Below are 72089 nucleotides of genomic sequence, written 5' to 3' on the forward strand. Positions count from 1 at the left end.
AGGCGATTGCGTGTGCCCCTTGGCTTGGCCTGGAAACAAGGCATTACAAGGCGGAAGCGACGTCAAAAAGTCACTTCCACCCATAGCTCTTAAAGGGACATTTTATTTTTATTTTTTCCAAATGACATTTCCTTTTTTTTGTTTATTGCATTTTAGGTCTTTTTGACCCCAGATCTCATATTTAAGAGGTCCTGTCATGCTTTTTTTCTATTACAAGGGATATTTACATTCCTTGTAATAGGAATAAACGTGACACATTTTATTTTTTTTAAAGAACACACAGTAAAAATTTAAAATAAAAGGTAAGATAAAAAAAAAAATTTTTTAAACGTGCCCCGTCCCTCCGAGCTCACACACAGAAGCGAACGCATACATGAGTAGCACCCGGATATGAAAACAGTGTTCAAACCACACATGTGAGGTATTGGTGCGATTGTTAGAGCGAGAGCCCTTGAACTCCTCTGTAACACAAAACATGCAACCTGTAGAATTTTTTAAACATCACCTATGGAGATTTTTATGGGTAAAAGTTTGTCGCCATTCCATGAGCGGGTGCAACTTTGAAGCGTGACATGTTGGGTATCAATTTACTCAGCGTAACATTATCTTTCACAGTATAAAAAAAAAATGGGCTAACTTTACTGTTATCTTACTTTTTAATTCAAAAAAGTTTTTTTTCCCAAAAAAGTGCGCTTGTAAGACGGTGTGACAAAAAGTATACAACCGCCATTTTATTCTCTAGGGTGTTAAAATATATAAAATATATATATATAAAATGTTTGGGGCTCTAACAATTTTATAGCAAAAAAACTGTTTTTAACTTGTAAACACCAAATCTCAGAAAGAGGCTCAGTCCTTAAGTGGTTAAAGAAGATGAGAATTTTGACATTTCATCAATTGCCACGTCACGAATGTTAATTCTAGATTATGAACAGTAGTTTACAAGACTGAACTCTTCCCAGTCGTTCCTTGATTCCGAGCATGCGTGTTTGTACTTTTGACTTTTGTGTAACGGATTTCTGTACTGACCATCTGAAAGTCAGATGTTGAGTTCACATCAGACAAAAATTTTATAGCCAGTGTTTCATTAGATTAGGCAACCCATCAGAATGTGTCATGGAAGTGACGTTCCGTCGCCACCATCTTGCTACACCCCACACTCCTCCACAGTAAGGATACACTGAGAAGGGGGAAAGCGCACATCTTGTTACACCCACCTGAGTTTTGCATTTTACACTTATTTATAACAGTAAAGTGAGTTTATACAGTACTTACAACTTCGTCTGACTGGATAGATGTAGAATTTTAAAAGCAGTGATGAGCCTGCTGATCTCACAGGTTTGCTAATCTTGCAGAATTTCGCTGCTTTTAAAATTCAACATCTAACCAGTCAGACGGAGTTCTAAGTAATGTATTTTACTATATAAACTCACTTTACTGTTAAAAATAAGTGTAAAATGCAAAACTCCGGAGGGTGTATCAAGATGTCCGCTTTCCCCTTTCTCAGTGTATGTTCTGTGGAGGAGTGTGGGGTGTATCAAGATGGCGGTGACAGAACGTCACTTCCGTTACACATTCTGACGGGTCGCCGAATCTGTCGAAACACCGGCACATCTAGCTTTTGTCTGATGTAAAAGTCAAAGCGCCTGTCGAATGTACCGTACTAATGGTCCAAAAATCCGCAGACAGCTCGTCTTCAGATTTTCCTGATTTTTGTACTGTGTGTACGAGGCCAAATTGTACTAATGCCACTGGCTGGGAAAGGGTTAACATCAGGGGCCATCAAAGGGTTAAATGTGTGCCTAGCCTGTGATTTTGTGTACTCTGGGAGGTGCTTTTACTAGGGGAAGACATGGATCTGTGTCCTTGCTTTGCAAGAACACAGGATCCATGCCTTCCCTACTGACAGAACAGCAATGTGTCTTGTTTACATAGGCAGACTGCTGTTTTGCCTGTGTACCAAAACGATCGACAGATGTTGGCTGACATCGAGTCCACAGTACCCGCAATTCGGCTCCTGCTGTGAATAATCACAGTGGGAGTAGGTCGCCGGCTTCGCACCCCAGACCCTGAAGTGCAGGATCACGTATGTATACATGATCCTGCACACAGCAGCCAACCTGTAGCAGAAAATCTGCTATAGGTTGGTCGTCAGGTCATTAATAACATTCAATTACAATATAAATTATGTCATAATTGTATATTTTATATGTATTTTTTTTTTTATTTGCTATAGTTTGTTTTTCCATGAAAGTCGAGTTACACTTAAAGTGGTTGTAAAGGTTCGTTTTTTATTTTCTAAATAGGTTCCTTTAAGCTAGTGCATTGTTGGTTCACTTACCTTTTCCTTCGATTTCCCTTCTAAATGTATTTTTTCTTTGTCTGAATTTCTCACTTCCTGTTTCTCCTCTGTAAACTTCACACCATCATCCGAGCGGTGTTTAGTCAGCCAGAACAGATTACTGAACAGCTTACTGAGGAGGAACAGGAAGTGAGAAATTCAGACAAAGAAAACAAAGAAAAAAACATTTTGAAGGGAAATCGAAGGAAAAGGTAAGTGAACCAACAATGCACTAGCTTAAAGGAACCTATTTAGAAAATAAAAAACAAACCTTTACAACCCCTTTAACCCCTTAAATTTAAAGACCTGAGAAGGAAAAAAAAATGGCTGGTGAAAGAGATACTTTGACATCAGTCTTAGGCCGCGTACACACGGGCGGACTGTTCGCCCAACCTTGTCCGCTGAACAGTGTTTGGGCGGACAGTCCGCCCGTGTGTGGGCTTTCAGCGGACAGTTTCAGCGGACAGTTGGACGGACAAAGTCTTTCGGAAATTCCGAAAAACTGTCCGCTGAAACTGTGTTTGAGCGAACAGTCCGCCCGTGTGTGGGCTTGTCCGCTGTACTTTCGAAATGAGCGGACTGTTCCCGCTCGGAAAGTCCGCCCATTTCGAGCGCGTGTACAGGTAGGCGGGGCCCGCGAAGGAGACGTCGCGGGCTCCGCCGCCTGGAATGGGCTTAAAGGGGAACCCCAACGCCGAAAAAAATCGGCGTGGGGGTTCCCCCAAAGTCCACACCAGACCCTTGTCCGAGCACGCTACCCGGCCGGCCAGGAAAGGGGGGCGAGCGAGCGCGCCCCCCCTCCTGAGCCGTACCAGGCCGCGTGCCCTCAACATGGGGGGGTGCCTTGGGGAAGGGGGGCCGCGCGGCCCCCCCACCCCAAAGCACCTTGTCCCCATGTTGATGAGGACAAGGGCCTCTTCCCGACAACCCTGGCCGTTGGTTGTCGGGGTCTGCGGGCGGGGGGCTTATCGGAATCCGGGAGCCCCCTTTAAGAAGGGGGCCCCCGGATACCGGCCCCCCACCCTATGTGAATGAGTATGGGGTACAATGTACCCCTACCCATTCACCTGTGAAATAAAGTACAAAAAAAAACACAACACAGGGAAAAAATATTTTATTGCACAGCTCCGGGGGGTCTTCCGTCTTCGGGGGTCTTCTCGCCGGACTCCTCCGCTATGTGTGTGTAGCTCTTTTGCTAGCGGAGGAGTCCGGCTTTCTTCCTCCCCGCCGCCGGCCTCTTCTCCCGACTTCGGGGGTCTTGTCCCCCTCTTCGGTTCTTCTGCCGGGCCACCGCGCCTTCTTGTAGCTCTTTTACAGGCGGTGGCCCGGTCTTCTGTCGCCGCTGTCGTCGCCGCCGCCGCCTTCCGTTCTTGTTCTTCTTCTTGTTCTTCTTCTTCTTCTCCTGGAGATGTTGACTCGACGAGCTCTCCGGCCGGAATGCCAGGGACACGCTCCGCTGCCACTTATATAGTGACAATGGGGCGGTGTCACATGGTATATGTCACATGGGTTGGTCACATGGTGACCCCGCCCCCTTACGATGTCATAGTCCCCATGTGACATCAACCCATGTGACCAACCCATGTGACATATACCATGTGACACCGCCCCATTGTCACTATATAAGTGACCGCACAGCGCGGCTCTGGCATTCCGGCCGGAGAGCTCGTCGAGTCAACATCTCCAGGAGAAGAAGAAGAAGAACAAGAAGAAGAACAAGAACGGAAGGCGGCGGCGGCGACGACAGCGGCGACAGAAGACCGGGCCACCGCCTGTAAAAGAGCTACAAGAAGGCGCGGTGGCCCGGCAGAAGAACCGAAGAGGGGGACAAGACCCCCGAAGTCGGGAGAAGAGGCCGGCGGCGGGGAGGAAGAAAGCCGGACTCCTCCGCTAGTAAAAGAGCTACACACAGATAGCGGAGGAGTCCGGCGAGAAGACCCCCGAAGACGGAAGACCCCCGGAGCTGTGCAATAAAATATTTTTTCCCTGTGTTGTGTTTTTTTTTGTACTTTATTTCACAGGTGAATGGGTAGGGGTACATTGTACCCCATACTCATTCACATAGGGTGGGGGGCCGGTATCCGGGGGCCCCCTTCTTAAAGGGGGCTCCCGGATTCCGATAAGCCCCCCGCCCGCAGACCCCGACAACCAACGGCCAGGGTTGTCGGGAAGAGGCCCTTGTCCTCATCAACATGGGGACAAGGTGCTTTGGGGTGGGGGGGCCGCGCGGCCCCCCTTCCCCAAGGCACCCCCCCATGTTGAGGGCACGCGGCCTGGTACGGCTCAGGAGGGGGGGCGCGCTCGCTCGCCCCCCTTTCCTGGCCGGCCGGGTAGCGTGCTCGGACAAGGGTCTGGTGTGGACTTTGGGGGAACCCCCACGCCGATTTTTTTCGGCGTTGGGGTTCCCCTTTAAGCCCATTCCAGGCGGCGGAGCCCGCGACGTCTCCCTCGCGGGCCCCGCCTACCTGTACACGCGCTCGAAATGGGCGGATTTGCCTCCGCCTTACGTGGGCGAGTCCGTTCATTTCAAAAGTTGAGCGAACTGTTTGCCCAACCTTGTTCGTCAAACAGTCCGCTCGTGTGTGGGCAAGTCCGCTCATGCAAATTTTTGAGCGGACTGTTTGCCGAAACTGTTTGACGAACAAGGTTGGGCAAACAGTCCAAGCGTGTGTACGCGGCCTTAGTGGCATTGTATGGCATTTGCTTCCCTTGGCAAAACGTAAATTAGCACATCAAAGATGAAGCATGCAAGACTATCTTCATCTTCCTGGAATGCAACAGAATTCCGCGGGCCCTGGAATATGCAGCAAGCTGAATGGCGACATATCTGTTGTGACACAGCTCTTAGGGCCAAGACAGACTTCTACACTGCGTTACGGTGCAGTATTTTGTAACATTATGTGCATTAGCATCATAGGCGTGAGCAGGGGGTTTGTAAAGTGTGCCTGGGCACACCCTAATCACTGCGTGCGTTGCCGATTCCCCCTATTGCCTGGGCTTCCCCTCGTGTTGCACTCCAGGAATCAAGAGTGGGGGAAAGGGTTAGCAAATATGTAATTTACCGTCCCCTTCCTTTTCTAAATGAACACAGTGAACGCATTCCTTCATAATTTAAGCATTATAAACTGTGTTGACTATGTTTCAGTTTGTGAATGAACAGGAAGCTGCTCAGCACAGAGCACTTCTTATTCATTCACTGTGCAGCTGCAGCTGCAGCTGCAGTGAAAGACATGTGTGTTTGAGCTTTGGGGTGCACACCCTAATGCAATAAGCTGCACACACCTATGGTTAGCATGCTGACATTTCATTTATTTTAAATGCAACCCCAAAGCTCTAAATGCTCATATACACATGCTTAAAAATGTGGCATTGGAAACCCTTTTTTCAATGTGCTCTGAATGCCAAGCAAAGCACCTCTCACTAGATCAAATCCAAACCAGCACGCAAACCGGAAAGACCTCATCAGCAGTCACTTCTGGTTCATGTATGTAGCACCCTCTAGTGTGCCACTAGTGTCAGAGTAGGTAAAACATATTCTGGCTCATGTTTAAACCCTCTGAGTCTTAATCTGGTTAAGGGTTATTAGAGTTCAGGTCTGGGTGCCTCATGCAGACATGTCTCTGGTCTGGTTTAGTTTGGAGAAATTTCTAAAGGCTAGTGGGCATAGGCCAAGAGGATTAATCTGCATACTTAGGGGAGCTTGATGAATCCCCGTGTAGTAGGCCTGGCAGGGTGGTTCGGTTTGCCCTTAAGTATTATTGGATGAGTAATGCTGGGAGGGGAGTCGGGTGAAAGATGGAGATGCAGTGCTAAGGGGACTGTCGTGGCCTCGACGGACCCCTGCCGGAGAGGGGCTCTACCTTGGGCTGGGGCTCAGGTGGCTGGCCTGGAAGGATCCTACCACAGGAGATATTGAAAGGAGGCTTTCCTGAGAGGCAGCAAGAGCAAGGAGGACAGTGTGTGTACCACATAACGGTGCAGGAACTTACAAAGGGGAGAGACTAACACATGTAGTAGGTCTCTCTGGAGGATAGCGATGTGCTTAAATCTTCCCTACCTTGCCCTGGAAGATCTCCAGAGAGTCAGTCAGGTAGACTGGTGAAGAGAGTCAATTGGGTAGACTGGTGAAGAGAGTCAGTCAGGTAGACTGGTGAAGAAAGTCAGTTGGATGGACTGGTGAAGAGAGTCAGTCGGGTAGACTGGTGAAGAAAGTCAGTTGGGTGGACTGGTGAAGAGAGTCAGTCGGGTAGACTGGGGAAGAGTCAGTCGGGTCCACTGGGGAAGAGTCAGTTGGGTGGACTGGTGAAGAGATCCAGTTGGGTGGACTGGTGAAGAGAGTCAGTCGGGTAGACTAGTGAAGAGAGTCATTTGGGTCCACTGGGGAAGAGTCAGTCGGGTCCACTGCTGAAGAGAAGCAGCCAAGTGGGCTAGCATTTCTTGCAGTGGTAGAGCTGGGATCAGTGTCTACAAGGGAGTTGGAGGTACTCCAGCATTCAGTTCACAACACATTGTGCTACTTTTTAAGGGACGGAGAGCTCCTAGCCTGTAAGGGACTGTTGCTGACGTAACAGAGACTGTTTGCTATTAAAGAGGGGTCAGACCTGTACTGACCAAGGAGGAGGAATTAATTGGAGTTGTACAGGATAAGGGAGAAGAATCAATCAAAATTGTATATAGGGAGGAAGTTGTTCCTGATTTTGTTAATCTCAAGTTGGGCATCCCATAATTCCCATTCCCATCCAAGTTATACCCCCTAAGAGCCGGTTCACACAGGGGCGACACGACTTTCAACACAACTTTTGGAGGCAACTTGGACACGACTTGAACACGACTTGGGCATGACTTGGGGCGACTTACAACACGACTTTAAGTTGCCCCAGGCCAGGCGACTTTAGCCGTGGCCAATCAGAGAATGAACTCTGAAGGGGAAACTCCATGCCAAATTAAAAAAAAAATTGGCATGGGTCCCCCCTCCGAGAGCATACCAGGCCCTTAGGTCTGGTATGGATTCTAAGGGGAACCCCCCTACACCGAAAAAATGGCGTGGGGGTCCCCCCAGATCCATACCAGACCCTTATCCGAGCAGGCTACCCGGCCGGCCAGGAAAGGGGGTGGGGACGAGCGAGCGCCCCCCCCTCCTGAGCCATACCAGGCCGCCCTTCCCCAAGGCACCCCCCCATGTTGAGGGCACGTGGCCTGGTACCGCTCAGGAGGGGGGCACTCGCTCGTCCCCACCCGCTTTCCTGGCTGGCCAGGTAGCGTGCTTGGATAAGGGTTTGGTATGGATCTGGGGGGACCCCCACGCTATTTTTCCGGCGTAGGGGGGTTCCCCTTAGAATCCATACCAGACCTAAGGGCCTGGTATGCTCTCGGAGGGGGAACCCACGCAAATTTTTTTAAATAAATTTGGCGTGGAGTTCCCTCTTCAGAGCTGATAATTCTGTGAGAGTCGCCTCCGTATAGACGGAGATCCGACTTGTAGGCGACCTCCATTGAAATCAATGGGTACCAGTCGCCTACAAGTCGGATTGAAGTAGTACAGGAACCTTTTCTGAAGTCGGAGCGACTTCAGTAGTGTGCATTAAGACGGCTCTCATTCACTTACATTGATTTTTACATGTTGTCCGACCTGAGGCGACTAGAGGCGACCTGAAGTTGGATCTGAGTCGCCCCTGTGTAAACCGGCTCTAATAAAAACACAAAGAAAAAAAAAAAGCTCAAGGACTGTTTACTGTGTCTGGATGAAAGCTGAAGTTGTTGTATGCTTGGCTGTGCAGCAGTGGGAAACACTGTTAATAGCGGCCCCTATGGAGGTAAAGCTACATGTGTATATATTCTGGGATTTGTCTGGTGCAGGTGTCACATCTGGTGTGCAGAATGAAGAAGCAGGAAGGTAAGCTGTTTCTGGTTCGGAGTGGAGCAACTAGCAGATGGCACACATGGTGCGCAACATGGGAAAGCTATAGCAGAAGGTGAATAGGGACCAGAGAGAGAGGACTGAGTGGCAGAGAATCAGCAGAGCTAGGGGACCAGAGGGGGGAAAAACTAACAGAAGTCACAAGTTGTAAGCAGAATGGGAGCAATATAGTGGGAGATGGGCAGGGACTGGAGAGAGAAAAGACCTGAAAGTGGCGGAGAATCAGCAGAGCTGGAGAACTAACATGGGGGAACCGAGAGAATGTCACAAGGGGGTGTGCAATATGGATACAATAATGTGGCAGATGAGCGGAGACTGGAGTGAGTGGAGGATCAGCAAACCTGAGGATCAGCAGAGCTGGGGGTTACTACTGAGTGGGGCATCAGAAGAGCTGGGGGGGGGACTTCTGAGCCAAGTATCTGCTAAACAAGGGTACTAATGAGCAGAGGATCTTCTGAGCAGGGGTATTAATGATCTGGGGATCTGATGAACGGGGGTACTAATGAGCTGGGGGTTTTACTGATTTGGGGGTTACTACTCAGCCAGAGTATAATGAGAACTTTAAAACAAATAGAAAATCAACACACACAGGGCATTTGCCAAGCTTCTTTACCACATGAGCTCCGAAAGATTTACCACCTTCATGATCGGGACATATTTTTCTATTCAGCACTGTGCTACTTTAACTGGCAATTGTGCAGTCATGCAATACTGTACCCAAATTAAATTTTGATAATTTTTTCACACAAATTTACTTTTTGATATACTGTATAAACGGAAAAAGATGGAACATTTAAAAAAAATTACAATACTTTTTACTTTCTGCAATAAAACATATCCAATAAAACATGTAAACAAATCAAATTTCTTCATAAATTTAGGCCAAAATGTTTTCTGCTACATGTCTTTGGTAAAACAAAATTCCAGTAAGTGTATATTAATTGGTTTGCATCAAAGTTATAACATCTACCAAGTATGAACATTTTTACCAAAGACATGTAGCAGAATATATTTTGGCTTAAATTCATTAAGAATTTTTTTTTATTTTTTTATTTTATTGGATATGTTTTATAGCAAAAAAGAAAAAAATATATATTTTTTTGTTTCCCAAATGTTCCATTGTTTTTTTTTGTTTTTTTTCAAAAAACAGGGGTGATCAAATACCAACAAAAGAAAGCTCTATTTGTGTGAAAAAAAAAGACATAAATGTAATATGCGTACAGTATTGCATGACTGCTCAATTGCCAATTAAAGTGGTGCAGTGCTGTATAGGAAAAAATGGCCTTGCCATGAAGGGGGGTGAAACCTTCTGGAGGGCAAGTGGAAATATGGGCTGCTTGGAGCCAACAATAGTGCAGAGCGTGCATGCACACCGGGCCACATGCCAGGGTTGACACTTGCAGTTGATGTGGCAATGATCCTATGCACAAGGCCATTCGCCACAATACACAATGGTCTGCTCCTACTGGAATGCATTGGACCTTCCTTACAAAAAGTGGAGGTAAAGGGGAATTTTCCCCTGATTTTTGGGAGATCTCTATTCACTTCCTGTCATGTCTTTGGGAGAGGATGGGAGGAGCAAAAGCAGCAAATGAAATATTGATAGAAGCTCTAACCCTTCCCCCATTCAATCCAAAACTGAAAAAAAAATGTGTTGACTAAAGTTCCACTCGAAAATTTAATCAAGACAAATATTCTCCTTTGTTTTATTGTAGGGCCATGGCTCATTTTTACCAGACCTTGTGGCATCTGACCATCCACTATCTCATTCTGGTCTCTCACAGCAGCCATCTTGGATGTGGACTGAGTCTTTCAAACCTGCCGTTGATTTATGAGGCTGGTGACCTGTTGATAGGTGCCATAATTCCCTTCCACACGGACAGAGTCTCCCCAACCATAACTTTTAAAGAGATGCCTCCAGAGGACGTCTGCACATGGTAAGTGTTGTTTTCTGTATACAAAGTTCAACAGAATTTAACCGTACCTGTCATAAATTACTTAAAGCCAGCCATAGAAGGATCGAAATTTGGCCGGTTCAGCAGAGACCAGCTGAGATTTGATCCATCTTTGAGCAGGCTGGTTGTACTGAAGTCAATCCACCGATCAACATGTACAACCAGCCTATTACATTTTTTTGCATGCAATTATTGCCAGCAACCACAGCAGCTGGCAGCGATCATTGTATTGTGCCGGCAGGGAAGGCTCCCCGTTGGCAGAGCACAATAGGGTTGTGGGAGGTCCCCATCAACACTGACTATGTTGATGGGGGAATCAAGCGATTTTCTTTTCTTCCACCCATGGTGAAAGGAAAGAAAATTGTACAAACTATGATTTACTTACTTTACTCTTCATTATACAGTTATAAGTAACCAGTTAATGTATCAATATGGATTGTAAAAGAACACCAAAATATGTGAAAAAATCCACACAAATGCAGAGAGTAAATGCAAACTCCAAGTAGATGTCTACAAGGAAATTAACCGAGGACTCCACAGGACTTGACACTCACTCAGTTTTAACTGGATGGACTACTGTCTTTATTCAACCTTACTAACTATGTAACTATGTAACTCCAGTGGTACAATGCTGTAGTACTAAAAAGTGGTAAACCCTAATAAGGACTTCTCTTATTTGGGTCCTTTTGGGCTTTTCGAAAAATAAATCAAACGGACCTAGAAATAGAACATCAAATCTATTTCAAATCTATCCGACAGACTCAATTCCGACGGACTAAAATCTGGAAAAACGTTTGTCTGTGTGCTGGTCCGACAGACCAAATACGACACAAGGGAAAATATTGGCTACTGAACTTAATTGTTTAGTCCCATTTACGTCATCATGTTCAAAACAAATGGACTTTTAAATGGACTTAGTCCTTTCGTGTGTGGCCAAGTCCGTTCGTTTTGAAAGTCCATCGGAACTCAACCAAAAGTCCGTCAGGAAGACCGTCGGACCTAGTCTGCCAGAAAGTCCGGTCGTGTGTATGCGGCATTAGGGGTTTGGCTGAACATGGGTTTGAACCAAAACTTTGAGGCCAAACTCAAGCTTATTCCTACTGTGCATTACAGAGCATCTCCCCCTTCATTGTAGAGAGGTGGGTGTTTGTAGCTCTGTCCTATGGTTACAATGCCAGTACCTATGATAGCCTTCAAAGCCATCCCTGTGCCATTTAGATCTTATGCCTTGATTTTTACCCAATAATGAGATAGAGCCCATTCCCTTTGGGATTTACTAAGCCCAAACTACTGCTTGACTATCTGTCTATTTCCAGAGGCTTTACTTCATATTGATGTTCTTCCTGTTCATTGTCGATTAATGGAGGCATAATGGAGTCTAATTTCAACTTGGTTGATGTTGAGGTTCTATGTTCAGCCTGAGCCAAGAATACACGCATACCTCCTAACTGTCCCTGATTTGGAAGAACGGTCCCTCTTTGGGAACATATTCCCTCTGTCCCTCGCAGCTCCTCAAATGCCCCTCATTTTTAGTCTGATATAAATACCTGTATAAAAAAAGAACAATCGTTATCTAGTAGTTTATAGTGCTAACCTTTCAACCAGTTTTCTAAATTGTTGCACTGGTAAATTTCAAAAGCCGGTATAAAGGCAAAGTGGTAAGAACACTTGTGGGTTTAACCAATCCTTTTTTTGCGTATTAATTCTCTATGTAATGGGGGAGTGGCAGGGGTGTGGCTTTTGCCTACATACATTTTGGTGTCCCTCTTTTCCATCTCAGAAGGTTGGGAGGTATGTGCATTTGACCTATGCAGGGATGCAACAATTGATTTGAAGACTATGTCCCCAAAACCAGCACCACCTAGGACCAGGGATCAACATACATGTAAAGCTCAAACAACAAAACCGTTCTTCACAAGCTGTCCACACTACTATATATACACAAAACATATCAAGACCAGGTGTATGAAAAAGTGTAAACGTTATTAATACATATACAGTAAATCCTACAAACAGACATGTAGGGGTTTATGTATATAATGTTTGAATAGCAATTCACCCAGTGAACGTGCATGTACATTCGTTTGTTGCTAATAGGATAAAAAAAAGAATGTTATTAGACTATTTCCTGTGCTGGATGAATCTTTTTCATAGATTTAGGTGAAAAGCCTCACATTTGACCGCTAGATGGCGCTAAGTTTCATAGGAAATTTCTATAATATTTAACACCATCTAGTGGCCAAAAGAAGAATTTTTCACTTTAAATCAGTGCCCCACCTAAACCTACCCATATGGCAAGTGACTATATGCCCCATAGCATACATTCATATTAATGCACAGTGTCAGTATAATAAAACTCTTCTATTAAACCTCCAGGTTCCTTTTTGAAACCTACCAGCAGTTCCAGGCATTGAGGTTTGCAGTGGAAGAAGTCAATGCAAATCCAGATGTCCTCCCGAACATGACTCTGGGGTTCTATGCCTACGACTCTTGTTCTGTATTGCAAAGGGAGCTGGAGGGAACACTGGGCATGCTGACCGGACACAATCAGGCAATTCCAAATTATTCACGGCTTGGAAGACCTCCAGTGGCTGCCATTCTTGGACACTCCATGTCCACCTACTCTATTCTCATGGCTCATATCCTAGGACTGTACAGATATCCACAGGTAAATGCGTAGCTGGGCTAAGGGGTAAGTGGAAGAGGCAGACATCTTGGGTGCTTCAGCAGGAGAGGGGAGCAAAAAGGACTTAACCTGCAACTAGGGATGGGCCAAACATCTGGACAGGCAGAAAGTTTGAGCGAACATGCAAACCTTATTAAAGTCTATGGGACACAAACATGAAAAATCAAAAATGCTAATTTTAAAGGTTTATATGCAAGTTATAAAAAGTGCATGGGGACCCGGGTACTGCCATAGGGGACATGTATCAATGCAAAAACTGTTTTTAAAACAACAATTTTTTTTCAGGAGCAGCGATTTTAATAATGCTTAAAGCGAAACAATAAAAGTTATAGATTAATTTAAATATCATACCTGGGGGTCCCCTTAGCCTGCCTGTAAAGTGGCGCACCTGTGTGATGTGTAGAACAGTGCCACAGCAAAATGACATTTTTCTTAAGGAAAAAATTTAATTCACACTTGCTGGTGGCTGTAATGCAGGGGTGCCCAACCTTTTGAAGAGCGAGGGCCACTTAAGCGACTTGATAACCGGTCGCAGGCCACAATGAGCGGAGTGGGTGGATGGCATATCCGTGTCCACACTGCATTTGCAGAGCGGACACAGACACAGCCCACGATACTTTTTGGTGGATCATATTGGAGGTAGAACACAAGTCGGTTTATGTCTGCCACTACTTAGAGGTGAATGGAGGGTCCATTTGGTTGGACTGTCGGACTGACCATGTGAAAGCGGTCCAAGGCTGCCTTCACACTGATGCGCTGGGGTTTACCCGCACCACGCGTGCAACGCAGTTTACCTTTGGCTTTCCTTTAGTTTGCAATAGACATCTATTATATTCTGCAGGTTTGGTGCACTTTCAGAAAGCTCACCAAACTCACAGGTAATAATAGAAGTCTATGGCTCAGTGCAGGTAACCCGCAGGTAAACTGCTCTGCACTTGCGGATCAGTTTGAAAGCAGCCCAGTAACCACTGCAGAACAGATATGCCCATATATACACTGTGATTTTCGTAATAAACTGACCTTTAATAACAGTATTCTTTCTATTCTATCCCAGAGCAGGAGGTCGCGGGCCACATCAGAGGGCTCCGCGGGCCACTGGTTGGGCACCCCTGCTGTAATGTATTGCCGTGTCCCGGCAATATAGATATAAATCAAGGAAAAAATCAGCGTGGGCCCCCCCCCCCCCTCCAGTCCATACCAAGCCCTTCGGGTCTGATATGGATTTTAAGGGGAACTTCACGCTATAATAAAAAAAAATTGGCGTGCCATACCAGACCCTTATCTGAGCAAGCAGCCTGGAGGACTGGATCGGGGGGCAAGCGAGTGACCATACCAGGTCACATGCCCTCAATATCAATATGAGGAGGGTGCTTTGGGATCCTCCACAAAGCACCTTGTCCCCTTGTTGATGGGGACAAGGAACTCTTCCCAACAACCCTGGGCATTGGTTGTTGGGGGCTGTGGGTAGGGGGCTTATGGGAACCGGTCCCCCCCCCCCATGTGAATGGGTATCGGGTACATTGTAACCCTAACCCATTCACCAAAAAAAGTGTCAAAAATTAAAAACCACAATGGACAGGTTTTGACAATTCCTTTATTTAAAAAAAAAGTGTCCCGCAATGTGAATCCATCTTCAATCAAGCCGCCCAACGGACCCAAAAAATTGTAAAAAAGTCGCTGATGTAACCCCCCTCTAATGTCACATGATTTCAGAAGGGGGTGGGGTCACTCGGTTACATCACTGGGTGGCCCCGCTTTTGCCTGTCAAACAGCTGTCACAGCCAAGAGACAGCAGTTGCCAGAAGGCCTCCCATTGAAGCAGAGCTTTTTTTATTATCTATTTATCAGGGTCCATCGGGCGGCGTGATTGAACATGGATGGACATCACGGGAAACTTTTTTTTTAAATAAAGGAATTGTCAAAAACTGTCTGTTATGATTTTACTTTTTGATACTTTTTTTGGTGAATGGGTAGGGGTACAATGTACCGCTACCCATTCACATGGGGGGGGCAGGATCTGAGGGCCCCCTTGTTAAAGGGGGCTTGAAAATTTTCGATAAGCCTCCCTGCCTGCAGACCCCAACAACCAATTGCCAGGGTTGTCAGGAAGAGATCCTTGTCCCCATCAACATGGGGACATGGTGCTTTAGGAGGACCCCAAAGCACCCTTCCCATGTTGAGGACAAGTGGCCTGATATGGCTCAGGAAGGGAGGTGCTCGCTCATTCCCCCTTTCCTTTCCTGCCAGACTGCTTGTTTGGATAAGGGTCTGGTATGGATTTTGGGGCGGACCTCACACCAATTTATTTTTTAATTTTGGCGTGGAGTTCCCCTTAAAATCTATGCCAGACACAAAGGGCGTGGTATGGATTTTGGGGAGGACCCCCACACAGTTTTTTATTTAAATTGGCGTGGAGTTCCCCTTAAAATCTATACCAGACACAAAGGGTATGGTATGGAGTTTGGGAGGAGCCCGCATCCTTAATTCTCTCATAGGGTACCCCTTAACCACTTAAATGCACTGAATTATATACTCTGCACTGACTGCGCGGTATATATATATATATATATATATATATATATATATATATATATATACAGGACTGCACTGTATATACAGTGCCTTGAAAAAGTGTTCATACCCCTTGAAATTTTTGCCATGTGACAACCAAAAACATAAATGTATTTTATTGGGATTTTATGTGATAGATCAACACAAAGTGGCACATAATTGTGAAGTAGAAGAAAAACGATAAATGATTTTCAAACATTTTTGATAAATAAATATCTGAAAAGTGTGGAGTGCATTTGTATTCAGCCCCCTTTACTCTCTTTCAGTTCAGTGATATTCTTGGGATGTCTGGTGTGAATCGCTTTCTTGAGGTCATGCCACAGCATCTCAATCGGGTTGAGGTCAGGACTCTGACTGGGCCACTCCAGAAGGCGTATTTTCTTCTGTTTAAGCCATTCTGTTGTTGCTTTGGGTCGTTGTCCTGTTGCAACACCCATCTTCTGTTGAGCTTCAGCTAGTGGACAGATGGCCTTAAGTTTTCCTGCAAAATGTCTTGACAAACTTGGGAATTCATTTTTCCTTCGACGATAGCAATCCGTCCAGGCCCTAACACAGCAAAGCAGCCCCAAACCATGATGCCCCCACCACCATACTTCACAGTTGGGATGAGGTTTTGATGTTAGTGTTCTGTGCCTCTGCCTCCACACTTAGTGATGTGTGCTTCTTCCAAACAACTAAACTTTGGTTTCATCTGTCCACAGAATATTTTGCCAGTACTGCTGGGGAACATCCAGGTGCTCTTGTGCAAACTGTAAACGTGCAGCAATGTTTTTTTTGGACAGCAGTGGCTTCCTCTGTGGTATTCTTCCATGAAATCCATTCTTGTTTAATGTTTTACGTACTGTAGATTCGCTAACAGGGATGTTAGCCTATGCCAGAGACTTTTGTAAGTCTTTAGCTGACACTCTAGGATTCTTCTTCCCCTCATAGAGCAGTCTGCGCTGTGCTCTTGCAGTCATCTTTACAGGACGCCCACTCCTAGGGAAAGTAGCAGCAGTGCTGAACTTTCTCCATTTATAGACAATTTGTCTTACCATGGACTGATGAACAGCGAGGAGAGACACTTTTATAACCCTTTCCAGCTTTATGCAAGCCAATAATTCTTAATTGTAGGTCTTCTGAGAGCTCTTTTGTGCGAGGCATTCACATCAGGCAATGCTTCTTGTGAAAAGCAAACCCAGAACTGGTGTGTGGTTTTTTTAAAGTTCAGGGCAGCTGTAACCAACACCTCCAATCTCATCTCATTGATTGGGCTCCAGCTGGCCGACACCTCACTCCAAGTAGCTCTTGGAGATCTCATTAGTCTAGGGGTTCACATACTTTTTCCACCTGCACTGTAAATATTTACATGGTGTGTTCAATAAAAACATGGTAACATTTAATTATGTGTGTGTTATTAGTTTAAGCAGACTGTGATTGTCTATTGTTGTGAATTAGATGAAGATCGGATCGCATTTTATGACCAATTTGTGAAGAAATCCATATCATTCCAAAAGGGTTCACATACTTTTTTTGCAACTGTATATTCTACATTGACTGTACTGTGTGTGCGTGTGTATATATATATATATATATATATATATATATATATATATATATATATATATATATATATATATATATATATATATATATATATATATATATATATATATATACTTGAGCTAGATTAGGGAGGTTAGATAGTGGCCTGCACGCTACTAACTAAGCTGCCTAATCTAGCTCAAGTTCTCTCAACCTCGCAACGTTATCATACTATATACGGCCACCATGTAAGCAGCTTTATATAGTGTGATGCGTGGACTTAGCCCCCTGAGCCATGATTGGCCAAAGGCACCCTGCGTTCCAATTCGAACATCGAGACAATCCCTACTCACCAACTATGTAACTACGTGTTTAAAAAAAATTACCGGCAAAAGAAAAAAAAACGGCGTGGGCCCCCCCCCCCCCCAAAATCCATACCAGATACTTATCCGAGTATGCAGACCAGCAGATCAGGAAAGGGAGGGGACAAGTGAGCGCCCCCCTCCTCTCCTGAGCCATGCCGCATGCCCTCAACAAGGGGGGATCCTCCCCATGTGAATGAGTATGGGGTACATTGTACCCCTACCCATTCACCCCAAAAGGCAGTGAAGTGTTAAAAAAGGTGTTTGACAAGTCCTGTATTAAAAATTAAAAATTACCCCGGTTTTTGCTCCAACTTGTCTTCTTTCTCTGGTATCAATGTCTTCTACCTACTATAGTTTCTTCTCCCTCTGGTGCAGTCTTCTCCTTGAGCTGTCTTTTCCTTGTGCTGTCTTCTTGTTGAGGGCATTTGGCCTGGTATGGTTTGGGGGGGGGGGGGACGCTTGCTTATCCCCTCCCTATCCTGAACTGCTGGGCTGCATGCTCAGAAAAGGGTCTGGTATGGATTTTGGGGGGGACCTCATGCCATTTTTTTTAAATGTTGGCGGGGGGGTCCTCTCTGAAACCATACTAGATCCGAAGGGCCTGGTATGGACCTGGGGGGAGACCCCATGGCATTTTTTTCACTATTTTTTTTTTCCAGCAATTTTTTTTTAGATTGAGCTGTCAGCTGATGACTCATCGGCTAAGGACACGGCGGCTGGCTTCCTGGCCTGTTCCTTAGTAATCAACTGTATACAGTGTTTAAACGGAAAAATAAAAACTGCAAAGCACATAAAAAATCACATCATAATCACAACATTTGCATTTCTGGTTAAACGCATAGAGGTAAACTTGCAACATAGGAAACCATGTTAAAAGGCCTGTAGGGTGTTTCTGCAAACTGCTAAACACACTAAAAAACACATAGGTGTGAACCATGGGTAACACCTTGCCCGAAGGTGTGCTCATCAATGCCTCGGACCAGGAGGAGGCTGTGGTCATATGAAGAATCAAAGATTAAAGTGGTTCTGAAGCCTTCATGTTTGCACACCCCCCTTATATTCACCGGAGCCCGATCCAGAGATGTGCACAAGAGATCTCTCCTGGGCCTCCTCATTGGCTGTGACAGAGCAGCGGGAGACATATGGAGGAGGGGCCAGAAGTGGCAGCGGGGGACCCGAGAAGAGGAGGATCAGATCTGCTCTGCTCCAAACCATTACATAGAGCAGGTAAGTATTACATTGTTGTTATAAAAAAAGTACAGAACCTTTACAAACATTTTAATGCAGTCCCCAACTCAGAGATGAGCCACTTGTGTGCTGTAATAATGTACAGAGTTCCTCAATAAGATGTTCCATCCCAAGTAACTACACACTTGTAATGATGTATATTTGCATTCGGAGGGACAGTCAGAGCGCTTTCCCACCCCACCAGTCCAGTCCCCCTCTGTTACCTCACTCCCAGTAACAGAATGGAGTCCCGCTGAGCACATAGCAGGCCCCATGCATGCTTATTAACTCTCTCCTTCCTGTACCTCATGATCAGGCCATGGCCGTTCAGTTCCGCCTGTCTAGTTTTGACGGCGGACCTGAACGGGCGCTCCATGCTAGTCTATGGAGTGATGGCTGTCAGCGGTGACATGTGCGCTGACATCCGACCCGGTCCGATCTGCCAAAAGCAGATGGGTGGCCCTACGTCCGGATAAGTCGCTGGCGGATAGGATCGGGTGACATCTGATGAAATCCGATCTCTCCATAGAATCCTGCAGCACTCAACAAGCCCCTCCCCGCTCAGTGAGCAGAAAGGGACCTGTCATCTGCCAGCTCCTCGCCAGAGGAGATGGACAGCTTGGAAGGGAGTCGGGGCACCGACCCCCTTGCTACCAGAGGACCTGTCATCTAACCAGGAGCCACGCCAAATGACTGGTTGCCGTAGCTGTTCTTCCTTGTGAGTAAAGCATTCGTAGTGGTGTTACACATACCCCGTAGTGATATTACAGACCCAGGTTCTTTAGGGATACGCCAAGACCCAAAATGCATCCCTTGAATAACTTCAGATCAGGCTCAATGCATTTGAACAACTTTTACTGAAAATTCAGCATAACATGTGCAACAGGATAAAACATTATTTTCCTAACTCTAGTTGAAGCTTCCCCAGTGTACCGGTGCAGGTAAAGTCCATCTGGGTGTGTTGTCCCTAGGTGGAGAATCTCGAATGTAGGTGTCTATAGTTACGAGGGTCCCGATGAGTCAATGTTCCTGAGGTGCACCACAGGTCCCAGCAAGTTTTTGTAAAACTTCCTGTTCTTTCACCCACTCCCCCAGGGACCCGAACCTCTTCCCTTTTATATATCATGGGAAGGGAGGCTGGAACCCAGAAAGCCTGCGAACATGGCTAGCGAAGGCAGCAAAAGCATGAACCCCTTCCCCCTGACCTGGGCAGAGGAGTAAGCTAACTAAACACAGTAGGCAACTTGCCTACATACAGGCACGTAATGTGGACTTACTGCATTCAATGTATACATCTGTGTAAGCATATGGCCTTATACATAAGTAAAAAGTCCAACAGATACAAGCCACAGCAAAAAATGGGACAAGCGAACTGACGCGTTTCACATTTAACAGTGCTTAGTCATAGTTGCCCCTGTAGTGGAGTGTCCAGAACTTCTTTTTGTCTCATGTTGCTATATGCTTAGCTGCCACCTGGTGTTCCAGTTCTGAGGAGAGTTCTATATCCACATTTCCACCTGGAGTGGTGATCCCCTTGCCTTGCCTTATACATGAGTACCATTCAAAAGAGCTGCTGCGTATTTTAATCCTACCCTAGCTGCTACATCAAAAAAAAAGTGGATTACCTGGACCAGCACAGACAATAATTACACTATTTTAAAAAAGTGAGGTGTATAAAGTGTATGAAGGCAGGGGGAGGGGGTGTGCTTGTGTCCACTGCCCGCTGCGAGAGTGTGCCCGCGGCTTGGGCGGTCTCGATGCAGCGACCTGTGATCACTTGGAACAGAAGCAGAATGGGGATCTGCCATTGTAAACAAGGCGGATCCCCATTCTGACAGATGACATGACAGAGATCTACTGTTCCCAATCATCGGGTACAGTGATCTCTGTCATGTCCCAGGCAGCCCATCCCCCCTACAGTTAGAACACACCCAGGGAATACAGTTAACCCTTTGATCACCCCCTAGTGTTAACCCCTTCCCTGCCATTGTCATTTTTACATTGATCAGTGCATTTTTATAGCACTGATCAATGTAATAATGTCTCTGGTCCCCAAAAAGTGTCATTTGGGGTCAGATTTGTCCAACGCAATGTCTCAGTCCCGCTAAAAATCGCAGCCCCTAAATCAATGCCATAGGGGATTATTTACTAAAGTCAAATCCACTTTGCACTAGAAGTGCACACTACAAGTGCAAAGTGCACTTGAAATTGCACTGAAAGTGCACTTGGAAGTGCAGTCACTGTAGATCCAAGGGGGACATGCAAGGAAATTAAAAAACACAATTTTAGCTTGCACATGATTGGAGGATAAAATCAGCAGAGCTTCCCCTAATTTCAGATCTACCCCTCGGATTTACAGCGACTGCACTTCCAAGTGCACTTGCAGTGCGATTTCTAGTGCACTTTGCACTTGTAGTGCAAAGTGGATTTGCCTTTCGTAAATAACCCCCATTGTGTACATGTGGTTGTCAATGTCTACCTATGAAGCGGTTACTACTTATTATCTGTATCAGCATTATTTTGGAGTGTCATAACATTTTCATTCTAATGGTTTAATAATATACCTTAAAATAATGTGCACCTCCTAATGATTAAATTTTTTTACTCTTTCAGATAAGCCACTATGCAACCAGTGCTCTCCTTAGTGACCGCACAAAGTTCCCATCATTTTTCCGGACTGTCCCCAGTGATTCTTTCCAGTCTCAGGGTTTGGCTCAGCTGGTGCTACATTTTGGTTGGACCTGGGTGGGTTTGGTGGCAATGGGAAATGACTATGGACTGCAGGGCATTCAGATCATTAAACAAGAGATCCTCCAGGCTGGAGCTTGTGTGGCCTTCACCGAAATCATACTTCTCAATCAAGCGGACAGAAATGCGCCTTATATCTCGAAGGTCATCAAACAGTCTACAGCAAAGGCTATAATCATTTTCTCTATTGATGTTTTCTTTATTCCTCTCCTGGATGAGATGGTAAAAATGAATGTTACTGGGAAGGTCTTCATAGCAAGTGAAGCCTGGTGCATCTCAACCATACTTTTAGTAGATAAATATTCCTCTATTCTCGCTGGGTCTATTGGATTTTCTTTTCACAGCTCAACAATCCCTGGATTTAAGGATTATCTGAAGAAAGTCCACCCTTCTGACCCTCTAGGGCAAACAGTAACTAAAATATTTTGGGAGATGACCTTTGATTGCAAGTTCCTTGATAAAACAAATACAGATTTCACCAAGAATACCAGATTTTGTATGGGAAATGAGACTCTCCAAACTACAGAGAATGCCTACACTGATGTATCCAATCTGAGAACTTCATACAATATTTACACATCTGTTCAGGTTGCAGCTAAATCCTTGCATGACCTTCAAATGTGCCAGAATGGGAAGGGGCCTTTCTCGAATGGAACTTGTGCCAGGCTTCAGAATATTAAACCTTGGCAGGTAACAGAGGTCATTTGCTATTCCTAGATGACAAACACAATAGTTGCACAGAAATAGTAGAATATTTATGTGGCAGGTGTTCAAGGTTTCCTGCTATAAAGACTTCTTCAGGATATTAGGTAGTTACTGTTCCCAGTTGCCTTTTTCAACCTTTTCAACACAGAGGAACCTTTGAAATAACTTTCCAGTCTCAGGGTGTTATGGTCAGTGGGAAAAATGCTCCTTACACTTGTGGTCATTGGGAAGAATTACCTCCCTTATAGACAGCTAAAAAGATCAATGGTGTCAGTTGGAACTTATCTAAGAGGTAGATGTTGCTCATTGCTCAAGAAACCCCTTGCAACCTCCAGAGGAACCCTAGATTAGAAACCTTAGTTTCCAGTCTTCCATCCAATTGTACATCCTCCCATCCCACACTTGAATCACAAAAGTAGGTTATCATTTTTTGAGAGTAAAGTAGTTCCATGCACTCATCAGACAATGGTGATGTGTACCACCACTTGGGGACTTGGCATCCTTGGTATACCAACCTTTGCTTTGATTGTTCACAATACTGCAATGCACATCATAGACTGGTGTCCAGTACTGGCTGTGGGTTTCTGGGACCTTAACTTTGTAACTAGTAATGCCAGACAGACTGGCTGGGAGAAAGGAACTGGGTGACCCAGGACACTATTACCTATACAAGGTATGCTAAACTGGTGAGACTGGAGTTGGGCTGTGAAAAGACATTGTCACCTTGCCCATGAAGAGAAAAATGACAGTGTCTCTAAAATGGGCACCCTTTATCCCCTTATACTTATTTTATCTGTGCTCTCATGGCTCATTTCTACACCACAGTTAGCAACATCTGCGGCTCTCATACACAGAAGCTGCACTGCCTGCCCTTAACTCACCTCTCCATCCACAGAAGACCTTGTATTTTATAAATGGTTCACAGAATAGGAGATCTAATTTTGCAGTTCTGGAAGTATAGTGAAAGTTATACTATCCAGGATCAATAAAAATGGTAAATAATAAGGAAACAGCAACAATCCTGGAGATGGCATACACCTCATTACAGTTTACTATTTTCTATCCAGCACACATTTTTCTAAAACAAATCTGGAGTTTTTCTTTAAGCAGCAGCATTTTTATGCTAAAGTATTCTTTCAACAAGCAGTCCCAGTTAGGTCTCTTTCTTGAGTCCTGCCCATGACTGACTTGGTTCCAAAAAAAACAAAGCATGTAGACTTCCTGGACGTGATCAGTTGTGGCATAGACCTGATACACCGTGTGCCCTTTCTCTATTGCCAGTACAGGTGAGGGAGCACAGGGTGCTGGTGGGGGAGGAAAGGCGGTGAACTGGAGTGGGACAGGGGCATGGGATGAGCTGCAAGGTTAATATATACATGCACCTTATCACAGGGCACCTGGCACTGCCAGGAGGACATACATTGAGTGTGTGCTGATAGTTCCGGAATAGCTCATGACTCTCTGTCCTTGTGACCAGCCGCTGCACCAATCTAATCCCCTGGTACCTGAGTCTAGCCAATAGAGTACCTTTTTGGGTCAGATCAAAAGGTGAGGGGGCGAAGAGGAAAGACCTGAGAGGGGCATGGTACAAAAAAGCTCTGAGTTTGTTCCTGCACTCAGTTCTGGGGCATAGCATGGGGACGCTGGGATTTTGATAAAATCCTGGAAGAGTCCCACCAAATCCGGGATGGTTAGGAGGTATGCAGATCACTTTACAGAAGAAAAGATTATTAAAGACTTCCAACGATTAGCTTAATTTTAAATTTTATATGCAACATTTTTAATGCGTCTACCAGTAATGATCATTTGGATTCACTATCAAGTCTTGTCATAGGCAAACTGATTGGCTGATGGTTAGTATATTTATTGCTAATCCTGACCCACTATAACCCTATCACAGTAAATGTGTGATTTAATCTCGTGCTGACTTCTTTACCCTTACAGCTGACTCACTATGTACAGAATGTCAGAGTAAGATTAAAAGCTAAAAGAGAGGTCTTCTTCGATAAAAATGGTGATCTCCCCGCGGTGTACGATATTGTCAACTGGCAGAGAACTGATGATGGACTCATAAAGCATGTTAAGGTTGGAAGCTATGATACCGCATCCACTTATGAAGACATCCTGGCAATCAACAGTAGTGCAATAATGTGGGCATCTTCAGAGAACCAGGTACTATAAGAATACTTATTGATGAACTGTAGGAAAGAGAAGAAACATCTCTAAACTATATAGTAGATGGAGAGTGAATAGGGAATTTAACAGTGCTGACTATCAAGAAAATTGAACAATATACAATATAAAATTATATAAATTTTATTCAATACAAGATTAAAATCGAATGACAATAAGGTTATACAATTTTGGTCCGACTGATCAAAAATCATCGATTGAATGAAGGTAAGTTGCTGCACATTATCCCGACATGTTTCGCAGATATGCTTCCTCAGGAGATGTGCGTTTAATCAATCAATAGAAACTCTAAGTTTAAAGAAAATGCGAACATACACAAAATTAGTTAACAACAAAAAATATATAAAAGGACACACTGAGAGAAAAGTATCGCTTGGAAGGTGATACTTTTCCTTCCAAGTGATGCTTTTTTCTCAATGTGTCCTTTTATATATTTTTTGTTGTTAACTAATTTTGTGTATGTTCGCATTTTCTTTAAACTTAGGCCGCGTACACACGGGCGGACTGTCTGCCCAACTTAGTCCGCTGAAACGTGTTTCAGCGGACAATCCGCTCGTGTGTGGGCTTCAGCGGACTTTTTCAGCGGACAGTCTGGCGGACTAAGTCTTTCGGAATTTCCGTAATTTTGTCCGTCCAAACTTGGTTTCAGCGGACAGTCCGCTCGTGTGTAGGCAAGTTGGATGGACTAAGTATGGCGCATGCTCAGAAAGGATTTACACGCCGAAGGTTGCATTGCAGTGTATTGGACGTCGTATTTCTAGTCCCGTCGTACGTGCTGTACACGTCATCGCGCAAGCTTTCAGCGGACTGTCTGTTCATCGTGTGTGGTCAAGTCCGTTCATTCAAAAGTTGAACGGACTGTCTGTCGGATTGTCTGATGAACTTAGTTGGGCAGACAATCCGCCCGTGTGTACGCGGCCTTAGAGTTTCTATTGATTGATTAAAGGCACATCCCCTGAGGAAGCATATCTGCGAAACATGTCGGGATAATGTGCAACAACTTACCTTCATTCAATTGATGATTTTTGATCAGTCAGACCACAATTGTATAACCTTATTGTCATTCGATTTTAATCTTGTATTGAATAAAATGTATATAGTTTTATATTGTATATTGTTACATTTTCTTGATAGTCAGCACCGTTAAAATCCCTATTCACTCTCCATCTACTATACTGTTTAATTTGGGGATGTGGTGCCTACCTATATGGGTGCTTTTGTTTCTATGGTTGAGCCAATTGTAATTTTTAGCTCTGAACTATCTAACTTGGCAAATGATTTGTAATTAGGCTGCTTATTGTAGCATAAGCAAGTAACTAAGGAGTAATACTTTTGGAATCAGCTTGTGGGAGGAGGTAGACAAATGCAGTATTGTGGGAAGATCTGACCAGTTGAGGACTTCATTTATAAAGTAGATATATGATGTTACCATGACCATAATGCTCTTTTAAAGCGCAACTCCATGAGACTTGAAAATTCTCCCATGTAGTGGGGTTGCACCTACACAGCAAGAGTTAACTACTTGTTTACATCTAGGGGGCATGGAAAAGTAGATTCACTTGCCTGTCCCTTTGCTCCTCTGTGCTGCTAGACTTGTCCACGCATCATCTTCTCCTCCATATTCTAGCGATCTAAGGTCCTGATGTTATCATGACCAATGTAAGGCCCTTGGATGTGAGGACGCTGAGAAACAATCTACTTCTGGAAAATGGGGGAGCATCGTCTACTGGAAGAGTGGAGGATCAGGTAAGTTAAAGCGCTTTTCTGCCCCCTAGACTTAAACAAGCATTCAACTCTTGCAGTGTGGGCACAGCCCTAATGTAAGGGAGAATTTTCATTCAGAATTTCCCAGGGTTGGGTTTTTTTTTTTTAATTAGTTGCATGTTTATTACACATATTTGTATGCTTTACAGATGTGCCATTTACAATATCGAATGAAAAAAACAAATGCCAGGAGGAGGACAGCCCAGTCAAATGACCTGTAAAAGTCACGTGACCGACCTGTCCTACAATCATAAATTCCTTATGCAGCATTAAGAATGGAAGAACTCCAGGGGTCACCACTGCCTGCATTTTTTTTGAACAATAGTGTGGCATCCAGCAGAAAGCAGATAGCGCTAACCACTCTCTGTTTTTAAGGGTCCTTAAAAATAAGAAACCTATTGGGAATTCAGTTCATAATGGCTAAACCAAAATTGATATAGAGTAACCCACTGCTACCAGCCACACCACACTAGTCTAAAGACATTACCAAAATTGAATACTTTTCCTTCCCCCAGGAGACTGTTGGTCCACCACCAGTAGATCAAGGGGGAGCACGGTATAAACAGGGGTTAGGCTTCCTTTCAGGGTGACCCTGCCTGTTCCCTATGTTTGTGGGCTGGGCTATCTTTCTCTGGGAGAAGCTTTAAAAGGGGAGGGAGGAATTTTCGATGGGACAGATGGAAAGAAGAAGGTTTGAGTTCCTGATGATGTGACAGTAACATACCCTTTATGTTTTCTCTTTCGTTGTCCCTGTCTGGCTCATGTGTTCCTTCAGGGTATGGAGATGTGAGGATAAAAAACGAAATCCTGGTTGGTGAAATCTCTGTGAAGGATGCATATAACTGTTATCTGGAAGATGTTCCCTGAGTCTGTGATGTGTGCTGACATTCACAATACAATAAAACATTGGAAAAGCAAGAGCTGCCTGGACATTCATTATTCGGGAGAGGGATCTGGATTCCTGTTGTAGGGCCTTGGATCTGTTGGTTGTATATGGATGGATATCAGAAAGCAGAGCCTCCCCTAAAAGTAGGAGAGTCGGCAAACCCCAATAGAGTAGGGTGACCCTTGGCCTGCGTGTGCTGCTGCTGCCTACCACTAGGGGATCTGCCTACAACCATGCCACTATGCTTACAACCATACCACCAATACGCTCTCCATTGTGTGACAATCCCAAACATTCTACTGTCCTCTCACCCCAAGGTCATCCCATCCTACCAAAGTACCATGGAGATCCCCTTACCAATTTCCCTGCTTAACAGCTTTCACTAAAACCTTACATTTGTAGTGGGAGCTTAGAAAAACGTTCCTTTTCACTTGCACTTTCTGGAATCAAGGTTCGGCAGGATATCAAAACTGAAAGTTAGACCCAGAGAAAAAGAATGAATGTGTGGTCTGGGCAGTAGTGAGAACTGGCTTTAAGAAGGAACTGCAAACCTGTGGGGGATATTTAGACTTCAGCTCCTGCTTGGGGCTCCTTCCTCAACATCAACAAGACTTTTCACACACCAATCTTTCATCTTAACCCACTGTTGTCCCTTTCCAGGCCGTCTATTTTTCCTCTCTGGTTCTATCAAATCGAATAGATCCTGAGGTGTACAGACACCTAATGCCCTTCTATTATTTTGAGCGATAAGGTGGGGAAACCTCCGTGTCTAAGTTTCCAAGCTGTTTACCTACTGTGGCATTACAGCAGGAGTTGGTACAGGGTGGGAGCGAACACAACAAAAGTTAAATATGAATGGGAGCAGAGTCAGGTAGTATATTGGACAGATCTGGCTATTGGAACCTCCAAGAAATATAAGATGTTAGAAGGTGAGTCAACCCATGGGACACAATTTATAATTTAAATACCACTTTTGGCAAGAGTAACCTTTTACATATTCCGTGTTTAATGGCAAGCATCCACATAATTTTGTATCATTTAAAGTTCTACCTAAAATAACTGAACATGATATCTGATTTTTTGTAAGGTTCCTTTGTCAGTCTGCAGTAAGAGCTGTCCTGCAGGGACAAGGAAGGCTGCAATTAGAGGACAACCCATCTGTTGCTATCAGTGTGTCCCCTGTCCACCTGGAGAGATCTCCAATGAAACTGGTAATAAGAAAAATATATATTTTTTTTAATGAGTGCACCATGTGGCCTTGTTTAGCTTGCTTGACTTTACTGGCATAATAATAGAAAATTACAAATCTTTCAAAATCTTACAGGCTGTGCTTTTATTTTAGAGTTAATTAAGAGCATACAGTAGTTTCCTGGTATTCATTTCCACTGCCGGACACAAGCAGTCAGACCCAGGGGCGTAACTATAGGGGGTGCAGCAGTCGTGACCGCAACTGGGCCCTGTGCTGCAGGGGGCCCATGCAGCCCCCTCTACATATGGCTGGCAGCAGCATAGGCAGCTAGGGGTACCAGTGCACCATGCACACGGGTGGCTGGAGGTGGAGGGTGACTAGAAGAGCTCCATGCTCAACTATCGCACTGGCTGCTCTTTAGTTGTGCATTCCCCGCATGACCCGTGTCCTCGGCTGGCTCCTCAGAGTACCCCTCTCCTGCTCCATGCATTGCCGCTCAGTCCGATGTTTGTTCTCCCCAGCCAGAGTCCAGCATGTCCTTTCAACAGAATTTGATCAAACAATCAACTTCCATCAAGCTGGCCTAATTTTAATCCACCTACGTCCAGCTTCAGGTAGGAGCATAACTGATTTCTGAGAGAACATTAGATATTTTTCTGCACTTCCAGAATATTTAATGAGACCAAACACAGGGAAATGTACATGTATTGCAGATATGTAAACATAAGAAAGAGGTCAATTTCCATATCTTCTGGAGGTGTCCTCCAATTGCCCAGTTTTGGATCCAGATCCAAAAATTTTTGGAAAAACTCCTGGAGTTTCCCATCCCCTTAAACCCCATTCATTATATTTTGGGGCTTACTCTATCAGGTATCCCCAAAACCAAACAAAGACTAATGTCTTTTTTACTATTAGCTGCCAAGCGAGCCATTCCAAAACTATGGCTCTCTACCTCTCCCCTACAATCCCACAAACCCTCTCAATCGTAGCTGATATCCGTAGAATGAAACATTTAACTGCTGTAATTTTGAATCTAATCCTGATGTACATACTACCACCTAATCTTTGCTTGTTTGTTCTAACACCTCCCACAATATCTTCCTTATAGACTTATTTCAGCCTAAGGCCGCGTACACACGGGCGGACTGTTCGCCCAACTTTGTCCGCTGAACAGTGTTTCAGCGGACAGTCCGCTCGTGTGTGGGCTTCAGCGGACAGTTTCAGCGGACAGTCTGACGAACAAAGTTTTTCGGAAATCCCGTAAAACTGTCCGCTGAAACTTGGTTTGAGCGGACAGTCCGCTCGTGTGTAGGCTTGTTCATCAAACTAAGTTCCGCGCATTCTCAGAAAGGATTTACACGCCGAAGGTTGCATTGCAGTGTATAGGACGTAGTTTTTCTAGTCCCGTCGTACGTGCCGTTCACGTCATCGCGCACGGTTTCAGCGGACTGTTCGTTCATCGTGTGTGGTCAAGTCCGCTCATGCTAATTTTGAGCGGACTGTTTGTCAAACTGTTTGACGAACAAGGTTGGGCGAACAGTCCGCGCGTGTGTACGCGGCCTAACAGTTGTATACAGACTCTCTGCATCGGCTGCTATATTGAACTTCCCGTAGACATGGCATAACTTATATGTGGATATGGAATCTTATGTCTATAAATACCCTTTGTTCAGCTATCCCTCAATGCTATTGTTACTGTTGTTTATTAACCCTGTACTACCCCTCACGTTACTGAAGACAGTGTAAATTTCTTTTTTCCTTTCTGTTGTATGAATATTTAATTACCCATATGATTTTGTATTATCCTGCATAACTCTTTAAATAAACAATAAAAAAAAAAGAAAAAAGAAAGAGGTCAGCGCTAAAAAAAGAGAGGAAAAAAAATATAGACAGCTTCCAGTAGGTAAATATACAGTACCCAAACAAACTGATAAGAGACAATGGTGCAGTGTCTCCAAAACAGAATATTACAAGTTTAAAACATAATGTGCAAAAAAATTCTGCAATATTCAAAAATAATAAGAAATCAGCGTAAATAATGTCCAAAGTGGAAAAGTCCAAATATGTGATACATATCACCGCAGAAAAAAGTGTCTTCCACCAACAAATGGAAATCCTCTCCACCACATGTGAGCAACAGAACTAAAATGCACTCACCGACATTAAAGCTGCCAGAGGAAAGCAGCAACATGCGCGTTTGTATCAACAAAATCCCTCACACATGGTCAACTAGCTTAATTTCCATAATGGGGCCACCCGGCAGTACCGCTTCTCACCAAAAGAGGGCCACCAGTTTCAAGCATGGATGTGTGGAATTGGCGGCAAGCTGCCAGCGTGTAGTTCCTGTCTCAATGCATTTCATGCGAATGCATGTCTTCAGGGGAAGCTACAGTAGTACTACAAATGTCGGCGAGTGCATTTTAGTTCTGTTGCTCACATGTGGTGGAGAAGATTTTGATTGGTTGGTGGAAGACACTTTCTCTGCAGTAATATTCATCACATATTTGGAATTTTTTCAGATTTTGTATTAGTTTTTAGTATTGCAAAGGTTTTTTGCACATTATGTTTTAAGTTTGTAATATTCTGTTTTGGAAACACTGCACTATTTTTTTCTATGGCAGATATGTACCCCATCTTTTTTTTTTATTTTGCCAAAACATACGTTTTAATGTCCCTGCTTTCTCCTTTTTTGTACTTGAGCTGCACAAATAATCTAAATCCAATGAGGTAATGTGCAGAAATTTGAATTAATTGTTCTGCAGCAACATTAAAGAAGAGATTATTATCTTTGAAATTCTTTCTTATGCTCCATTGTGAGCCTGGGAATACTGTTGGTGGGATTTGGAGCTCTGGTGACCTTATAGTCAGCTGAGTCTGGACTCTATTGCTTATTTTATTATTGACAACATTGTCGCTTTTAGTGGTGGATGGAGGTGTTTATTGTGTTTTTGTACTCTATCCATATTTTGAAGTCCATAATAAAGTAGATTTTTACAGTAGTATCACTGCGTAATCACTTTTAGTACCCACTTGTTTTGGGGTCCTTCCCCCTATCCTGTATTTTGTGTAAAATAACCCACACCAATATGGTGTAGCTATGTAATAATAATAAAAAAAAAAAAATTCCCCCCCCCCCCACTTTTGTGTCACCCTATGTGATGACACATATCTATCTCGTATGAAAGGTGAGATTATGTTCGATGTAAACAAGGTGGTGAAACCAAGGAAAATGAAGCAGAAAATGTTTGTTTTTATTTGTTTATAGCTATAGCATATATATGCCGTAAGTTAAAATTTTTAATAAAATGGATATGCAGAAATGACAAAGCTAATTTTCAGATTTTTTAATTATAGTTGGAAAATGGCATATGTTTGGAAACCTATGTAGGAGTGATTTGAGTCTATTATACATTTAAAATTTGCTTTTATGTTCATTTAGATTCTTTTGACTGCTACAAATGCCCATGGGATATGTGGCCTAATCATGGAAAAGACAGGTGCCTTCCAAAAACGTTTGAATTTCTTTCCTTTGAGGAGTCACTTGGTGCCATGCTTACTAGCTCCTCCATCACCTCGTTCACAATACCGTTGTCCATTTTAGGCCTCTACCTTAAAAAGAAGAATACTCCTATTGTAAAAGCCAACAACTACACGCTAAGCTGTCTACTTCTGGTGTCACTTTCCTTTTGTTTCCTGTCATCTTTGATGTTTATTGGCTATCCCCAATCTATAAAGTGTTTTATTCAACAGGCTGCCTTTGGGATGGTTTTTACTCTTTGCATTTCATGTGTTTTGGCCAAAACCCTTATGGTGGTCATCGCTTTTGTTGCCACAAAACCAGGAAGTAGCCTATTAAAATTGGCAAAACCTCAACTGTCCTACACGATAATCCTTGGATGCTCTCTCTTGCAGTTCATCTTATGCACTTCATGGATGTCTCTTGCACCTCCTTTCCAAGAAAATAACATTGACATCTACCCAGGAGTTATCATTGTGGAGTGCAATGAGGGCTCCCCAATTGCCTTTTGGTGCATGATTGGTTATCTTGGCCTCCTGGCCACCATCAGCTTCCTTGTTGCCTTTTTGGCCAGAAGACTTCCGGATAGTTTCAATGAGACCAAGTTCATCACTTTCAGCATGTTGGCCTTCCTTAGTGTTTGGGTATCCTTTATCCCAGCCTATCTTAGTGCAAGGGGAAAATACATCATTGCCATGGAGGTCTTTGCTATAATATTCTCTACTTGGGCTCTCGTCATCTGTATGTTCCTCCCTAAATGTTTCATTATATTATTTCGGCCTGACATGAACACCAGACAGTGTCTCCTGGGAAAGCAGAGAACAGAGAATACAATGAACACAAGCTAGGAAAGAGTAAATCTATTTTGAGATATGTTAATGGTAGCTGGTGGCTTGGGGGCTTCTTGAGTTCATTTATATTTAATTACTTTACTAATATCATGGGCCAAAACATCAAGTAATGCTGAATCCAGCTATGACATAACTGAATGAAGATATGAGGGCATATATACCATGGGGCTCAATCCAAACTCTAAAACATGTTGCATTTTCTTTGTGTAAATTGTATTAGAATTTTGCTAGTTTATACATTTTTAAGCTGATGTTCTATATATCTGCTTTTATTGCTTATATTTGCAAATACATGTAAAACCACACTTCCGCATGAAGGCACCTCTACAACGTACAGGTCCTTACTCTAAACCAGTGTTTTTCAACCTTTTGTAATCCTGGCACACTTTAAAAATATGAAAAATCTTGAGTCCCCCCTACTCCCATTCTAATGCCCTGTCCACCGGTTGGAAATTCAGACGGAAAAGGTCCGATCGGATTATATTGTCGGAAAATCCGATCGTGTGTGGGCTCTATCGGACTTTTTCTGTCAGAATTTCCGACGGAAAAATTTGAGAGCAGGACCTCACATTTTCCGACAACAAAATCCGCTTGGACATTTTCCGATCGTTTGTAGAGAATTCCGTTCGGACAAAGTGCCACGCATGCTCAGATCAAATTACGAGACCAAAGCTATTGGCTACTAGCCGCAACGTAGTCCTGTCACAACGAACGAACGCCATCACGCTCCGAACAATGAGATTTTCTGACAACTTTGTCTGACAGTGTGTATGCAACACCAGTTTCAGACAAAATCCGTCAGAAGAAATCCGACGGATTTTGTTGTCAGAATGTCCAACCATGTGTACGGGGTCTTACAGTGTAAACAAGATAAATGTTACTTACATTAGAAGTTCCCTTCACATCAACAGCTCCCTAATCTAATCAGAAGTTGTCCCATCCTTCACATCAGGGGCACCCCATTATATCAGATGTCCCCCATTATATCAGAGTCCTTTCTTCATATCAGAGACCCCACTTTACATTAGAGGCACCCTATATATGAGTCCCCACATGACATTAGAGTCCACCCATTACATAGGAGCCCCATCCCCCCATCACAATTCCCTTCAGTCACACAGCCCCCCCCCCCATCACAGAGACCCCTAATAACGTCCTCACTTCACATCAGAGCCATACCTTTTGGCTCCAGCAGCAACAGGCCAATATATAAGGACAGAAAATAACTATACATTCTTTAAGACATCTGAAAAGCGAGCTTGAGTGATGGAGCTCACAGTATAAAGGTTTGGGGATCTCCATACAGAATAATAAAAGTAAGTACCAGTGAATGTTGAGCTATCATTCAAGTACCATTTTTTATTATTGAAACTCAAGACAACAAGCAAAAATCCACTCAAATACTTTATTGTACAACAGTAAGGCCACATTTACATGTTTAAAAAAGACTCCAGCAACGCTATCCTTATCCACCATGACACTATTAGAGCAATGTAGTGGTGGTCAGAAACAGGGGTGGGCAGGTCATATCTCTGAAATTGTCAAAATCCTCAGTCCTCTTGTGAGAACTAAATAATGAAGGGTACCTCTTACATGATCAGAAGTGCTTTGGAGATTCTAATCAGGAATTATAAAAGTTACATGTCATTTTTACTAATTGCTTTTATGTATTAAACGATGCTATTGCATGCCAATGTATATTTGCAGTGTGAGATCGTCTGAGGCACAAATAAAATAATTTGCCTGTATACAAGAGGGCATGATGCCAAAAATACAGAAAACACATTTAGAATTTACATACAATGTAAAGCCAAATGAGGCCCTAGACAAGGTAGCAGCTTTGTACTGTCCCTTTGAATTACTTTGTAAGTGATATAACTAAAGGTTTTTCGGTAAACTATGTATTTTTGCTGATGATACAAAGGTGTGTAATAGGGTGATATCCCTGGAGGTGTCTGTAACATGGAACTTGATTTGGCATTACTGGAAGATTGGTCAAAGCATTGGAAACTGCAGTTCAGTAATTCTAAATGTAAAATAATGCACCTAGGGAAAAAGAATTCCTGGAGAGAGTACATTGGGGGTACAGTGTTGGCCAGCACTACAGAGGAAAAAGTTTTGGTGGTACTTATTAGAGATGATTGCAAAATGAGGAGATCCTGATTCCCTTATATGGCTTTTTATATCACTAGAGGGGTCCCCAGCAGGAGGAAGGAGGTCCTGATTCCCCCATATAGATCTTTATATCACTAGAGGGTCACCAGCAAAAGGAAGGCAGTCCTGACTCCCATATATAGCTCTTTATATCACTACAGGGGTTACCAGTAGGAGGAAGGATGGCCTGATTCCCCTATATATATCTTCATATCACTAGAGGGATCACCAGCAGGAGGAAGGAGGTCTTGATTCCTCTATATAGATCTTTATATGACTAGAGGGTTCACCAGCAAGAGGAAGGAGTTCCTGATTCCTCTATATAGATCTCTAGTTATCACTAGAGGGATCACCAGCAAGAGGAAGGAGGTCATGATTCCTTATATAGATCTTTATATCACTAGAGGGGTCACCAGCAGGAGGAAGGAGGTCATGATTCCTTATATAGATCTTTATATCACTAGAGGGATCACCAGCAGGAGGAAAGAGGTCCTGTTTCCTCTATATCAGCCTTTCTCAACCTTTTTACCCCAGGGGAACACTTAAAATAAATTTCAGGTATCAGGGAACCCCTGATAAAACCCATTCATTGGGGTCAGTGGGAACAATGCCCCTTACTTTGGTGGTCATTGAGAAGAAAAACTTATCTTAGAAAGTATTATTTTACTGAAAAAGTTGATGCTTGCAATAAACTTCCAGCAGAGGTAGTGAGTCAGTCAACTGTAAATGGCTTTAAACGTGTTTTGAGACAAACAGATTTATACTCAGACAATAACGTTAACAAAATAGAATAAATTAAAAAAAAAAATACAAAACATGTTAAAAAAAAAAAATAATGGGCAGGCTCAATGGACTACTTGAGCCATTTTCTGCCATCACTTTCCTATGTTTCTATAATTGCAATGGGCGAAATAAGGCAGCCTCACTTGCATTGCCTTTACTGGCATAAACACAACTGCCTACAAGTGAATACCCCTGGCTTTGACCCGATTGCACTGTCACCCTTGTTTATCGCAGGAGCCTGAGGGTTGTAGCTGGCCTCCTGGATCTCCACCAGGCCCTAGACTCCTGCTTAGGTTGCCTTGTCGATGATCAGCCACACCAGCCAGTAGCATTCAAACTAATGGATCAGCTTGGAATCCAGGAAATCAGCATTTTCATAAGGAGAGCTCAGCAGCAGCAGTCTGCATATTCTGATAGTAAAGGTTTCCTTTAAGCCCCTGTACACACGGTCGGAAATTCCGACGGAAAATGTCTGATCGGACCATGTTGTCGGATAATCCGTGTGTAGGCTACATCGGATTTTTTCCATCAGAATGTGCGACCAACAAAGTTTGAGAGCTGGATATAAAATTTTCCGACAACATGATCCGATCGGACTTTGTCCGATCGTTTGTAGAGAATTCCGATCGGACAAAGTGCCACGCATGCTCAGATCAAAGGACAAGACCAAAGCTATTGGCTACTAGCCAGAACGTAGTCCTGTCGTAACGAAAGAACGTCATTACGTTCCGAACGATTGGATTTTCCGGCAACTTTGTCCGACCATGTGTATGCAACACCAGCTTCGGACAAAATCCGTCGGAAAAAATCCGACGGATTTTGTTGTCCGAATGTCCGACCGTGTGTACAAGGGCTTAAACATTAACACATATTGAAAAGATTATATATGGAATTGGTCATAAATATTTTTGCATTTCTCTGTAGGTAGTAGGTGATAGCTAGCAGTAGTTAGTTGCATTCAAATTCCAATAGAGGAGTACAGCAGCCCCCTCCTGTAGTTGTCGCGAACCCCATTGGATCAGCAGGGTTTAGCTTTGAAGCAGGATGACTCCTGTGTAGTGTAGAGGTCAGCACCTCCCCCAAAGCTGTTACAGGATTGCATGAGAATGCTGCATATCCACCCAACACACTGGCTATCACTAGAGCATCGAGGATAGCCAGTAAATTAGGTGGCCACACAACTTTCTTTGCAACCCCCCATGATAGCCTATCCTACTGGCAGCTCGTCTTTTGTTTATTATGGTGCAAGTGGGGGGAGGGAGCTACATGTGCTAAATAGCTGGATATGCCACTAATCAGACTCTTACTGGCCCCATGCCTCTTGCCCAGCAACTCGTAATGTTTCCATGAGCAGCATAGAGCACCTGGAGCTAGCATAATGGAGACAACCCAGACAGAGATGTGAAGCTTGGGCTATGTGTATTTATTGGGATCACTTCCAGGCCTTTCCACTTCTAATCACCATTTTGATGACCTATTTCCTGTTTGCGGTCCACACTGGTTGTTGTCCCCTCTTGCTGACGTAATTTCCGGGATTCATGCTCCACGCTGATTCAGACTGCGCGATTGCTTCACCAGTGTTCCCAGAGCCTGAGGCTTTCATCTGCCGGTTATCCTGAGTCCTTCCGCTGTTGCATATCGATATCCCTGGAAAGCTGTGATATACAGGGACCTCCCTGATGCCGAATCACCTGTTTTATACATCCATGAAATGCTCCTTCCTATCCTTGATTCTGTAAGTGTTTTAATCCTTTTGGGGATATTAAAAGTTTCTGCACTTAGAGGCACCTTTTTTCTTTTCTTTTTTTTTATTAGAGATTGCTCCCCTCTTCGGGTGCAGCCCTAAGTGTTTGAAGACCACATCATCCGTCTAATATAGACACTAACTGCTTGTCCCTGATATTAGGAGCACCCTTGATATATGTTTTATCTGAACAATCCTATCTGACTCTACCACACGGATGTGACCACCTTGCGGGCTGGGGGCCACACTCTCTATCTTGTCAGGGAGTGAGGATGACAGCAGAAGGGTTCGAAGGTATGCTGGTTTCACACTTATTACATCTGTGCGGGAACCTTTCAAGATGGGGGATGCAGCGGTGGCTGCGATGGAGGGCCGGTACCCTCTTGGATAAGCCATTTTGCGTGGCGAAAGCTTTCCCTTCTCTCTCTTATTTTGACAAATTTGTCCATGAAGACTGGGAGTGTCCAAAGTGCCTTATGTGTTACCAAAAACGCTTGCTCTAATGGTACCCCTTTGGGGTGTCCCCCCCTTCAGAAGGCTGCTGTTTGTCCATTCTGCCTCTTGGCCGCAGTTCCCCAGGTTGCTGAGTCTGTTGCCACAGTGGGTCTTAGACATGTATTTTGGGGAGCTAATCTGAAGGATATCATGTTGCATCTTGAGTTTGTAATAAGAGTTTATAAGAGTTTTTTCGGCTGTGTTCCTCTAAACAGTTTGTTACTTCCAATGCTTTCTGTTCTCTGCGGGGGGCTGTGCAAGCCCCGTTGCTGCAGAGTATGATTGTCCTGGTTCCCGTACTGGGAACAGTGTCAGGGGTTTTGTTCGAATCTGTTCACAGTCTAAAAGATGGAGGGAATGGTGCATCTAATTCTGGACCTCAAGGCCCTGACCTGCCTTGTGTGGGTACAGGAGTTCAGGATGGAGTCCATCCACTCAGCGGTGGCACTTCCTCATGGGGTCTTTCTGACTTCTACAACATCAAGAATGCTTACTTAAGCATTCTGTTATGTGCCCGACTTCAGTACTTCCTCCTTCTTGCTGTGGGTGCGGAGCATTATCGGAGCTTGGTGTGGCCATGTGATCTGGCCACTTCTCCTCGGGTGTTCATGAGGTGTTGACCCCCGGATCTGGGATGGTTACGTCAGTGGGGGTTGATGGTCCAGGGCTGCCTGGGCAATCTTCTTCACCGACTTCTCGATTACCCCTAGGAGCAACGTAGTTCCTATATAGACTTTCTCTGATTTCAGTTGGCGGCTATACTATCTGAAGGCTGCTTTGGCCCTGCCAGAACGTTGGTTTATCTGAGCCTGACTGGGCTTCAGCTCTGGCCAGCGTGTTTCTTCCCCTGGACAGACTCCAGAAATGGCATGCAGCATTTTTCATTTACTATCCGGCAGGTGGGCTCCTCTGCAGATCTGCAGGTGGCTGTTGGGTCTGATGGTATCCTCCTTCTTTTGAGGCAAGATCATTTGCACAGTTCCGTCTAGGCTCCCTTCGGGAAGATCCTGGCATAATGGGACAGATTCCCATGGTTTCGGATTATATAGCAGACTATATAGCGAAACCACCAGAGGTTCCCTAGTCTGGTGGTTTCGCTCTCTGGTTCTTCAGTGGGGAAGACCCTTTCTCCTCTTGTATTGAACAGGGTGACCATGATACCAGTCTGTCCATGTGGGGAGTTGTGACTGAGCTCTGGTCTGGGTCCTTGGACTTTGGTGGAATCCAGACTTCAATCGAACAGACTAGGTCTGGAACATGGGCGGCTCGACTTCGGGGGCTCCCAGTATGGATCCAGTCGGACAAGGCAAGAATGGTGGCTTATAAAAAGAATGAAAGGGCAGGTTCCCCTTGGGGTTTTCAGGCGTTTTTTTTCTACCGCTGTGGGTTCTGGACTTGGTGTTTTCGGTTCTCCAAAGGCCTCTCTTATCTCTTTTTCAAAATATTCGGGATGTTACATTGCTTAGACACCAAGATGCCACCTCTCGGAAGGTGGCATCTTGGTGTCTATCACCTCTACTAGCAGGGTGTCGTAAATGGTGGCGTTCTCTTGTCAATCACCTTAACCAGGTTAAGGTGGTGCTTCGCCCTTTTTTACATAGTTCCGTCCTTAGATTTCCATTTGAAGAAGCCATTGTGTCCCTGGTCAGCACATCCCAAGGAATTGGATTTTTCTGGCCTGGATGTGTTTTGGGGGATTCAGATGTACTTGCCAGCCCCTGAGTCTTTTGGTGGTCAGGCTCACTGTATTGTTGGACGGGCCAAGAAGGATCAGACAGATGATGTCTGTGGGCTATCTTGTCAGGGATTGGTTTCCTCCTTTCCCTGTTATGGCGCGTTCTTCTCCGGCACTTAGTGCTTCTTGGGCCTTCTGTCACCAGGCGGCCGTTGCGCAAGTTGACAGGGTGGCCACTGGCCATTGGTGTACATTTTCACAAGTTCTATGAAGTAGATGGTTTGGCATCTGCAGATGCCTCTTTTGGCCGCAAGTTTTTTTGCAGGCTACTGTTTAGAGGGTCTATTCCCTCTTGAGGGGGTATTGTTCAGGTTGGGTTCCAGCTTGTCCTGGGTGAAGCTCCTGTTACCTGGTTGGCTCTTGTATTAGCCTTGGGATTTTTATTTGTCTCACCCCTCATGTTGGCACTGCTCTGGGACGTCCCTATCGTTATGAATAAAAAAGGCTGTGTCTGTCAATGAATGAATGAGAAAATAGGATTTTTTACTTACCGTAAAATCCGTTTCTCTGAGTTCATTGACAGACACAGCACCCACCCCTCTATGGTGTTTTTTTTAATACTTCTATTACTATTTGCTACTAAATTGAATACCTAGAGCAGGGAGGTGGTGACCGAGGATGGCCCATGGGAGTGGCCAAATGTTTTTTTTTTGTCCTGCAGAGGTGATATAACCCTATCGTTGTGAATAAAGAAGTCTGTGTCTGTCAATGAACTCAGAGAAATTGGATTTTACGGTAAGTAAAAAATCCTATTTTTCTCCCTCCCCAAATCCTCTCCTAGCATCTAGAAAACATCACAGCCAGAGTGCAGCTACAGTAGATCAACTAAACTTGTCCGTCCGTGCAGGCTGCTTCACAAGGAGCTTCTGCCTGTGTACATTACCAGAGGCATACCTAGGGTCTCCAGCGCCCTTGTTGAGAATCTATATCGGCATGGAGTGTGCTGCAAGTATAGGGAATGTATGGGGGATTCATGGAGTGTGCTGCCAGTATAGGGGTATATGGGGGATGTATGGAATGTGCTGTGAGTATAGAGGGTGTATGGGGGATGCTTTAAGTGTGCTGCGAGTATAGCGGGTGCATGGGGGATGCATGGAGTGTGCTGCAAGTATAGGGGGTATATGGGGGATGTATGGAGTGTGCTGTGAGTATAGAGGGTGTATGGGGGATGCATGGAGTGTGCTGCGAGTATAGCGGGTGTATGGTGGATGCATTGCATGTGCTGCGAGTATAGGGGGTGTATGGGGGATGCACGGAGTGTGCTGAGAGTATAGCGGGTGTATGGGGGATGCACGGAGTGTGCTGTGAGTATAGGGGGTGTATGGGGGATGCACGGAGTGTGCTGTGAGTATAGGGGGTGTATGGGGGATGCACGGAGTGTGCTGCGAGTATATCGGGTGTATGGGGGATGAACGGAGTGTGCTGCGAGTATAGCGGGTGTATGGGGGATGCATGGAGTGTGCTGTGAGTATAGGGGGTGTATGGGGGATGCACGGAGTGTGCTGTGAGTATAGGGGGTGTATGGGGGATGCACGGAGTGTGCTGTGAGTATAGGGGGTGTATGGGGGATGCACGGAGTGTGCTGCGAGTATATCGGGTGTATGGGGGATGCACGGAGTGTGCTGCGAGTATAGCGGGTGTATGGGGGATGCACGGAGTGTGCTGTGAGTATAGGGGGTGTATGGGGGATGCACGGAGTGTGCTGCGAATATAGTGAATGGAGTGTGATGTGAACATAGAGGGGGTGTACTGCGAGCAGAGGGGGAATGCATGGAGTGTGCTGCGAATATAGTGAATGGAGTGTGATGTGAACATAGAGGGGGTGTACTGCGAGCAGAGGGGGAATGCACGGAGTGTGCTGCGAATATAGTGAATGGAGTGTGATGTGAACATAGAGGGGGTGTACTGCGAGCAGAGGGGGAATGCATGGAGTGTGTTTATATTCGATAATTTTCTGCTGTTTTAAAAAACATTTGAAGTGTCATTTTTTTTTGGGGGGGGGGGGGGGGGCTTGCAAGTAGCTGGTCTTGCCTAAGGCACAGGATAGTATAGCACTGGCCCTGTTTGGATACTGTAAAGCAAGCGCTCCTGATCTGGGGGGGGGGGCATTTAATTGCAGTGACAGTGCCCAAGGCAAAGCAGAGTGGCAAGATCACAGGGCAGGGTTCCTCTAACAGCACCTGAGATTCCAGATCAGACTGCCCTCTGCTGACATAAATAAAACAACGGAACTGCAGAGTGGAGTCTCACTCCCCCTCCCTAGGCACAGCAGCAGCTCCCTTGTGAAAAGAACAGCCATCAACCATCCTCCTAATCCTTCCTCCTCCTGGACCACAGCCAGCCCTACATAACAGGAAACCTCCGTTCTCTCCTCCCCTATTGTCAGATGACGAGCACTGCGGAGCCAGTCAGCTCTCTCCTCCCTCCCCCGCGGTCTACCAAGTAAACAGCCAGCAGCTCAGCTCTCGTCATACCTTCTGTTCCTTCTGGGCTCACTGACTCTGCTCCACACCGCTTCCCCCCCCCCCTTCTTTCTTCCTATGAGACAAATGCAGAGGCACCATGTGACACAGGGACTTTTATAAAGTAGCACCTCTGCAAAACATTCTGAATCAATCCGCCCCCCTCTCAGCCAGGACTAACTAAACATCAGCGGCTTATTCCACTGTATTCCTCCTCTACAAAAAAGAGCCCCCAGCAAATAGCAGACAAGATTCACAGGGGGTTCAATATTATTTTAAAAAAATTGTATGCCAATACCTCAGTGGAATTTTCGGGGGTGCTGTGAGGGTGCTTGAAGATTTTTTTTGGGGGGGGGCTTCAGCACACCCAAGCACCCACCAGGCACCGCCCCTGCCCCTCTGTGCCCCTGGGGGGCACCGGTCTTGCCAACCTGTTGGTACGCCCCTGTACATTCCCTGCCCCCTCTCTCACCGCCCCCTCTCCCCTCCCTCCTCACCCCTCCCTCCTCGCCCCTTACTCCTTGCCCCTCCCTCCTCTCCCCTCCCTCCTCACCCCTCACTTCTTGCCCCTCCCTCCCGCTCTCTTCTCCCCTCCCTCCTCGCTCTCACTCCTCTGCTCTGATATAGAGATGTGTAGAGCAGAGAGGGATAGGAACGGCCGCCGACAGACAGAGGAGCCCTGTCACTTGTAAATACAGAAGCAGAACTTCTCTGTATCTACAACTGACAGTAGTGACTAGTGAGTAGCTAACAAGTGGCGGAACTCCGGCGGGCAGCAAAATGGGCTCAATTAGCAGCTGCTTTGGGTCCACCAACAGTGATTGGGCCCTGGGCAGCTGTCCTGTTTGCCCTACGCTAAGGACGGTACTGATTAGGGGCATTTTCTATTGGTCTAATTGAGCCTTTATTAGACCATCCAAACAGTGCCAGCTGGTCCTGGGTGTTGTATTTCCATGAGCAAGTATTGTGCTGGAGGAGAAGGAGTAGATCTGCAAGCAAGTTTGTGTGGGAAGCAGAGGAATGTATATACTGTGTGTAAATAGCTGTCCCCGATGACTACACTGATCAAGTGGGCATCTCATATCCCCATCCAAGTTTAAATCCTCTAATAAAACAAAAAAAACAAAGCTGCTTGGACTGTTTCCTGACTCTGTGCGCTAAGGAAAATGCGGTATGCCTGGCTGTGCAGGATGGGGGATCCCATTCACCAGTGGCTCCTGTGGGGGTAGCGCTACATTGCTAGGAGTTATGATAAGGTATATACTGATGTTCCTTTTTGACTAGATGCTTCTTTCGCAATAAACATGTTAGCCCTTGTACACACGGTTGGACATTCCGACAACAAAATCCGTCAGATTTTTTCAGACGGATTTTGTCCAAAACTGGTGTTGCATACACACGGTCGGACAAAGTTGTCGGTAAAATCCGATCGTTCAGAACAAGTTTTGAAGTGACGTTTTTTTCGTTACAACAGGACTACGTTCAGGCTAGTAGCCAATAGCTTTGGTCTAGGAATTTGATCTGAGCATGCGTGGCACTTTGTCCGATCGGAATTCTCTACAAATGATCGGATAAAGTCCGATCAGATCATGTTGTCGGAAAATTTTATATCCAGCTCTCAAACTTTGTTGGTCGGACATTCCGACGGAAAAAGTCCGATGGAGCCCACACACGGTCGGATTATCCGACAACGCGATCTGATCTGACATTTTCCATCGGAATATCCGACCGTGTGTACAAGGTCTTAGACAAAAATTGCTTCTTTATATAGATTCTAAACAGCTCCATACATTAAGATTCTTGTGAGCACCAACTGGACCCACTGGTTGAGTCATGTATCCAGACACAAACTGTACTGACCCATAACATGACATTTTGTGGATTGGATTAAGATGACTGACTTAACTTATGTGGGCATAAATCCTAAGGAATGTTCCTGACACACATTAGATCTGGATAAGTGGCAAAACATAAACATTAAAGGACAAATCCATCTAAAGTGCCTAATTACTAGCTGGACCATGAGCTGCATAAGTACGAACCTTCAGAGGTGTATTCCTTAAACGTTTGCTTGATAGTGCTAGTCCCATGCTGACTAATGCTGTGCTAATATTTTTGTCGAATTGCTGGTTTTGTGTTGCTGGATGGCATGGGAAAGACTCTGTCCATTAGACTTATGTAGATTAATTTGGTAAGATGTGACTTTTGTAATTGTTATTTTGCTGCGTGTCTTTGCCCCTGAGATATTCCTTAGAGTTCAAGCTGGGTCTAAATAATATGATATAACATTTTGGAAAAAACATGCAGATCACCAGGGCCCAGCTAGATGACAAGATAGCAAAGACCTCCATGGCCACTACATATTGACCACGAGCACTAAGAGTAGCTGGGATGTAGGACACCCAGACACTCAAGAAGGCCAGCATGCTGAAAGTGATGAACTTGGCCTCGTTGAAGCTATCTGGAAGTGTGCGAGCCAGAAAGGCTACAATAAAACTGACTGATGACAGCAAGCCAAGATAGCCCAACATGGACCAAAAGGCACTTGGTGAACCCTCACTGCACTCAACTATAACGATTTCTGGTTGGGTTTGTGTATTGTATGCAAAAAATGGAGGATCCCGAGTCAACCACAAAACACATAACAATAATTGCATAACAGAACACATAAAAATCATCACGTAAGACACCTTTGGGCTTGTCCATCTTCTGAGTCTGCTATTAGGCTTGGTGGCCATGAAGGCAAAGACAACCATGATGGTTTTTGCCAAGACTGTAGAAATGCAGACTGTGAAAACCATACCAAATATTACTTGCCTCATCATGCATGTAAGAGTTTGGGGGTATCCAATAAAATTTAAGGAGCAGAGAAAGCAGAGGGATATAGACATAAGAAGAATGCAACTTAAAGAGTAGTTGTTAGCTTTAACGATGGGTGTATGTCTGTGGCGAAAGAACAGACATAAGATAAAAACTGTCATCAAGGATGAAGAGACTCCAGCAGCAGTCAAGGAGCCACCCAATGTTCCTTCATAGGAAAGATACTCAATTGTCTTTGGAAGGCATTTGGTCCTTTCAGCATTAGGCCACAGATTCCACGGACATTTGTAACAGTCATCTGAGTCTGAATGAGAAACACAAACAAGACCAATAATCATTTTTATGTTACCAATGGTTCAGAAAAGCTTGCTAAAATCTATCTAAAGCCAAACCATTTTTTTACATTTTGAATAGAGTGGAGAAAGATTAGAAAAAGTACCAAAGAAAAAAAAAATACATTTTCACATTTAAGTTTGGCAGGAAGCAGAACATCCATACCGAGCCTATTCTGGCACTCCTCTCCTACATGTAAAAATAATTATTTTCTAGAAAATTACTCAGAACCCCTAAACATTATATGTTTTTTTAGCAGACAACCTAGGGAATAAAATGGCGGTCATTGCAACTTTTTATCTCGCGCGGTATTTGCGGTTTTTTTGGGAAAAATAAAGAGTTTCATTAATTAAACATTAACAAAACAGTAAAGTTAACAAATTTTTTTGTATAATGTGAAAGATGATGTTATGCCGAGTAAATAGATACCCAACATGTCATGTTTTAAAATTGCGCACACTCATGGAATGACGCCAAACTTTGGTACTTAAAAATCTCCATAGGCGACGCTTTAACATTTTTTTTTACAGGTTACCAGTTTAGAGTTATAAAGGAGGTCTAGTGCTAGAATTGTTGCTCACGCTCTAATGCACATGGCAATACCTCACATGTGTGGTTTGAACGGCGTTTACATATGTGGGCGGGACTTACATGTGTGCTTGCTTCTGAGCGCGAGCTACCGAGGGCAAGGGCGTTTTAAGTTTTTTTTTATTTTTACTTTTTTATTTTTACACTTTCTTTTACATTTATTTTTTTGGGTTTATCACTTTTATTCCTATGATAAGGAATGTAAACATCCCTTGTAATAGGGATGGTTCGTGACAGGTCCTCTTTATGGAGAGGTGCGAGGTCAGTAAGACCCAACATCTCTCCTCCAGGCTGGAAAGCATGAGATCAAAAAAAAAATCTACAATCTAATGCTTACCAGCCGCAACCGCTTTGTTTACAACCGTGGCCCAGACGTGACGTCACGCTTGGGCCTCCAACAGTCATAGAGATGACTGGTGACCATCTGATCACTGGAAATCTCTATGGTCGGTATCCAGCGGTGGCTGATTCTTTCTCTGGGTCCCCGATGGCACAGGAGAGCCCGGAGAAGCACCGGATGGAAGCAGAGGAGGGGATGTTCCCTCCTGTCGCCTGTAAGAATGATCAAGCAGAGGAACTGGCGCTCTGATTGTTCTTATGGTGCATAGAGTCGCTGCAGCTGCAGGCATCATTCAGATACTCCCACTGAAAGTCAAAGACCTCATATGATGTCCTTGGGCTGGAAGTGGTTAAAGGATAAGTTCAGCTTTGTGAACATGTTACAGGTTTCACCCGATTTTAGAGTGGAACATGTAAAATGTTCCCAGTGCTGCAGCTGTCGCCTGCTGCCCCCCCTCCCTGTGGCAGCAGTACGGGTAGAAGTTACCTGTACTAGCTGCCACTGTTTGAAAAACAGCATGGCCGTGTGCGGGGCTCTGCCCACACAGCTCTGTGTATCTGAATGAACTACAAGCCCCGATATCCTTAGTGGCTGTCGGCTTGTAGTTCTCATTGAACTACCACAGTGCTGTGGGGTGCCGCAGTAGTTTATTGAGTGTTCCTGTCAGGGAGTATCGGCTTACCTATACAGGATGTACGGGTAACCTGATACACAGACAGGTCTACAGGTCTATGGCATCAGAGATCTGCTGATCGCTGGTACAATGCTTTCAAGGCTCCTACTACAAAAAATAGTAAATGCCCATTTTTTCACCTGCAAAAAAAGTGTTTTTTTTTGTTTGTTTTTTATGGTAAACTTATTATTTCTATACTATACTTTACTATATTATCAAAAGTATTGGGACTCCTGCCTTTTCACACACATGAACTTCAGTAGCATCCCAGTCTTAGTCCGTAGGGTTCAATATTGAGTTGGCCCACCCTTTGCAGCTATAACAGCTTCAACTCTTCTGGGAAGGCTGTCCACAAGGTTTAGGAGTGTATCTATGGGATGATGTTGATGATTATTCTTCCAGAAGCATTTGTGAGGTCAGGCACTGACGTTGGAGAGAAGGCCTGGCTCACAGTCTACGCTCTATTTCATCCCAAAGGTGTTCTATCAGGTCGAGGTCAGGACTCTGTTCAGTCCAGTCAAATTCCTCCACCCCAAACTAATATAAATATTGGAGGGAAAAATCTATACCAGACCTGAAGGACCTGGTATGAATTATAAATCCCTGAACCTTTGTTTACTTTTGGCTGTAAGCCAGGATTCCCCAGCTGACAGTTGAATGGACCATGTAGGAATGAATAATGGTTGTTAAGACGCCAATGGCTGCTGGTTTCCTAATAACCATGCTGTGGAGAAGCTGTCACATTTAGCAGCAGTAGTAATACCACTGCTAAATGTTTCACTCCCTACTTCCACGGGAGATTCAACTTGACCGAACACCAGTTCCAAGTCCAAACAAACTAAATTTGGTCCAAACCTACATTGAGACCCAACAGCAGCTCATCCCTATCTAAGAAGAGATTACCCTTACTTTGATGAGATATCCTCTCACTTCCTATTGTGTCTATGAAAGAGGAAGTTAACAAAAATAAACAAACAGGGTTTTAATCATTCCATATGCTATCCAAAACTAAAAAAAAATGGATATAGATTTACTTTGAATGGGAAAAAGACCCTCTTATGGAATTTTGAAGGCAACCAAAAAAGAAAAATGCATAACCATTTATATATAAAACCACTTTTTATTACAAAACTCTAAAAAGACATAGCCTTGTTATAAACACACATGGCCATATTTAGGTCAAGATCCATTGTACACATCGATATGCAGTTGATACTTTGGCAATGTTACCTATCTCTTTGGAGGATTGTAAAAATTACACATTTCATTGGATTGTGCTAAGGAGCAGACCTGCACAGCTTGGTTCGGATGAACAGCAGTGAAAAATGGGCCTTGTGTATTTTTTACGAGTCCCTTTTCCATGGCGTGGGAATCTTTAGGATCCTTGCATGAATTCACCCCTGCTCACAAGCACGTGCGAGTTGATATTGGTAAGTTGGTAAGTCATCATGAGAAGTGGTAATATTTTTTTCTGATAAATTGAAAGGTATCTAATCATCCCTGAGGAGGAGAGTAATTAATAAATCTAGAAAAGCGTTGAATGTATGATGCCCAAGCAAACTATCTGCTGAACATCAAATCCTCCAAAGAGATATGTAAGATTGCCAAAGTATCAACTGCTTATTGATGTTTTCAATGGATCTTGTTCTAAATATGGCCTTTTGTAATAAAAAGTGTTTGTATATATAAATAGTTCTGCTTTTTTTTTTTTTTGGTTGCCTTCACGATCCCATAAGAGGGTATTTTTCGCATTTCAAGTATAGAGTTAGGGATGGTGGCAACCACTTTTCAAAACAGAATAAACATACATTAGAAATAGATTTACTTTGAATACTCACCTGTTCGGTTCGAAAATTCTCCATAGGGACACAGGACACATTCAAAGCAACATACAGGTTTCTCTCGTCTGACAACTCTTCGGAAACCTGGAGAACAACTCTCACTGCATACTGACTTTGGGATCTTCAGAAAGAATACAGAGACAAACAGTGAGATTTCCTAGGATAATTATAATAATTGAAAATCCATCAGCATTTTCATGTTACCAATTATACAATACCTGTATTTTTCCTGTAGACCATGTGATTTTGCTTATATTAATAGTAAAGATGTCGCCATCAGTGATTGATGTGTCGTAGCTTCCCACCTTGACCTTCTTTATGATCCTATCTGATCCCAGCTGCCAGTTCACAATGTCATACACTGCCGGAAGGTCCCCGTTTTTATCGAAGAAGACCTCTCTTCCATTTTTAAGTTTAACATGCACATTCTGGATATAATGCTTAAGCTGTAGTGATAACAGACAGATAATATTAATCACTGATGATCTTGAGATAGTCATTATTTTATGGTTGTTGTCCTGCCTTCCCTACCCAACTTTGAAACACAGAGTACAAACAGTATGATAGAGAAAGAGAAGTAGGACTTTTCAGGTGCCACAAACAATTGCAAATAGATATATAAAAATATCAAATTTACTAATACAAAAATATATAAAACCAACAGGATGACATCATACAATAACCATATATTGAATGAACAGCAGTAACTTCTTGCTCTACATTAGTGATGGCCGAACGGTTCGCCCGGCGGTCGTTTCGCGGCGAATTTCCGACTTTCGCCGTCCGCGGGTTCGAACGCCTTTTTCCGTCGTTCGCCCCGGCGGACTTACGTGTTTAATGTATACAAGAACTTTAACCTTTCGTGACACGTTTATCATGTGTTACAGGACAACCAATTGAGACATGACAGCTCATGGACACTTGGACATTCCCCCTAACCTATAAATACACCCGATCCGGTGGCCATTTTACATTCTTTCTTCTGTCACTGTAGGGAAAGGATCCTGTGTGGAGTAGGGACAGAGAAAACGCTAGCTATTTGGTACACAAAAGTTCTTTTCAGGACTGGTATAGGTGTTAGGTCAGCAGCCTGAGTTTCTTTTGTCAGTTTAGATAAAGGGACAGAGCGCTGTATGCTGCTATTTTAGGGACAGCTCAGCCAGATTAGTCTTTCTTCATCATCATCATCATCATCATCATTAGCTGTTACTATCAGGTCCACAAAAGAGCTGTTCCAGCTAATCGTTCCAGCCTACTCTTTTTTGCCAATTTGTATAGGGACAGGCAGGAAGCAGTGTGTCAGGCAGTGAGGATAATTTTAAAGACTTGCTGTTACTATTAGTTCCACAAAGGTTCTTTTCAGGACTGGTATCAGTGGTACGGTAATAGGCTTGTACACGTATAATATTCTTTCTTCCAAATATAGAAAGAATATTATACTTGACTGCTGCCCTTCTGCTGCAGTCTGCTAATCATTCACAACTCACTTGTTCCACAAAGCTCTTTATCAGGACTGGTAACTTGGTCTGTCTAGGGTGCTACGGTACATAGGCTTGGGTGCGGTACAGTCTGCTGTTCTGTAAGGACCGCTATCGGTCCACAATACATAGGGTTGCCGTGCACTACTGCTGACCGCTGCCCTATACTGCAGCAGTCCTTCAGCGGTATAGGGACTGACGCACAGTCTGCTAAACACTAATACACAACCTGCTTGGTCCACAAAAGTTCTTATAAGGACTGGTAACTTGGTATAGGGTGCTACGGTACATAGGCCTGAGTGCAGTACAGTCTGCTGTTCTGTAAGGACCGCTATCGGTCCACAATACATAGGGTTGCCGTGCACTACTGCTGACCGCTGCCCTATACTGCAGCAGTCCTTCATTGGTATAGGGACTGACGTACAGTCTGCTAATCACTAACACACAACCTGCTTGGTCCACAAAAGTTCTTATAAGGACTGGTAACTTGGTATAGGGTGCTACGGTACATAGGCCTGAGTGCAGTACAGTCTGCTGTTCTGTAAGGACCGCTATCGGTCCACAATACATAGGGTTGCCGTGCACTACTGCTGACCGCTGCCCTATACTGCAGCAGTCCTTCATTGGTATAGGGACTGACGTACAGTCTGCTAATCACTAACACACAACCTGCTTGGTCCACAAAAGTTCTTATAAGGACTGGTAACTTGGTATAGGGTGCTACGGTACATAGGCCTGAGTGCGTTACAGTCTGCTGTTCTGTAAGGACCGCTATCGGTCCACAATACATAGGGTTGCCGTGCACTACTGCTGACCGCTGCCCTATACTGCAGCAGTCCTTCAGCGGTATAGGGACTGACGCACAGTCTGCTAAACACTAACACACAACCTGCTTGGTCCACAAAAGTTTTTATAAGGACTGGTAACTTGGTATAGGGTGCTACGGTACATAGGCCTGAGTGCAGTACAGTCTGCTGTTCTGTAAGGACCGCTATCGGTCCACAATACATAGGGTTGCCGTGCACTACTGCTGACCGCTGCCCTATACTGCAGCAGTCCTTCATTGGTATAGGGACTGACGTACAGTCTGCTAATCACTAACACACAACCTGCTTGGTCCACAAAAGTTCTTATAAGGACTGGTAACTTGGTATAGGGTGCTACGGTACATAGGCCTGAGTGCGTTACAGTCTGCTGTTCTGTAAGGACCGCTATCGGTCCACAATACATAGGGTTGCCGTGCACTACTGCTGACCGCTGCCCTATACTGCAGCAGTCCTTCATTGGTATAGGGACTGACGTACAGTCTGCTAATCACTAACACACAACCTGCTTGTTCCACAAAAGTTCTTATAAGGACTGGTAACTTGGTATAGGGTGCTACGGTACATAGGCTTGAGTGCGGTACAGTCTGCTGTTCTGTAAGGACCGCTATCGGTCCACAATAGATAGGGTTGACGTGCACCACTGCTGACCGCTGCCCTATACTGCAGCAGTCCTTCAGCGGTATAGGGACTGACGTACAGTCTGCTAAACACTAATACACAACCTGCTTGGTCCACAAAAGTTCTTATAAGGACTGGTAACTTGGTATAGGGTGCTACGGTACATAGGCTTGAGTGCGGTACAGTCTGCTGTTCTGTAAGGACCGCTATCGGTCCACAATAGATAGGGTTGACGTGCACCACTGCTGACCGCTGCCCTATACTGCAGCAGTCCTTCAGCGGTATAGGGACTGACGTACAGTCTGCTAAACACTAATACACAACCTGCTTGGTCCACAAAAGTTCTTATAAGGACTGGTAACTTGGTATAGGGTGCTACGGTACATAGGCTTGAGTGCGGTACAGTCTGCTGTTCTGTAAGGACCGCTATCGGTCCACAATAGATAGGGTTGACGTGCACCACTGCTGACCGCTGCCCTATACTGCAGCAGTCCTTCAGCGGTATAGGGACTGACGTACAGTCTGCTAAACACTAATACACAACCTGCTTGGTCCACAAAAGTTCTTATAAGGACTGGTAACTTGGTATAGGGTGCTACGGTACATAGGCTTGAGTGCGGTACAGTCTGCTGTTCTGTAAGGACCGCTATCGGTCCACAATAGATAGGGTTGACGTGCACCACTGCTGACCGCTCACCTATACTGCAGCAGTCCTTCAGCGGTATAGGGACTGACGTACAGTCTGCTAATCACTAACACACAACCTGCTTGTTCCACAAAAGTTCTTATAAGGACTGGTAACTTGGTATAGGGTGCTACGGTACATAGGCTTGAGTGCGGTACAGTCTGCTGTTCTGTAAGGACCGCTATCGGTCCACAATAGATAGGGTTGACGTGCACCACTGCTGACCGCTGCCCTATACTGCAGCAGTCCTTCAGCGGTATAGGGACTGACGTACAGTCTGCTAAACACTAATACACAACCTGCTTGGTCCACAAAAGTTCTTATAAGGACTGGTAACTTGGTATAGGGTGCTACGGTACATAGGCTTGAGTGCGGTACAGTCTGCTGTTCTGTAAGGACCGCTATCGGTCCACAATAGATAGGGTTGACGTGCACCACTGCTGACCGCTGCCCTATACTGCAGCAGTCCTTCAGCGGTATAGGGACTGACGTACAGTCTGCTAAACACTAATACACAACCTGCTTGGTCCACAAAAGTTCTTATAAGGACTGGTAACTTGGTATAGGGTGCTACGGTACATAGGCTTGAGTGCGGTACAGTCTGCTGTTCTGTAAGGACCGCTATCGGTCCACAATAGATAGGGTTGACGTGCACCACTGCTGACCGCTCACCTATACTGCAGCAGTCCTTCAGCGGTATAGGGACTAAGAGTTTTGTCACAGGGTCATTTAAAAAATGACATGCAGAGGAAGAGGCAGGCCCTTCCGCAGGGGTGGTAGGGGTAGGGCAGGAGCAACAGGCTTGAGCCAAAGTGGGAAGTTGCAGAAGGTGCGTTCAATTACTTTAAAGGATGCACCAGACTTGGTTGAGTGGCTCGCTCAGCCTTACTCTTCTGCACCCTCCTCATCCTCTCGATCTGCACCCTCTTCTTCACTCTCTGCTATGTGCACCCCCAAAGACACTACCACCAACAACACGACCACCACCACCACCACCACATACCTTCCGCTTGAGTCACTGGAATTATTTTCCGATCCATATCAAGAGGACATTTCTGATGCGCAGCCACTCTTGGTATTGGATCAGGAAGAGGAGGTAGCAACAAGCGCTACTCAGCAGTCTGACGCCAGTACCCAGATCAGCCCAAGGAGGAGGTTGGTCCCCGGTGTTGCTGCCTACTCTACTTATAGCGGTGGGGAAGGTGACGTTGATGATGACGTGTCTAGTGATGTCACGTGGGTGCCCACAAGAGAGGAAGAGGAGGGGAGTTCAGAGGGAGATATGGACCAGCAGATAGGGAGGAGAAGCAGCAATGACTTACATTGCACAGCAGGGACAAAGCAGACTGCAAATGTATCAGGAGCGAGTCATCGACCATGTACGGTCACATCTGGCGCTCCCAGGACACCGGCACATGGCTCCGCAGTGTGGGCTTTTTTTAACGTGTCCGCTGCTGACAATAGCGTTGCCATCTGCAATCTTTGCAGTCAACGCGTTAGTCGCGGTAAGCCCAATACTCACCTAGGGACGACCGCCTTAAGAAGGCACATGAGCAGCCATCACCGAGCCCAGTGGGAGCAACGGAACACACAAAGCCACACTGCAGGCTCTCACCGTCCAGCCTCGTCTTCTACTTCTCCTTCTCCTCTCTCCTCACAATTGTCCTCCACTCCACCTTCCATCACGCCAAGCTCACATTTTTCTGCAAAAAGGCAGGCTTCCGTGGGCCTAATGTTTGAGCGTAAAAAAATGATGACGCCGGATAACCCTCTTGCCCAACGGTTGGCGGCTGGCTTGTCAGAACTCATAGCCCGCCAACTACTGCCATATAAACTGGTGGACTCGGAGGCCTTTCGCAAATTTGTGGCCATTGGAACACCACAATGGAAGGTCCCAGGAAGGAAGTATTTCTCAGAGAAGGGCATCCCAGAGCTATATGGCCATGTTCAGCGGCAAGTGAATGTATCTCTGGCACACAGTGTCGGTGCCAAGATACATCTGACCACAGACACGTGGTCTAGCAAACACGGGCAGGGAAGGTATATCAGTTTTACTGCCCACTGGGTGAACCTTCTGACGGCCGTCAAGCATGTAACCCGTGGCACCCGTGTAGATTTGGTTTTACCGCCACGGATTGCATGCAGGCCTGACTCTTCTTCTCCTCCTCCTACTCCATCCTCCTCCCTCTCCTCCTCAGCTGCCTCCTCCTTTTCCGCTGCTAGCGTCTCTTCCACTGCACCGCCCAAGCTCCCCAGAACCTATTCCACATGCCAGGTGAGACGTTGCCATGCCGTGCTGCGTCTGTTGTGCCTGGAAGCAAAGAGCCACACTGGCCCGGCACTCCTTTCAGCTTTGCGTTCACAGGCAGATGAGTGGCTAACACCGCTCAATTTGACAGTTGGTAAAGTGGTGTGTGACAACGGTGCCAATCTGCTTAGCGCATTGAAACAGGGCAAAATCACGCACGTGCCGTGCATGGCACACGTCTTAAACTTGGTCGTGCAGCGATTCCTTGTCAAATACCCTGGGGTCCAGGACATCTTGCGGCAGGCAAGGAAAATCTCGGCCCATTTCAGAAGATCTTACACGGCCATGGCTCGCCTTGCTGACATTCAGCGGCGACACCATCTGCCGGTCAGACGTCTTATTTGCGATTGCCCGACGCGATGGAACTCAACCTTCTATATGCTTGATAGGCTGCTCCAGCAGAAACGTGCAGTTAACGTCTACCTGTATGAACTCTGCGAAAGAAACGGTTCTGGGGAGCTGGGTTTTTTTTCACCGCGCCAGTGGCTGCTCATGCGCGACACATGCAGACTTCTGCGGCCATTTGAGGAGATCACCAAACTGGTCAGTCGCAGCCATGGCGCCATCAGTGACATGGTACCTTATGCCTTCTTTCTGGAGCGTGCATTGCGTCGTGTCATTGATCAGGCTGTGGAGGAGCAGGAGCGGGAAGATGAGGAAGTCGCAATGCTGGATGAATTCCCAGGGGGGGCTACTCTATCTGAGACAAGTCAACAACAGGAGTCTGATGAGGAGTCAGAGGAGGATGGTGCCGGGGCGGATGAGCAGGAGCAAGAAGAGCATGCTTTAAACCTTTCTGGGATCCCTGTTGTGCGAGGATGGGGAGAGGAGAATGAAGAGGACGACATTATCCTGGATGATGAGCAGGAGCCAGGCCACCACACCGCTTCCACTTTAGTGCAAATGGGGGCCTTCATGCTCCAGTGTTTTAATAGGGACCCCCGTATAAAAAGCATGAGGGTCAAGGACCAGTACTGGGTGGCAACGTACTTAGACCCCCGGTACAAACACAAAATGGCGGAAATGTTACCGCCGTCGCAGAGGGCTGTCAGAATGCAGCACTTCCAGGCCTTGCTTCGAGAAATGCTGCATTCTGCTTTTGCGTGCGCTGGCAGAGGAGCAATTCCCACTCCCAGAGAAGGATTTGCGGGTACCAATCCAACAGCGCCTGCAAGAAGAGGCCGGTTTGAAGATGTGTTGGTGACTTCGGATATGAGGTCATTCTTTCAGCCGACCCATCGACAGGTGTCATCCGGATCCAGCATCAGGGAACGCCTAGACCGTCAGGTGTCCGACTACATTGGGTTAACGGCCGATGTGGACGCTCTGAGGAGTGATGAACCCCTAGACTACTGGGTGGGCAGGCTTGACCTCTGGCCAGAGCTTGCCCAATTTGCAATCGAACTGTTGGCTTGCCCCTCATCCAGTGTCCTGTCCGAAAGGACGTTCAGCGCAGCAGGGGGGATTGTGACCGATAAGCGTACTCGCCTAGCTCACCACAGTGTTAACTACCTCACATTTCTAAAAATGAATGAGGCATGGATCTCGGAGGAATTCAACACATGTGATCAGTAGACCATGTATATGTCTATAAACAATTTTTGGAATCAAGCACACAGACCTTCTTAATTCATTTGGCTCACTTCCCTGACCCAAAAAAGCACACCGTACTATATGCCCCTACCCTCCTCTTTGAAGAGGTTGAGCGGTGTCATATTTCTACTGGGGCTGCTTATTATGAGGGGTTCCCACCATCCCTGTGCTGTGCTGACTTCCTCCTGGGTGTTCTTATTATGAGGGGCTCCCACCATCCCTGTGCTGTGCTGACTTCCTCCTGGGGGTTCTTATTATGAGGGGATCACACCATCCCTGTGCTGTGCTGACTTCCTCCTGGGGCTGCTTACGGTGCTGCTGTCAGCGCTGTATGTCACGGAGCTGCTGTCAGCGCTGTATGTCACGGAGCTGCTGTCAGCGCTGTATGTCACGGAGCTGCTGTCAGCGCTGTATGTCACGGAGCTGCTGTCAGCGCTGTATGTCACGGAGCTGCTGTCAGCGCTGTATGTCACGGAGCTGCTGTCAGCGCTGTATGTCACGGAGCTGCTGTCAGCGCTGTATGTCACGGAGCTGCTGTCAGCGCTGTATGTCACGGAGCTGCTGTCAGCGCTGTATGTCACGGAGCTGCTGTCAGCGCTGTATGTCACGGTGCTGCTGTCAGCGCTGTATGTCACGGAGCTGCTGTCAGCGCTGTATGTCACGGAGCTGCTGTCAGTGCTGTATGTCACGGAGCTGCTGTCAGCGCTGTATGTCACGGAGCTGCTGTCAGCGCTGTATGTCACGGAGCTGCTGTCAGCGCTGTATGTCACGGTGCTGCTGTCAGCGCTGTATGTCACGGAGCTGCTGTCAGCGCTGTATGTCACGGAGCTGCTGTCAGCGCTGTATGTCACGGAGCTGCTGTCAGCGCTGTATGTCACGGAGCTGCTGTCAGCGCTGTATGTCACGGAGCTGCTGTCAGCGCTGTATGTCACGGTGCTGATGTCAGTGCTCTGTATTACGGTGCTGCTGTCAGTGCTCTGTATCTCCTGCACCCTCTTGTTTGCCTACCCTGGTCCCTGACCTTCCCTCTCCTCCATTGCCTTCATTAGCTCCATAGTCCTGAATTGTCAGAACAATTTCCCAAATAAAAAAAAAATGCTTGTAGTTATCGATCCCAAATTCACCTCATACATGTATTATGCTATTGTCCAGGTGGTGGGACTACGTGCTACCCCCTAATAATTACCCCGTGGCCGCAAATTCGACCTAAAGGTTTGCGAAATTCGCCTCCCATTGAAGTCAATGGAGCCCGCGGCGAACGGTCGTTTTCGCGAACGTTTGTGTCCGTTCGCGTTTCGCGTTCGCGAAACGTCCCGTCGGAAGTTCGTCCATCACTACTCTACATGTTTCAACATACGATGGCTTCCTCGGGAGACTTCAGGTAAGTACTGCATGTATGGTCACTATAGAGTAAAAACGATATATTAGAAAATACAAATTTGATGTACAACATCACCACATGAATACAAATGTATACATAAGTCAGAAATTTCTTAGATGTGCATTTAATGTGGGCCTGAACCCCAAATTATCCCCACCTAAACTATGATGTGCGTCCCATTTAAACACCATGCGGCTCAGCCGTATGAAGGACTTTGATTTTAGGGAAAGATATGGTGTACCACAGAGAGGGACATAAAACCTCCAAAAAAGAGCCTGTCTAGAAAAAGGATATGTTTTTATATCTCAATTCCAATGAAAACAAAGCATCAATTTAAATACCCAGAAAGGTGGTCTAACTAACCTACCAGTCTAACTAACATACCAGTCTATCCAAAGTTTAGGGTTTGTTATTCAGTGGCAAGAAAGAAACCAGTCACATAAATAATACCCATTGGTTGACAGAGTTGAAAATTAAATTTTCAAGGAGAGACTTTCAAGCAGTCACACATCCTAGTTATCAATTGACAAGAGAAAAGCAATTAAGACATACTCAAGCCACATGAACAATATCCCATGTAGAGTTTCCAATACACCCCAATAAATCTCTTACCGCTGCATAGTTGATACACCATATATCACCTAACTCCAGAATCTGGCCTCTGCCATGTCTGCAGATAAGGAAATCCTTTTATATCCCCTCCACCTCCTCAGTGTCCAATGTCACTGATGGAGGCGCGGATGCCCAAAAATATCCACCGTGCATGCGCAAGCCACCCCAGAAATGATGTCACGCGTAGGAACGATGATCAAGCGGTGCCAGATATGGAAACTGCCCTGACTGGATGCGGCCATTGACTTGGTTAGTCATCTCTCGCTCCCTCCACTCATATCCCCACATGACTAGGGTAAATGAATGGGAACCAAATCAAGGGGCAGGCAGTGCAAGTGGACAGTGGCACCAATCCCACAAGCAAATTTTAGGAGGGACCTCCATACCTGTAAATAGAGGTGATGCCCCGGGCGTCTGTATTGGTCAGTCACCTATCAGCATTCAATGTACCTCAATATAGACACTTAAAGCGGAGTTCCACCCACTTTTTCAACTAGATCTTAAAGGAAAGACTACCCCTCCACCACTCGTTTTTGGCTATTTTTTTTTTTTTCCTTTCTCCTTCTTACCTTTATTGGAGTACCTTGTGTACTTCCGCCCCAGCATCGCCACAGCCCAGAGTGTAATTTCCTGCTGCTCGCCTGCTGCCTTCTGAGACCTGTGTGTGTCCCAGAAGACGACGGAGCCATTTAGGAAGCGCAGCGTGGCTTGTGCATGCGCAGTAGGAAACCGGCAGTGAAGCCTGAAGGCTCCACTGCCAGTTTCTCTTAGTTAAAATGGTGGCAGCTGCACCTGATCCAATGGACGGATTGGCTTCGGGGGGTGGGGGAGGGGTAGAGGACATCGTGGGCTACCTGGACAGGTAAGTGTCCTTATTAAAAGTCAGCAGCTACAGTGTTGTGGCTGGAACACTGTTTTAAAGTAAAAAAAAAAAATATCTAGTGGTAAGAAATGGAATAGCATCCTCGATATGAAACAAAATATATTCATACTAACATAAGAGATAGTATATACCAAATTACCTTTAAACAGATAAGAAAAAAAGGGGGAGCACAACACTAACCCAGGTTCTGGACAAGGGCAATTTCCACAGCCAAGCCACAGCCAAGTTACAAAAAAATACAAATTAAATATAAAAAGAAAAAAAAATACACACCTATTTACCAGTTATTTATTAGGATCAGATATTGATCCCAATTTCAATGTATTTTTGTTTATAAGAGCATTTCAAAAGAAAAACTCCCATGGCTCTAAAGGAAGGGTTTGTAGCTAATGGACTCATTCAGTCTAGGATGTTTTGTAGCTGACAGGGTGTGGATCCATTTAGTTTCACGCTGTAGGAGTAGTTTGTCAACATCACTCCCTCTTCCATGTACTGGTATGTGTTCAAGGGTCGAAGAATTTCATCTTTGATAATCTAAAACTGTGATATAGCACAGTTTTATTACATTTCTTACCACTGGGTGTTTTTTTTATTTTTTTACTTTATGTGTCTATATTGAGGTACATTGAATGGCGATAGGTGACTGACCATACCCACGCCTGGGACATCACCTCTATTTGCAGTTATGAAGGTCCCTCCTGATATTGCTTGTGGGGTGGGTGCCACTGTCCACTTGCACTGCCTGCCCCTTGATTTGGTTCCCATTCATTTACCCTAGTCATGTGGGGATATGAGTTGAGGGAGCAATCGTTGACTAACCAGTTCAATGGCCACATCCAGTCAGGGCAGTCTTTCCACATCTGGTGCCATTTGATCATCACGCCTGCGCTCAACGTCATTTCCGGAGTGGTTCGTGGTTGCGTGTTGGATATTTTTGGGTGCCATTGGACACAGAGGAGGTGGAGGGGATATAAAAGGATCTCCTTATCTGCAGACATGGCAGAGGCCAGATTCTGGAGTTTGGTGATATATGGTGTATTAACTGTAAGCCCTTGTACACACGGTCGGAGATTCCGATCGGACCGTTTTGTCGGATATTCCAACTGTGTGTTTCTACATCGGACTGTTTCCGTCTGAGTATCCGACGGACCAACTTTTCCAACTTGTTGGTAAAATTTTCAGACAAAATGCTCCGATCGGACATACTCCGATCATGTGTAGAGAATTCCGATCATGTGAACGTAGTCCCACCGTAACTAAATAACGTCATCACATCGGATTTTCCGACAACTTTGTCCGACCGTGTGTATACAACAGTTTCAAACAAAATCCATCGGACAAAATCCGACGGACAAAATCCGACCGATTTGGTTGTCGGAATCTCCGACTGTGTGTACAAGGGCTAAGAGATTTATTGGAGCGTATTGGAAACTCTACATGAGATATTGTTCATGTGGCTTGAGTATGTCTTAATTGCTTTCCTCTTGTCAATTGATAACTAGGATGTGTGACTGCTTGGAAGTCTCTCCTTGAAGATAACATTTTCAACTCTGTCAACCAATGGGGATTATTTATGTGACTGGTTTCTTTCTTGCTACTGAATAACAAACCCTAAACTTTGGATAGACTGGTAGGTTAGACCACCTTTCTGTGTATTTCAATTGATTCTTTGTTTTCATTGGAATTGAGATATAAAAACATCCTTTTTCTATATAGGCTCTTTTTTGGCATTTTCCTGTCCCTCTCTGTGGTACACCAGATTTTTCCGTAACATCAATGTCCTTCATACGTCTGAGCCACATGGTGTTTATATGGGACGTACATCATAGTTTAGGTGGGGACGATTTGGGATTCAGGCCCACATTCAATGCACATCTAAGAAATTTCTGACTTATGTATACATTTTTTTTGGAGTTTTCTGTCCCTCTCTGTGGTACACCATATCTTTCCGTAACATCAATGTTTTTCATACATCTGAGCCACATGGTATTTTGTATTAATAAAATTGATATTTTTTTATATCTATTTGCAATTTTTTTGTGGCACCTTAAAAATCCCATTTCTCTTTCTCTATCATATGTGTGTATATATAGGGATGTGGTGCCTTTGATTATCCAACCTCCAGCAAATTATAATACAAGTACAAACAGTAACCAAAACCATTAAGTATATATGGTATAAAATGTACAAGTTCAAAGACTATTGAACAAAAACCAAAACAACAATAAAAAAAACTGCAAGTATAAATGGAGTGGTTGCAATGGCTGTGGTTTGATGATAGGATTTGGATAGGGTTTGATGATGAGTTTTAAGGATAACTGCATCATTGTTTTAAAAAACATGAGCATAGCACACATTAAATCAACAATATAGGCGGCATATAACTTTTCCACTTAAACAAAGATTCCCAAGTTCTGTCCAACTTAATGCTGTTCCAAAAAACAACCAAGATGGTGGGTGTTGACCTCATCATTGCAAAGTGACTATCTAGGCTCCTTTTGGGAAATTAGTACATACAGTAGGAAGTATTATTCTGTGCTCTAAAAGCCCCAGCATTCGATGTACCTTAGAAAACTTACTTTAGATATATTTTTTGTGATTTACTTTGGGTAAAATATATTATTACTATGTGAGGTCCTTCCATTTGCTGACAACAGCTGCTCTGTCTCAGTGACTGAGAAAATCGTTCATGTTGGTTCTTGTGAGCTCTTTGCCATTCTGTTCATCACTGGTTAGACCCTGAGCTGTCTTATTGTTCTTATTGCTCTTCTATATGCAGCTCTTCTGTCCGACTGGGCCTGAACACCAAATGTTAGCCTCTAGCCCAGCCTTTCTCAACATCTTTAAAACTAGGACACCATTAAAATAATTTAAGGTCTCGGGATTCACCTTAGCACCCATGTTAAGATTCTTCTAGGCTCATTAAGAAAGTGCCCTTTACATTGGTAATCAATGGGAAAAACATGTCCTCCTCCCCTCAGAGCACTGGTTAGAATGCCACCCTTACAGACAGATAAAAGAGATAATTGGCAACTGTTTGCTGGCTCTGCCAAGTGGCAATAGACTTTGAACTATGAATAGGTGGTCAATCAGCCACAGCAACCTCTGTAGGAAGCCTAGGGTAGAGAGTGGCTGCTCTAGCCTACTTTGGGACTGTGTTCTTGCCTAATAATTTGGTTTCCTGTCAAGTCTCATCAGTGGTGCAAACCCAAGAACAACAATGTAGCATGGTCACTAATCAAAATCTAAATCTCTTTGAGAGGGGTCCTTGGTGAACAACAGCCAACCCTTAAACCATGCACCTCAGAGAGCCCTCCTCTACCACTGGTGACCAAATGGTCAATTCAAAACGGTGGCAATCATCTTTTTTTGCATTACACCGTGCAAAAAAAACATTAAATCACTTAGAAGCAGGTGATACTTCCGGTTCCGGCGCCGCATGAGCTAGCTGCGTCTCAGCTTAGCTCCCGCCACAGAGCCTCCCGAATCGTCTTATAAAGCCACCGCCAGCGGACTCAGAATCCGAATCTGGACCGGCGTGTCCCCCACTCGATCCCCGTCAGCATGGATCGCTTTTTAGAAAAACCGGGGACCCGGTCGTACGCGACCGCGGTGGCGCCACCCGAACGGCCGCAAATCGAGCCCCCGGCTTCGGCCTACCCCGCTCCGGCGCTGCAGGCCTCAACTCCGGAACTCGCAGATGCTGCCATGGAGGTAAGCGGGACCACCTCTCACGCCTCCCCCGCCCTCACCGGACCCCCCCAACCTCGGGGACAAGCCACAGGGCCCCCGCACATTCTACATGGGGACGCCAATCCGACGTCCCCTGGTGGGGACGGCCATACTGAACGCATAGCTAAGGCGGTGGCGGCATTGCTGTCCCCCATGATCACGGCCTCGGTAGAAAAAGCCGTCCAGGCTGGGATGATGCAAATCAAGGCCCAGCTCGCTGAACATAGTACCAGACTCAATGACCTTGAGCACCGTGTCTCAGAGGTGGAAGATGATTTATACCAGTTTCAGGCCACAGAGCGGTCCCAGGAAAAAACTGTACAATACATTATACAGAAATTAGATGATTTGGAGAACAGATCCAGACGCTCCAATCTACGATTTGTCGGTGTCCCCGAGGCTCTCCCCACGGCTGAATTGACCGACTTCTGCTCCAAACGTGTGCCAGAGGCCATGGGACTTTCAGGTCCTTTCATAGTGGAAAGGGTGCACCGCATGGGCGCTTTCAACGCTGATCGCAAAAATCCTCGCCCAATCATTGCCAAGTACCTTAACTATGCAGATAAAGCCGTTATTCTTCAAGCATTCCGGCAATCTCCCTCCTTACTTATTGATGGTGTTAAAATTCTGATTTTTGCGGACTACTCAGTTGAAGTGTCAAAGAAACGCAAAGCCTTTCAACCGATCTGCTCGGAACTGTTCAAAATGCAGATTAAATTCTCCCTGGCATTCTCCGCAGTGCTCCGTCTCAAGTCCCCTAAGGGGGAACAACTCTCCTTCCAGGACCCCTCAGAGGCGGAAACATTTCTGCTTTCTCTCCGCTCAGACATGCTGCCAGTTATACCCTGCAAACCAGCCTCGTCACTGCATGCGCTGGACCAGAGGAGCCCCAGAAAGGACTCACCAAAGCGCTTTAGAGCATCTGCCCCGGATCATCGACACCGCAATATTCCTCGTTGAAGCCTCTCCTGCCCCCCCTGCTGACCTATCTGTTCTTTTCTTTAGTTGCTCCTCCATCGCCCGGGTCACAAGGCCTGTTATTCTCCAGTTTCGGGAGATGGTCTCCCACCGACCATGGAGGACTCGGATGCTGGGCACTGCAGGCATCCTGTCTCTCTGCCCCACCTTTAAGGTTCTTCTATGTGCTCACTAAGACCACTCAGGTTATGTTTCTTAATGCTTGTCTAATTGTTTTCTTTTATTATGCTCGTTCATGTTTCTTTCGTATGTGTAGTTCTGCTTAGCCATACATTATTATAGTCACTACGACGTACCAGTTCTGACATGACTCCACTGTGTATTTCTTCTCCGCCGTTGCCTCTCGGCCGCCACGCCGCGAAGCTCGTCCCTGAACTATCTGCCTTCTGAGCATCTTCGAGACGAACCGCTGGCACTCCGTTTTCTTCCTGGGGCTCTGTCTGAGGAGCGTCCCTCTCTACACAGTGAACTCATGCGGAAAAAAGTGAAGTGTGTGTTTCTGTTTATTTGTTTAGTTATTCATTTATTTCCACTGTTTTACCCCTTCAGGCCTCCCAAACCCCTCTCCCCCTCCTTACTCACCGGGGTCCCCCCCCCCACCCGTTTAGGATCCATGAACAAGGCTTCCCTCCTCTGATCCATTTCTTCCACAACACAGGCCATCTGATCTCTTCAGCACCTTATGGCAAGAATACCAGCCTTTCACACCCCCAACCAATGCTTATCTTAGAGTAGTCTCTTGGAATGTCAAGGGCCTTCGCTCTCCTCATAAGAGGGTGAAGGTCCTACGGCATCTTAAACGTCTCAAGACAGATATCGCCCTTCTGCAGGAATCCCACCTACTTGCATCTGACTTCCCACGCATGCAAAAGCTGTGGGTGGGCTCAGTACATGGTGCTGAATCTGTGGGCCGGAAGGCTGGTGTCCTGCTTTTGATAAACAAAAACCTCCCATGTACTATTCTATCCTCTGTCTCAGATGTTAACGGCCGTTTCTTCACTGCGACGATACGGCTAGGTACTAAAGAGATGTTCATCACTAATATATACGCTCCCAATAACCCCACTGCACAATTTTATAAGGAACTCTCTACATGGCTACTCGACTTCACCCACCTACCTCACCTGGTAGGAGGTGACTTCAATGACGTCATGCATCCCTCGCTAGACAGATCCTCTCCAAAACCACTATCCTCAGGCGCGGCTGTTCCCAATCCCACCCTATTCGCGTCCACCATAGACTCACTACACTTGACGGACCTATGGCGCCTTTCGCACCCCGCTGACAGGGAATTCACATTTTACTCTAACCCTCATAGATCTCTAGCGAGACTTGATCATTTCTTTGGATCTGACGATCTCTTAAGCCTCATATCCGACACCGAGATACACGACATTGCGATTTCGGATCATGCCCCTGTGGTAGTCACCTTAGATAGACTGGATCTCCCTCCTCACCCTAACCTTTGGCGCTTCCCAGCTTTCCTAACCAATAACTCCGATTTCCGCACATATCTAGACAAGGCCTGGGCAGAGTACTCGTCTGCGAATGCCTCCCATTCCGCTGACCCTAACCTTTTCTGGGATGCTGGTAAGGCGTACCTTAGGGGGCGCATTATCAGCTATGCCACATCTTTTAAACGCCACGCTCTCCAACACTACAAGTTGGCCAGTGCCAGACTTCACTCTGCCCAACGGCAGCTGTCCTCTGCCAGTTCCCATACACACCACGACGAATGGGTCTCTGCCAAGTCCAATTTTGATGACTGGGCGGATACCCTTGAACGCACAAAAAAGGCCCACCTGGATGCCACCCTCCACAGATACGGCAATAAGGCTGGAAAACTTCTGTCCCGGTTATGTAAAGGTAGTCATCGCCCTACACACATCACCGCTTTATCTGATCACACGGGTCGCACACTCTCCTCCCCACAAGCCATCAACGAGGCAATGTTAAAGTTTTACACTAATCTGTATGCCCCGGACCCCATAGTGCAACAGAAGGCTCGACATTTCTTAGACACCTTGTCCCTCCCCTCTATCTCCCCGGACCAGTTGGAGACGCTTAATGCCCCCCCTCACTCTCTCCGAGATAGAATCCACCATCCGACACCTCAACTCTCACAAGGCCCCTGGCCCCGACGGCTTCACTAGCGATTTTTACAAAAACCACATCGACATAGCAGCTCCCACTCTCCTCTCTGTCTATTCCGCTATCTGGGCGGGAGGCCCATACCTCCCCTCGGGGAATCAAGCTATCATTAAACTGCTTTCCAAAAAAGGAAAGGATCCATTACAGCCCGGATCCTACAGACCTATATCCCTCCTAAACTTAGACGTAAAAATCCTGTCAAAGATTGTTGCCACGCGTTTAGCCGATATATTACCCCACCTAATTCACTCGGCCCAATCGGGTTTTACCAAAGGGCGAACAGCCACTTTAAATATCCGCAAAGTTTTACTGGCTCTTGAAGCAGCCAAACAAAACCCCAAGGGCTCCTATGCCATTATCACGTTAGACGCTGAGAAAGCCTTCGATAATGTTAGCTTTGATTGGCTCTCTTTAACCCATTCCAAATTAGGCTTCACGGGCCCCTTTTCCCACCTCATAAACTCTATGTATGCCTCCCCCTCTGCCAATCTGGTGGCGGCTGGCCTCCTCTCACCCAGCTTCACGTTGCACAAGGGCACCAGACAGGGCTGCCCTTTATCCCCTCTACTTTTTAACATTGCCCTTGAACCTTTATCTAGACACCTGACCTATAATGCTCCACTTCACGGCATTGACATAGGGGGCAAGGAGCTCCGCACTTCTCTGTTTGCAGATGATGTACTTATCTTCACATCTAATCCAACAGCTGACATTCCCACTATTAAAAGTGTCTTTGACGAATTTAGGCTTTGCTCAGGGCTCCGCATTAACTATTCTAAAAGTGAGATTCTTCCTATTGGCTCCCACTCCACCCCCTCCTGGACCGCTGGCTCCTTATTTTCGGTTGCCCCCTCCTTTATCACATATCTAGGCATTAAGATTGGGAGGCTACCCTCCTCGTTGTACCAGTTAAATTACCCCCCTCTGCTATCTAAGATCTCCCAAGAATTGACCAATTGGATGGATCTGCCCCTCTAGCTCCTGGGAAGGTGCCACCTTGTCAAAATGGTCAGCTTTGCCAAACTCTTATACCCTATGCAAACTCTACCGCTCTTGCTTAAACATAAAGATGTCACCTATTTGGATTCTGCTATCTCGAAATTTTTATGGCGTGGCAAGAGACCACGTATTGCTTATAGAAAACTGCACCTTCCCAGGAGCAAAGGGGGTATTAGTTTACCCAATGTTAGATTGTATAATTTAGCATGTCTACTCAGAACCAGTCTGGATTGGATCACACACTCATCCAGGTACTCCAACTTTGATCTCGAATCTGCTATGGCCCATCCTTACTCCTTGACTGCCCTGCTGCATTGCCGCTGGAAATCCGTCCCCCTCCCCCATCAACATAACCTTGTTCTCAGGGACACTGCGATAGCCTGGAGGGAATCCAGGAAATTGGCCAATCTCCCACCCTTCATTTCTACACACCTGCCTATTCAAAGAAACCCATGCTTTTCTCCAGGTCTCCACTACAAGGCTTTCTCGTCCTGGTCTGAACGGGGTCTTTCCCTTTTCTCCTCATTGTGCGACCCGACCACTGGCAGACCTCTTCCTTTCCACTCAGTGATGGACTCGTTTTCCATTCCCGCATCGCACTTCCTGCACTACCAACAGTGTGTCAGTTTTATCACTCAAAGCTGCAAAAAAGAACACCTCCGCTTCCAACCCAGCTTCATGGATCAGCTGCTACGGGACAAGTGCTTTAGGATCTCGGATATCTACAAACCCCTTCTGGAACGCTCAACGCCTCCGGCCTCCAGCACCTCCATTGCAAACTGGTCCTCGGCCTTCCCAGACCCCGACATCGTCAACAAGATTTTGCTGGGTCTCAACAGAGTTTTGAGACTCACACCCAACGAAATTTGGAGGGAAACACAACTCAAGATTGCCCACAGGGCCTACATCCCATTTCTGTCCCCCAAAACAAAACAAGATGGGGCATCCTGCCCTCACTGCAAAGGCCCAAAGCCATCCCTCTCTCACCGCTTCTGGTCTTGTCAGACAATTTCTACCTTCTGGGACAAAGTCATTGCATTTATTTTCGATATCACTCTACTGAAATTACCCAAGGAACCTCTGCTTCTAATCTTCGGATATTGGGACCCTTTGCTGCTACCATGGTCCTCTCAACCGGGTGCTGGTCCTACTTTGGGGCCTCACTCCAAGCCTGCTACAGTCGAATGGATCTTGTTATGTCTACTTATGGCCCGTCGCCTTATACTCCGTTTTTGGCTTTCGCCTCCAGGCCCCTCGGCCTCCCAACTTCTCCAGGACCTGCTATCTCTTATGCATAAGGAGAGGCTTCTGGCCGACTTCTCTCATGCCTCCCAAAAAGATGCCTTTTTCGCCAAATGGCGTATGTTTATCAACGCATCCATGTCTTCACTTGATCAACGTGCATTGGATCAACTGTCTTTCATCTACAATGACTTGCGCCACTCCTAACGTACCTCCAGGATCTACTTAAATGCCTAGACTGTTATGGCCTTTGTCTGCTCCTCAGGTTTTCAACATTGTGATCACTGCTTCTGCTCCCTTCCTTATGATATTATCCTTGTTCCTAGCCCGCCTGCTCTTCCCCCCCCCTATTCCTCCCCCCATCCCCCCCCCTCCCCTGTCCCTCCCTACCCTCCCCCCCTCTCCCCCCCACCCTCTTTTCCCTCCCACTTACCTGGACCTATATAATGTACTCTAGGCTTTCGCTCCGCTAGGGAGCCGGTATTAATACCCTCTTTATGTAGGGTTCAAAACAGTCTTCGATTCATCCAGTTGGTCTCCACTGTTTTAAGCTATTACTGTTCGCTGAACTCTTCGATGTACCACGGTTTCCCTCTACCCCAGGGCATGCCCTGGATATTCACATATCTCCTCCTTATCACTGTTTGTGCCTTACTATATGCCTTTGTATGTCCTTATTTCTTTTATTTAAATAAAATTTATTTGAAAAAAAAAAAAAAAAAAGAAGCAGGTGATAAATTCCCTGCGCAGCACAGCAATAAGGCTTACATTGAAAACAAAGCTTGTCTTTTGAATTAAGCTAACTATTCTTACCTGCCATGGCTTGAAGTCCCAAATGTCTGCACAATTCCTGTTATAGAAAGGGCCTTTACTTTTCTGACAAGTGCTCATGTCGTGGAGGGCTTTGGCAATAACCTGAACTGAAGTGTAGATGCTAAAAGAACCTCTTAAATTAGACATGTCCGTGTAAACATTGTCTACAGTGCTGATATTCTCAAATCCTGTACATAACTTAGCGGAATTGTTCCATGACTGAGTAAGACTCATTTGGTCCAAAAATCTGCATCCAAAAATGTTTTCCCATAATATTTGGTTCAGGCTTTTTTGTGGACTTTTAAGAGGAAGAGGATTGATATCAGTCACAAATTCTTTAAAGCCGGGAATAACAGAGCTGTAGAAAGCAAAGCCAATAGAACCCGCCAATATCGAAGAATATTTCTCCACCCCTAAAATAGGTGAGGTAGACCAAGCCTCGCTGGCCACAAAAATCTTCCCATTTACATTTTCCTTTAACATTTCTTCCACCAGAAGCACAAAGAAGAGATCACTAGCAAACACGAGCACTACATTGGCAGTCGACTCATTTATAACCCTAGTGATATGAGGTATGTTTCTGTCTTCACTGTTGTCAACAATGAACTCTGTATAGGCCACACAAGCTCCAGCTTTGAGGAGCTCCTTCTTGACCACTTGAACACCTTGCTGACCGTAGTCATTTCCAAAAGCAACCAACCCCACCCACGTCCATGCAAAGTGTAGGATGAGCTGTGCTAGACCCTTTGACTGGAAAGTGTCACTAGGGACAGTCCTGAAGAAAGATGGGAACCGAGTGTGATCACTCAACAGGGAGCTTGTCGAAAAATGACTGATCTGTAAAACATGTCAGAGAGAAAATATGTCATGTCAAAATTATTACATTTTACATTACACAGAATCTTTATCTCTGCAGCCTCAGCTACTCAGAATGAATGAACAAGAAAAGCTCTGTACAGACTGCCCTGTTCATTCACAAACCAAAGTATACAGTGCCTTGAAAAAGTATTCAAACCCCATGAAATTTTCTGCATTTTGTCATATTACAACCAAAAACGTAAATGTATTTTATTGGAATTTAATGTGATAGACCAACACAAAGTGGCACATAATTGTGAAGTGGAAGGAAAGTGATAAATGGATTTAATTTTTTTTTACAAATAAATATCTGAAAAGTGTGGCGTGCATTTGTATTCAGCCCCCTATACTCTGATACCCCTAACTAAAATCTAGTGGAACCAATTGCCTTCAGAAGTTACCTAATTAGTAAATAGTCCACCTGTGTATAATTTATTTCATTATAAATACAGCTGTTCTGTAGGTTCTGTAGGTTAGAGAACCTTAGTGAACAAACAGATCACAAAGGCCAAGGAACACACCAGACAGGTCAGGGATAAAGTTGTGAAGTTTAAAGCAGGGTTAGGCTATTAAAAAATATCTTAAGCTTTAAACATCTCATGGAGCACTTTTTAATCCATCATCCAAAAATGGAAATAGTATGGCACAACTGCAAACCTACCAAGACATGGCCCACCTAAACTGACAGGCCGGGCAAGGAGAGCATTAAAAAGAGAAACAGCCAAGAGGCCCATGGTAACTATGGAGGAGCTGCAGAGATCCGCAGCTCAGGTGGGAGAATCTGTTTACAAAGCAAACTATTATGACCTGTACACGCGGTCTGACTTTTCGACGGAAAATGTGTGATCGGATCTTGTTGTCGGAAAATCCGATCAATTGTGTGGGCTCCATCTGACTTTTTCCATTGGAATTTCGGACACACAAAGTTTGAGAGCAGGATCTAAAATTTTCCAACAACAAAATCTGATCGTTTAAATTCCGATCGTGTGTAGAGTACCACGCATGTTCAGAATAAATTACGAGACAAAATCTATTGGCTACTGCCCTCTTCATAGTCCCATTGTACGTGTTCTACGTCACCGCGCTCTGAGTGATCGGATTTTTCAACAACTTTGTGCGACCGTGTGTATGTAAGACAAGTTTGGGCCAAAATCCATCAGAAAAAATCCGATGGATTTTGTTATCGGAATGTCCGACCGTGTGTATGGGGCATTAGTCGTGCACTTCACAAATCTGGCCTTTATGGAAGAGTGGCAGGAAGAAAGCCATTATTGAAGGAAAGCCATAAGAAGCCATATTGACTCAGGGGGCTGAATATAAATGCACGCCACACTTTTCAGATATTTATTTGTAAAACATTTTGTAAACCATTTATAATTTTCCTTTCATTGCACAATTGTGTGCCACTTTGTGTTGGTCTAAAATCCCAATAAAATACATTTACATTTTTGGTTGTAACATGACAAAATGTGGAAAATGTAAAGGGGTGTGAATACTTTTTCAAGGCACTGTGGGTTCCGATCAATCCCTGTATTCATTTAGAAAAGGAAGTGATGGCATTTGCTGGAACAAATCCCTTTCCTCATGCAGCTGGTGGGAGGGAGAGGAGTGGAAGCCGGAAATTCCATCACCAGCATTTGTCAGCCTTTAATAAAAACATACCAGGGCTTTTTTTTATTATTATTAAGATGGCCATACCAACAATATGTTTTATGTTCTTAAAATGTCTAAAAATGTAGATTTAGAATAAAACCTTGTTAAATTGGCTTGGACACCTGGGTAACAATGATATCTGGTCCAACTCCGGACAAACCTTTTAGGTATTAGGAAGGAGAGGTTAGAACCTCTGTCAGACATTTACAGATACTTGTGGCACCCCCCAGGGAGGTTTTCACTTACTTTTTGTTTCATACTTGCATCCACACAAACATTGAAGAGGAGGGCCGGTTTAAAAAAAAAATAATAATTAAAAGCCAGCAGCTGCAAACACTGTAGCTGCTGACTTTTAATAAGCACTTACCTGTCCAGGGCGCCCGCGATGTCGGCTGCCGAGGCCGACCCGTCCCTCGGCTCTCGGGTCCCGGCGCCACCATTCTATGTAAGGGAAACAGGCAGTGGAGCCTTGTGGCTTCACTGCCTGTTTCCTACTGCGCATGTGCGAGTCACGCAGCGCTTTGTGAATGGTGCGCGCTGTGTTCTGGGACACACAGTTCCCAGAACACAGTGCGACCCATTACCCAGAAGACGCCGCGCGGAGGAGAGAAGAAAGAAGATCTCAGCGGAGGAGGAAGAGGCAGATTAGGATGATGTGCCTCGCAACAGGCATTTCTGGTAAGTTAAAAAAAAAATTTTTTTTTCATTTTTTTTTCTGATTTTTTTTTCTAATTTTTAATGTATTTTTTTTTTTCAGGGTGTCCCTCCACTTTAACAGCAGCATCATCCACAGTTTCTTCCACCCTACATTAAAAACTATAGTTCAGAATATTTTCCTACCTGTGGGAACCTATAAATTCCCAGTATGTGA

At 45.2% G+C, this 72089-nt stretch overlaps 3 protein-coding genes across 3 annotated transcripts; 2 read left to right on the plus strand and 1 right to left on the minus strand.

Moving 5' to 3' along the window:
• The first annotated feature begins 8082 nt into the window (after positions 1-8082).
• Positions 8083-24237, plus strand: LOC143962338 (extracellular calcium-sensing receptor-like). The gene is made up of 5 exons (XM_077471637.1): positions 8083-8234; positions 9974-10195; positions 12590-12881; positions 21200-22024; positions 23984-24237. Exons 1-5 carry the CDS (start codon positions 8083-8085, stop codon positions 24218-24220), a joined length of 1728 nt encoding a protein of 575 aa, XP_077327763.1. The 3' UTR covers positions 24221-24237.
• A 1645-nt stretch (positions 24238-25882) lies between these two features.
• Positions 25883-32628, plus strand: LOC143962340 (vomeronasal type-2 receptor 26-like). Its single transcript, XM_077471638.1, has 3 exons — positions 25883-25978; positions 27970-28093; positions 31511-32628. The coding sequence occupies exons 1-3, from the start codon at positions 25883-25885 to the stop codon at positions 32434-32436; spliced, it is 1146 nt and encodes a 381-aa protein (XP_077327764.1). The 3' UTR covers positions 32437-32628.
• A 10933-nt stretch (positions 32629-43561) lies between these two features.
• LOC143962341 (vomeronasal type-2 receptor 26-like) lies at positions 43562-59691 on the minus strand. Its single transcript, XM_077471639.1, has 4 exons — positions 59566-59691; positions 48626-48853; positions 48405-48528; positions 43562-44936 (listed from the first exon to the last, which is right to left on the minus strand). The coding sequence occupies exons 1-4, from the start codon at positions 59689-59691 to the stop codon at positions 43996-43998; spliced, it is 1419 nt and encodes a 472-aa protein (XP_077327765.1). The 3' UTR covers positions 43562-43995.
• Positions 59692-72089: the final 12398 nt, after the last annotated feature.

The sequence above is a fragment of the Lithobates pipiens genome, unplaced genomic scaffold (genome assembly GCF_037356315.1).
Source record: "Lithobates pipiens isolate NorthernLeopardFrog02 unplaced genomic scaffold, aLitPip1_a1.2 Scaffold_8, whole genome shotgun sequence".
Taxonomy (NCBI): Eukaryota; Metazoa; Chordata; class Amphibia; order Anura; family Ranidae; genus Lithobates; species Lithobates pipiens.

Excerpts from the sequence above, each read along its gene's own strand:
- LOC143962338 (XM_077471637.1), top strand. The coding sequence starts at position 8,083 with ATGAAAGCTGAAGTTGTTGTATGCTTGGCTGTGCAGCAGTGGGAAACA. Across the intron at positions 8,235-9,973 it reads CAGAATGAAGAAGCAGGAAG|GGCCATGGCTCATTTTTACC; the intron begins GTAAGCTGTTTC and ends GTTTTATTGTAG. Across the intron at positions 22,025-23,983 it reads AGAATATTAAACCTTGGCAG|CTGACTCACTATGTACAGAA; the intron begins GTAACAGAGGTC and ends TTACCCTTACAG.
- LOC143962341 (XM_077471639.1), bottom strand. The coding sequence starts at position 59,691 with ATGACGTTGAGCGCAGGCGTGATGATCAAATGGCACCAGATGTGGAAA. Across the intron at positions 48,854-59,565 it reads CATATCCCCACATGACTAGG|CTTAAGCATTATATCCAGAA; the intron begins GTAAATGAATGG and ends TTATCACTACAG. Across the intron at positions 48,529-48,625 it reads GGTCTACAGGAAAAATACAG|ATCCCAAAGTCAGTATGCAG; the intron begins GTATTGTATAAT and ends TTCTTTCTGAAG.
- LOC143962340 (XM_077471638.1), top strand. The coding sequence starts at position 25,883 with ATGACCAATGTAAGGCCCTTGGATGTGAGGACGCTGAGAAACAATCTA. Across the intron at positions 25,979-27,969 it reads CTGGAAGAGTGGAGGATCAG|GTTCCTTTGTCAGTCTGCAG; the intron begins GTAAGTTAAAGC and ends ATTTTTTGTAAG. Across the intron at positions 28,094-31,510 it reads AGAGATCTCCAATGAAACTG|ATTCTTTTGACTGCTACAAA; the intron begins GTAATAAGAAAA and ends ATGTTCATTTAG.